At 41.0% G+C, this 62647-nt stretch overlaps 3 protein-coding genes across 11 annotated transcripts; 1 reads left to right on the top strand and 2 right to left on the bottom strand.

Moving 5' to 3' along the window:
- Window positions 1-16286: 16286 nt before the first annotated feature.
- Window positions 16287-37331, bottom strand: cylda (cylindromatosis (turban tumor syndrome), a). Of its 3 annotated transcripts, XM_034041023.3 has the most exons (17): window positions 37018-37331; window positions 33327-33990; window positions 32316-32663; window positions 31264-31369; window positions 30925-31023; window positions 28593-28709; window positions 25976-26340; window positions 25313-25478; window positions 24697-24838; window positions 23972-24094; window positions 22832-22923; window positions 22068-22134; window positions 21831-21963; window positions 21514-21622; window positions 21150-21268; window positions 20372-20588; window positions 16287-19414 (listed from the first exon to the last, which is right to left on the bottom strand). In XM_034041023.3, the coding sequence occupies exons 2-17, from the start codon at window positions 33816-33818 to the stop codon at window positions 19230-19232; spliced, it is 2880 nt and encodes a 959-aa protein (XP_033896914.1). In that variant the 5' UTR covers window positions 33819-33990; window positions 37018-37331; the 3' UTR covers window positions 16287-19229. The 3 variants fall into 3 exon arrangements, with proteins under 3 accessions (XP_033896914.1, XP_033896912.1, XP_033896913.1); XM_034041021.3 differs by lacking the exon at window positions 28593-28709; XM_034041022.3 differs by lacking the exons at window positions 28593-28709; window positions 37018-37331 and adding an exon at window positions 34984-35061.
- A 268-nt stretch (window positions 37332-37599) lies between these two features.
- Window positions 37600-49146, bottom strand: nod2 (nucleotide-binding oligomerization domain containing 2). Of its 6 annotated transcripts, none has more exons than XM_034041385.3 (11): window positions 49050-49146; window positions 46810-47401; window positions 46075-46180; window positions 44067-45858; window positions 43251-43334; window positions 43013-43096; window positions 42632-42715; window positions 42156-42239; window positions 41701-41784; window positions 40122-40205; window positions 37600-39229 (listed from the first exon to the last, which is right to left on the bottom strand). In XM_034041385.3, exons 2-11 carry the CDS (start codon window positions 47290-47292, stop codon window positions 39157-39159), a joined length of 2958 nt encoding a protein of 985 aa, XP_033897276.1. In that variant the 5' UTR covers window positions 47293-47401; window positions 49050-49146; the 3' UTR covers window positions 37600-39156. The 6 variants fall into 6 exon arrangements, with proteins under 6 accessions (XP_033897276.1, XP_058848877.1, XP_033897274.1 ...); XM_058992894.1 differs by lacking the exon at window positions 49050-49146 and adding an exon at window positions 48416-48863 and having other exon boundaries at window positions 46927-47401; XM_034041383.3 differs by lacking the exon at window positions 49050-49146 and adding an exon at window positions 48416-48863.
- Window positions 49147-49174: 28 nt separating this feature from the next.
- snx20 (sorting nexin 20) lies at window positions 49175-52636 on the top strand. Of its 2 annotated transcripts, none has more exons than XM_034041387.3 (4): window positions 49175-49695; window positions 49898-50069; window positions 50674-50825; window positions 51239-52636. In XM_034041387.3, the coding sequence occupies exons 2-4, from the start codon at window positions 49934-49936 to the stop codon at window positions 51908-51910; spliced, it is 960 nt and encodes a 319-aa protein (XP_033897278.2). In that variant the 5' UTR covers window positions 49175-49695; window positions 49898-49933; the 3' UTR covers window positions 51911-52636. The 2 variants fall into 2 exon arrangements, with proteins under 2 accessions (XP_033897278.2, XP_033897277.2); XM_034041386.3 differs by having other exon boundaries at window positions 49175-49311.
- Window positions 52637-62647: the final 10011 nt, after the last annotated feature.

Genomic DNA, 62647 nt, shown 5'->3' on the forward strand with positions numbered 1-62647 from the left:
CACACAGTACTTGTGCCACAAGCAAAACTGCTGCTGTCGGCAAATCATGCCTGCTGGGGTCACTTGTATTGTTGTTGTTGCTTTTTATACACAATGTGTTAAATACCTTCTTACTTTTTTTATAGTACAAGCATAGAATACATCCATTACTTTAAAAAACAAACTGTCAAAAATAATGAGGTAAGACTTCAAATCAAATGTCAAACATTTCAGACTGATAAAGGCACTAGCTGAAACGTTTGTCAAATTGTCTTTTCTAGAGATTCTAGTATTGCATATTGTAGTGCTTTTTTTCATCTGTAAAGTTGGATTCTCAGCCAGCTAGCATGTTTTTCACACTCCCACCGCGTAAATCCCCCTGATTCGGAGACAAACAGGAGGCTACCTAAATGCTCACCGCAGACATTGAAACCCCATGGCTTTAGTATTGACTCCCATGTGGAAACAGTCAAGTAAATAAAATGGCCTGCAATTCTAGAATGATAACAAAGGTGTTGTTTGCTCAGCAGCAAACCCCCATCCCCTCCCCCTCGGTCTGGGTCTCGAGTCAGAGGAGACTCGCTATTGATCCGACTGCGAGGCTCTGCAGCTGCCATTAAAGCAGTGACAGTCCAACTGTACTGTATTGATTGGTGGTGCTGGGACTCTCTTAATATTATTTATAGAGGCAAACTTTCAAGAGACAAGCACACACACAGACACACACACTCACACTCACACACACTCTTCCTACCCTCTCGCTCTCATTTGATGGCCAGTGAGGCATTGCTTCCCCCTGGTGACCCCTATGCACTGAAAGTCAGATGGATTACAGCTAACGCAATTATGATTGATATCATCAAATTACACGATGCACGACATAGCGTATTGGGTTGTCCAAGTGGATCCATTGATTTTTGGCTTGTGTGTCTTTTTTGGGCGGTGATAATGCAGGTTGGCTCGCTGATGTACTCTACTGTTTGGCATGTCCGTTCATAGAGTCGGGTTGTCTAGTAACATGTCCAGGAGATTAAATGTATTTAGAAGGCATTTGTAAATTGTTAATATTGTTTATAGCATGCTGTAAAATGTCTTATTAAAAAAAAACAATCAATGCAAAATCCTGTGGAACATCTGTGTAAAGGATTTATGAATTACGCCTGCGGTGGACTGGCTTTAGAAATGCATGTCATAGATTGCAAAGCACTTCACACACTCCTCTTTTAAGGCTGTTCTTAACGGGATGTGATGCATCACAAGGAAGAACGCATCACATCCCGTTATTCCGCACTACACTTGCAACCCGGTGTCCCTGCAAATCAGCTATGAAGCACTGGACAGAACTGGGACATGTGTCATTTAAATCATTTTTTGCAATGTTTCTTGACAATTAATAGAACTTTAGTGAAGTTTAGACAGTCATGCAAACCAGCAGGACTCTGAAGTCACATGGTCAGCACCTGCACTCCGTCTGACTTCAGACCGTTCCGGTTTCTTTCCTTATGCTTTATGATTATGAAGCTTGCGTTTTCCTTTTAATCAAATTACTCTGGGAAAAGGCGTAATGCAATTCTACGCTTTAGCTTATCGCATTCTCTCAGGACATCTTGTGCAGCAGCATACAGCAAATGTTAAAAACATAGATTTCAAGAAAAAGGGCGTCTTTATTCTTAGAAAGAAGTTACTGAGTTCCCAGGCTCTTGCTACTACAGGAAGTTAATTTAATTCATGAGGCATAATTGGTAGTTTTAAAATCCATTTTCCTGCCTTATTTAGCACCACTGTGTGTGTGATCATCTGAAATGTATTATAGTAAAGACTGATCATTGTCAGCTGTTTGGTTGAAACCATTTGGACAGTCTATCACTGTGTCAATGTGATAATCTGGCTAGTTGAGGGTCTGAAACAAAACTAGCATAAGCAAATTAATTAAAACCCTTAGTATTTGGGTTATAGTAAGAAAATCGACATTAAATGAAAGTACAGTTACTGGTTTAAAGTATGGATTATTAATTACTTCTCTTTATGTGCACAAAGCCAGAACCTGAATGCCAGACCCTACCGATTTTGAGAGGCTTTTTAATCCTGCCAAACTGCAGTAACCAATGGCAGGCCAAAGTTTGTCCCTTGTTCAAAAACGTAAGCTTTTACAGGACTTACTTGAGAAAGAGGAGGTGCTTCCTTGCCCCTCCTCCAGACCCTTCATTTGTCAAACTGATCTTGACCATCCTCGTCAACATTTATGGACAGCATTCCATTAATGTGTTTTCACTGAAGGACTTCTCAGATATTTTGTGTTTGCTAACGCACGGGTTGTGTTTCAAACATGCCCTTCTGTGTCTTGAATAATGCCGTAGAAGACTACAAAATATATATTATCCCTTATCAACATATACTATAGTAAAAGCATAGCAAAGTCTAATAACACACAGTGAAAACATGGTAAAATAGAAGAAAGCGAAATATGGTAAACTGCATTGTATAGCCATGGAAAAAGCATGGAAATACTGCAAAATTAGTGCAAATTTAGTGCAGTAAACTTTTTATCAGGGATATGTTGCTGCTTTGTTTTGTTTAGTTTGTTTTATCCACTCCTTTGCCTTGTAGCACAAAGAACTGGATGAGGGTGGTTATATGTTCTTGATGTTCCTTTAAAGGAGCCATTAGCCCCAACAGACCCGCCAATCTCTTGACCCCCATGACAAACCCATATCATTGCACACAACAAACTAAACTGTGTTACTGTTTGATATGAGCTCAACAGAAATGGCAGAGCCTGTTGGCTGAGACCTATTGCACGCTTGCCAAGCTAATTTTAACACCTGGGGGTTGGCTGTATGCACTGGGCTGGTCTTTGTAAATGCTGCAATGCTATGACTTGTTAAATGGTGTTCAGTGTGCGTGACTTGGAAGCAGGGTGTACGACGATGGACTGCAGCGTGCCGGTTGGATGTAATTGCCTTTGTACTGACTTAATATTGTTATAAACCATGCGAGCGATGCAGACAAAGAGCCCTTTCATATTGCAGGTTATGCAGAGGTAAAATGTAATTAACAGCACGTTATTCTCTTCTAGTTTTTATAAAGCTCATGATGTCTGCATCTGATGTCCAGTGTGTATCCAGACAATTGGGTAAATTGTCGTGACTTTTTTGGGGTCCTCATTAAAAATAATAAATATGGACCCTTTTGCACTAATCGTGTCTGTCTTTCTTGGTTTTATCATACACTGCTAGCCTCCTGTAGACCTTTCATTTGGCTAAAATTGATAAAGTCCCAATTTCATATAAATATATTGAACCTTATTGTTCCGTGGTCGTGAGGACCCCCCGTATGTGTGCTCCCAGTGGAGACCTGAATGAAACCCTAAGTGGCACACCACACTGTTACTGTGGTTCTAGGGAGATTGTTCCAGGCTCTGACGACGAGACGCTAAATGACACCCAGGACTAAGGATGGGGAGCTGGAAAAAGTTCAGCATGAAATAAGGTTTTTTTTCCTGTTAGGGTTTTCAAGGGTATATAGTTTTGCACTCAAGAGACAATAGCAATGTATACATCCAGTCATCCAGAATGAATAGGCACCACGCATCACTTTAGGTAAAAATGAGTTACCTGCTACCTAAATGAATTAAAACATAGCAATTAAACATTTAACAGGTTAGTAGTCGTAATATTCAAATCTACGGGAAGAATAACGTTTTATGACCTTTGTGATCAAAATACAAAAGACTTTGTGAAAAGAGCATTTACCCCAGAAGATTCTTTCTGTTGTACAGATACTGTAGTAGGATTCCTTTTTGTTCCGTAAATTGAGCTTTGCAGTGTCTTTGATGCTGGCAATGGTGTGAATAATTGTACAATATTAGTTCACAGAAGTTAATAAGGTCTAGTTCTGAAGTACGAGAAGATTACAATGACAAACGGACTGCATTTACACTTTGCTGTAACACTTATTATCAGTAACTTGTAATATAAATATGCAAATCTCCTGCTTGAACTTTACAATCTTCTGTTGGGGCTATTCATCTCTTTAAAGTATTAATTTGCATCGGGAGAGGATCCATGCATCATCGCATGTCATTTTGAAACCAAATATTAATCAATTTTGCTCTCTGAATTGCCCCCAGGCTGGATGTAATATGTTTGATTCTGCAGTTAGTCGAGCGTAACTGATATACATATTCAGCTTGCTAAGGAAATCACATGATAATTCAGGTACAGCATAAAAATTCAACAGGCATTGCTGTGTAGCTTATCACTTGTGAGCCTACTGCGAAAGTGCATTCACAATATATCTGTTATGTAGATAATGAATTATAAGGATTACACATACCACAATAACCTTGAGAATGTGTGACCCCAAAGCTCTCATGGAACGCGGCTCTTAAAGGGGCAGCGCTTGCTGTGTTTGCATTTAAAAGCCAGTCTGGCTAGCTCAGTAACTTTCTCATGGGTCTTTTTTTTATCATTTTGATGTTGGTATTTACTTTTCCAGGCCTTGTTTTCACAGTTACTCAAGCTTTTTTTTTTTCTTCTCACTGTACTGTACCTCACTGTAAATCCATGTGCTGTGCTGCAGTTAATAATAGGTAGCGTTCTGTGTTTTAGCTGAGAAGGCTATGCAGCCAAAACGTTGACTGTCATCCAGTTTTTCATTCCAGATTTTCAGCACGGGATGAAACCTTTTTGCAGCTGGCATGCGGACGTAGCTCCTCAGCTGCAAATATCATCTAATAATAGTAATAATATTAATCTTGGAGCAATAGCATGACATCACAGTGATATGACAGGGAAGCTAATGAGGGGGATGCATTTGATTCCAGTAATAGAATGATGATTGGCATGCATTAAGCCAACAAAGACCCCTCAGTACACTGGACTGTATTGTTCTAAAATTATTTTTCAGCAGCTGGTAGGCATAATAATCCTGGGTGACTGATAGTTCATTGTGTGGCTTTGCAATATATAGTGGTTCATTATGAGTCACCCAGAAACACTCAAATACTCATAGGCTGTGAATGTGCTGTGTTTTCTGGCTACCTTGAATCACCTTTTGTATTTTTTTTTTTTTTTTTCTGCTAGTTTCATTAATATATATATATATATATATATATATATATATATATATATATATATATATATTGTTGTAGCACTTTACCTTGTGTCTCTAATTACTGTGTATTTACATAGTAGTTACTTTCAGTGTACTTAATGTGTACATCTTTTTCCATGATATAACCCTTTTCTGTGTACTTACATATAGCATGCAACAAGATGGACACAAAGTATATACATTGTAATTATGTGTAAGTACACCTGTATTTACGAAGTAACTACTATGTATATACACTGTAATTAGAGACATTTCATGTAAAGTGTGTTCTTTTTTGTTGTTTTAAGATTGCATTTAGCACCTCTAAACTAATTACCTTTCTTGCATTAGACTTTTTTTGTACTTTGAAAGACTTTTTTTTCTTTCAAAGTTCAGCGCACCTGTAAAATAACACAAATCCCCAAAAACTGCACTCCTGAAACGTAGAGCAGACGTATTGTATTGTACCCAACTGCTCTGTGGAGAACCAAGGACTCCAGCTACTAGTGCCACTAATCATTGAATTCATCTGATAGAAAAGCCCCACGCCACAGTGACACAGAATGAATCCCCTGATCATTTCTGCATTTTACTTGTAACGCTCATGATATCTTTGTGACAACTGCCTGGGGATCCAGAAACCAGGCTCGATGTTTCTCAGACTGGAGGAAATATGACAGAGGCAACCCCTGAGAAATCAGGGCTGAATAAAAAGTGTCTGTCCTGCTGACAAACGATGATAAAGTGATCCCTTCATCGAAGTGACAAACGTAACTGGCAGGGCTACCGAGCCCTGCAATACACAGCAGTGCTTACAGTAGATTGTTGTATGAAATGTCACCGAGCAGCAATAAAAACCAGGATCTGAATGTACCAACCCGCCTGTATTGTCCTGCTGTTATCATCCTAAAATGACTTGTATAATGTGAAATAATTTATAATGTGATATCTTGTAACAATTGTAAGTCGCCCTGGATAAGGGCGTCTGCTAAATAATAATAATAATAATATTGGGGGAGAATAAAACCCTTAAATACGGCATGGCTTTTTAACTATTGAATGCCTTATTGAGTGATGTTGTTTATGACTGTAAGTTGCCCTGGATGAGGGCGTCTGCTAAGAAATAAATAATAAATAATAAATAAATAATAATAATAATAATAATAATAATAATAATAATAATAATAATAATAATACCATCTCACTTCCATGGAAGAGCTTGCTTTTTCATTGAATACAAGATAAATGAACCAAGTCTGAAAATAAAGGAAAGAACATCTGGATTCAAACCCAGTCCCTCAAGGAGCACCAGTACAGCATGCTTGTGAATTAGCCCACTGTACCACCTCACTTCCAAGTGGGTCACATGATTATGCCAGAGTAGACCCAAAGAGAAGCAATCGTTAGATAGCAAGCATTAGATATGGTTGCTAAGAATACAAATAAAAATAAATCCCTGACTGGATTTCATTGAGGAGAGTATGAAGCTTTATATATATATATATATATATATATATATATATATATATATATATATATATATATATATATATATACTGTATATATATATATATATTAGAGTAACATCACTCCTAGTTACTGCAAACAACGGTCCCTGAATAAGAGCATGTCTATTTCTTTCACCACCAGCCGACCATTTCTGTTGTTAATTGTAGTCATATTGCATCGCTATATTGAAGTGCTGTGTTCTCAAACATATTCTTATTTATATTGAGTCCCTTTTTTCAGGTAATGGAATGTCAGAGCCCTGAGTTGCCTGCCGCTGGAAGCCGCTGATCAAAGTGACCTTTGCTGAGCAGCAGTCACAAATCAATAAACCCAGCAGGCAAAATTTGACAGATAAAGGTGCAACATATAATAAATGACAATCAGGGATCAAGATGGCAAGAAAATACCTGACAACTGCTGTTCACAGCAGTCATTTTCAGACAATGCAGCGTGTTATGTTCAAAGTGGGTTTCATTTGTTTCCCCCTCTGATAACACACATGGTGATATTACACAGACGGCCGCACGTTTGAAGTGTTTCATCTCCAGTAATAATAAAACGTTTGAGATCCTGTCATGCCCAACAACAGTACACCGAGGCGGAGGTATCACGGGTTACAGAAAGCAGCTTTCCTCTTTCAATATGTCATCTCCCTGGCGCCTTTTAAAAGAGATGTCAGTCATAATACTTGCATTAAAAAAGAAACATGTTCTGTGTGTAGTCAAGCTCTTGATCTTTTAATCTGTGTGTAACACACACACACACACACACACACACACACACACACACTCTTTGATAAAGTAACTGAATATACCTAGCACTGCAGTGCTGTTATATATGTGCACCTCTGTGTAGATGAACTTGTCTTTGCACAGAGTAACTGCAGACCCAATGCTCTCCTGCCCAAGGATAAATCATTCTAAATGGTTTCAGTGTTTTATACTGAAAAATGAAATACAGTCATATGCATATTGGCATGTTTGTTAGATTACTTGTCTTCAATTTTAAGTGAAGTTCTCTTTCCTGGACCGGTCTGCAGCATAATACCATTCCAACACAATTCCTGTATCAATATTTTCCTCAGATGAAATCAAAGTATAGGGCTGCAACACTATATGAAAACGCTGCGTATGGTAAGAGCATCGCGCCTGAGCCTCCCACTCCAGGACACTGTATTCGGTTCCAAGGAGGTCCTAATAGCTGCTACACAGGAAGTGAATTTATAGTGTGGTGGCAGGATAAATGTGCTTGACATGAGTCCAAGTGAAAATAAAGCCTGTATAAAGCAGCGGTGGAGTGGTTCATTTAAAAGCTTGGTTAGACTATGTATGCACAAGTATTTGAATATGAACTGTAGAGACCCATTCTCAGCTTGCACTGCAGTCAGGGAAGGGTTAAGGCAAGGCAACAGGTTTCTGTCATTGACAGAACTAATTGCCTAGGTACTGACATTTCCCATATTATAGACATCCTGAATTATGAGCACAGCTGCTCTGCTTCTCATTCACTCACCAGCCTCTTGATAAATATGTTTATTTTGAGTCAGCATGGCCTCATCCATTAGCGATATTGTTTGTCTAACCATTACATTGATTTAATTTAACGCTAATCAATTTCAAATGGTTCTGACAATTAACAAAAGCTTCAGATATGACCTTAAAGCTACGGGATTCGTGAGCTTAGATGAGGATTAAACTTCTCTTAATGAGGCCATTGCTCTTCCGCTGGAGCGTCTGGCCAGACCGGACTGGAGTGGTCAGTAAAAATGAAATCAATTGTTGCAAATTAAACAGGTTTAAGTTGATTGCCAAGCGCTCGCTAATTTGTGTAATTAATAATAACCTTCCTAATAAAAGGAGTAATTTATTAATAACAATCTATATCCGCGGACCTGCGGCATTCTTAACGAAATGGCAGCCACAGGTCATCAGTTAGGCAGGTAATATCACAATCAGTGGTGCCAAGCGGGCATGTTAATTAAACCCATTATTAATTGTTGCAGTTATAGTTGAGCGCTACATGCTGGCAGCTCCTTTGTCCCATTATTTATTGCAATCTGGCGATTTCAAATGGCATATCTAATTAGCCATTCAACTGGCAGGCTGGAGATCCCGATGAGACAGTATTGCTGCAAACAGCTGGCAGCCAGAGCCCTACTGATACAATAGAGGGATCAAGCCCTGCGTTACTACCAGTGTGAAATACATGGACAGCAAGCCCTATAGATGCACTTGCAGGGCCACCATATTCACTGAATGGGCTCGCTGCTTCATTTTATTTCATTCTTTCATTTTATCCATTACTATAAAACACTCAAAAGTGCTAAACTTAGGCATGCTAAAGGAAAGGAAATAAATTCAATGTCTTTTTCAAAGACTTTTATGGTTTCTTTTATTTATAGTTAGTATTGCTAAATATTTTCATTGCTATTGAAAACTGAATTTCATTAAGCTGGGTGTATTCAGTTGATCTAAAACCAGGGACATGAAACCCATGTCCCGTTTCTCATCTGACTGTGTGTATTTATTCCATTTCACTTATGAATATATATCGCACATATTTTATGAAACTTTGTTGACTTGCTTTTTCTAATTTATCACATAAAAAGCAGCACACCCTTTTAATTCGTACAGCAGAGGGTAATTACTTCTCATCAGCTTAAGTCTGCAACTCATTTTATGAGTCTTCCTCTCCTTTCTCAAATGCACAAACCCGCTACATTGAAAGAACCCATTCACAAAGTAGGAGTCAGGTTTGTTGCTAGGGAGGTGACGTCACTGCGCGGTGCCATTTGCAACATTGCTGCCTGGCTGCTACAACTCGTCGGCTGAAATAGAAAGCGCTTGTATTATTATGCAGTTTGTGTGTATATGGTAACAGTATGATATTAATACTTTGTTTTTAATTGTTTTGTATATTTTTGTTTGTGATGTGTATCATGCAGTATGAAATCAGATTAACAGTATTTCTAAGTAATATGCGGTCCGCTACAAACATTAGGTTAAACTAGTTTTCTGGATATGTGGCCCATAATAAAAGTTTGGTTGCGCACTTTTGATCTAAATCATTAGATATATCACTGACAGTGCCATTTCTAAACCACTAACACAGGACCCTCAGTATTTAACATGGGGAGTCATCCAAGGATACATTAGGTTATATTAAGTACATTGTAAGTGCACAACAACAGGTCCAGTAGAGTCCCAATAGCTGCTTCATTGGCAGTGAAGCCACAGTGTGGTGGCAGGATAAACGGGCTTCATAGGAGTCCAAGTAATCACACTTTAATCCTCCTAGAGGCTTGTGTCACATTAACCCTGCCTGTGCAATCATTGGGCTGAGGACAAAATGCCTCTGAATTTGAGTTTTTTAAATGATGGAAGACTCCAGTGCAGCCACCCAGCACCACAGAAACAGCACATCTGGCAGTTTAGCAACATTTTTAATAATAATAATGATGATGATGATGATGATGATGATGTGTAAGTAATGCAGTGCTAATATAGATACCAGAAAAGAGGGGTGGCAGTCTGTGTGTGCAGGTGTGGCACACATACTGTAGCACACTGCAATCCCATAGAGGAAAGTTTACTAGAACTAACACCTGCGTTCTCAATATCTTATCACTTTAAACTGTGAAGTCCCAACGTGGTGCTCGGAGCATCCTTTGCTTTATAAATAAAAACTGAAGTCATATAAGCAATAAAAGACGCTCTTCCATAAGTGAGAGATGCGCTTTTAAATATTTTACACACATCTTGCCTGTACAATTTGCAAACACCTGCCTCGTAGAGGAGAAACATCTGGCTGCAGTTTCTTTAGATAGCAGTTCATCCTCAAGTACTACTCCAGTTTCATCTCTGACTCCTATTCAATTTCATGTTCGGTGAGATATGTCTCCCAGCTTCTCTGTATTGAAAAAAGCTCCACAATATGCAGTTAACAGGGTGTGTTAAGCCGCTTTCAACCACCCAAATCAAATAAATAATAAAAGTACACACACTGACTGAAATGCTTTGCTACGGGGTGTCATTTAATAAAGTACACACACTGACTGAAATGCTGTGCTATGGGGTGTCAGTTGCCCAGGGGATGCTGACTTTACTTAAAGATGCTGGAATTGGAATTGTATTTTTTTTTATGAAACAAGACATTATTAATTGTGTGTATTTTTTGCCTCCCTGTCTGAACGCAGTGTGTAATTCATTATGCCGCTGTCGGGTGTTTTTTGTACCCTTGAATGTGTGCTTAGATGCAAACAGTCCATCTAGTAAAGATACAGCACATTGATAAAGCACTCGGGTGGCAACATCTGCCACCAAATGCACTTATTGACGTTTAAAACTGTTTTTGTGTTATTGTTCTCAATATCTAAAAGGCAATAAAATGTACGCTTATAATCAAAAAAAATATATATATATATATTTTTTTTTAAATGCTAGTCTATTTTTTCAGCAGGAATGATTGTGCTTCACTAAGCACTTTGAAGAAAAAAGAGCAGTTTAAACACATTAACAACAGCGATCGTTAATTGGGGGTTCTTCCGAGTCTTAAAAACAGTGTTGTCAGTGTATATGCCGGTTCCCGGTGTCTATATGGCTGAAAGTGTTTAGAAAAACAAAACATTTTCCAGCAGAAAGACACTGTAATTGCAAACTTAACCTATTAACCTTAGATTGGCAGCTAACATTTTACATGACTGTGGTGTGAAAACTAGGAATCCAGGCAATATCATTTCACCTCAGCAGCAGCAGTGTGAACACATGCACTCGCATGGATCCGGAATGAATTAAACCAGCTGCTCTTTAGCAATATCATTTCACCTCAGCAGCAGCAGCAGCAGTGTGAACACATGCACTTGCATGGATCCGGAATGAATTAAACCATCTGCTCTTTAGCAATATCATTTCACCTCAGCAGCAGCAGCAGTGTGAACACATGCACTCGCATGGATCCGGAATGAATTAAACCATCTGCTCTTTAGCAATATCATTTCACCTCAGCAGCAGCAGCAGTGTGAACACATGCACTCGCATGGATCCGGAATGAATTAAACCAGCTGCTCTTTTGCAATATCATTTCACCTCAGCAGCAGCAGCAGTGTGAACACATGCACTCGCATGGATCCGGAATGAATTAAACCATCTGCTCTTTAGCAATATCATTTCACCTCAGCAGCAGCAGCAGTGTGAACACATGCACTCGCATGGATCCGGAATGAATTAAACCATCTGCTCTTTAGCAATATCATTTCACCTCAGCAGCAGCAGCAGCAGTGTGAACACATGCACTCGCATGGATCCGGAATGAATTAAACCATCTGCTCTTTAGCAATATCATTTCACCTCAGCAGCAGCAGCAGTGTGAACACATGCACTCGCATGGATCCGGAATGAATTAAACCAGCTGCTCTTTAGCAATATCATTTCACCTCAGCAGCAGCAGCAGTGTGAACACATGCACTCGCATGGATCCGGAATGAATTAAACCAGCTGCTCTTTAGCAATATCATTTCACCTCAGCAGCAGCAGCAGTGTGAACACATGCACTCGCATGGATCCGGAATGAATTAAACCATCTGCTCTTTAGCAATATCATTTCACCTCAGCAGCAGCAGTGTGAACACATGCACTCGCATGGATCCGGAATGAATTAAACCATCTGCTCTTTAGCAATATCATTTCATCTCAGCAGCAGCAGCAGTGTGAACACATGCACTCGCATGGATCCGGAATGAATTAAACCATCTGCTCTTTAGCAATATCATTTCACCTCAGCAGCAGCAGCAGTGTGAACACATGCACTCGCATGGATCCGGAATGAATTAAACCATCTGCTCTTTAGCAATATCATTTCACCTCAGCAGCAGCAGCAGTGTGAACACATGCACTCGCATGGATCCGGAATGAATTAAACCATCTGCTCTTTAGCAATATCATTTCACCTCAGCAGCAGCAGTGTGAACACATGCACTCGCATGGATCCGGAATTAATTAAACCATCTGCTGTTTAGCAATATGTCAACCGTTTTGTTGACTGGTGAATTCATTTTGCTTTCAATCTAATTACTGTATTGGTATTTTTGTGTCAAATATGTTATATTCATTATGCAAATATTATGATGTCTGTTTAAAAAAAAAATGAATGCAATAAATGACAGACCTTTTTCACAGTGTAGCTCTGAAAAGAACAGGCTGCTGTGGTAGCTCTAATCATATTTATAGTCAGTTTGGTCTCCTCACACCACCCTTCCTGAGCTTAATGAACCTTGGTCTGTTTTTAGTTCTGATGTCCAACCTTAAACCCCTAACCCTTTGTTGTATTGTATTGTACACACTAGTGGAAAGAGTCTTCTTTTTTTGCCACAGTACTCTCCAAACGGAGACTGACCAGTTTACAATTATTTTAACAATTTTGTGGTTGAATCGATCGCCGTTCCAGTTCTCTTTTATAGTTATACATCCCCAACAGATAGCATGTAATGCCATACGAGAGCACACCTTACCACTTACACTTATAGTGTGCACAGTGCCTTTAAAGAGTGTATGCCATCTCGCACAGAGCAGCATCCAAGACGATGCACTGAGCCAAACACTGCAGGGCCTTGGAGTGCATATTGCAACATATGCTACTCCCACTGCAGTCTTTAAGCATGTGTACAGATCGATATCTATCCATCTCAAAGATGCACAGTGCTACAATTTGGTACAACATTGATTTCAGTATTAATGCGTTTTCTATGTTTGTTCTTGTCCTCCATTAGAAGATATGTGTTTAAGGGACCTTTCTAACTACTTTTGCAATCTGTTTAACATAGGAAACATAAATAAACAGATTTTCAGACAAACACTACATGGATTTAGTCATTCAGAGCAACAAGCTTGGGGCCAACTGTTTATAAAGTTCTGTGTGGCAAAGTGTATATATATATTTTTTCTCCATTCAATTACTTTTTCGTCAAACTTTAAAGCAGCTTAGCTTGCTGACTTAATGACTGCCAGATAAGTATTTGTCAACAGAACAGCTGGCACACAATGCTATCTTGTAGCTTTATGCCACAACATATGCCAGCCACTCTGAGCATGTGATAATTTAACTGGGGCTGATACTACAATAGCAGATGGGCTGACGTATTGTTATTCTCACTCAAGCTCAAAGCTCTTGAGGGAATTGCTAAATAAAATCAAAGCAGATGGAACTTTCCAGGCTCCTTTATCTCTGTGCTGAACGGTTTTGAACCTCTGGAAGGTACTGTATAGTGGCCCGCTCAGCGCTCCGTCTCCTTCAGCCCCGGCTGTGGGATTCTTTAGCAGGAGGGGACATTTTCATTTTGCCGGTCAAAAAAATTAAAATGCAATACTTAGAGTGCAGGAGCCTTGGAGAAACCCTTCTCGATGTTTATAAAATACATTATGTTGCTGTAGATATGTCTGCAAAGTATTATTAAATTAATCATAATGATAACAAATGAAACTACAGTATTACAGCCCCACAGCTACAGTACAGCCATAGAAATACACTGGCACTCCACTCATGTTTCCAGCATGACAGTACAGTAGAGGGAAGCTGGGGTGAATTGCAGCAAGACAGCCAGAGGCTGATTCCATAAGGGCGCACAGTGTGTTGCTCTGCAGATTTCCAGAATGCCCCATGCAGAATTTGTGATTACAATATGAAATACTGCATGGAGAGTCCCACCTTGGCCAGGGTACTGTCTGCAAGCTTTGGATAATACTGGTTCTGAGAATGCCCACTAAGGAATCAATATGGAAGTTACAAGACTTTTACATTTTAGGCCAAAATAGTCACTTTTCTCAAGCAGATAATTTGAGATGATAGCTGGAGACCATGATTTCTCCTTCATCACGGTCAGGAATTTTAAATTCAATTCAATTAATTTTATTTCTATAGCGCTTTTCATACCACGGTATCTCAAAAAGCTTTTACATTTAAAACAGAAAGAATATCCAGTAGTAGTAAAAATGACTGAATGTGAAAACTCTTGTGCCGTCAGTTCCTTTACCACTGTTCAAATCTCAATAGCTTCAGGTACCCCATATTTACACAGTGCTTTTAACAGGATCTTTGAAAGGAAGGGTGTTGCAGCAGACCGTGTCGGGAGGATTAACTTAAAGAAGCACACAATATTTACTAGTGATTTCAGTTTCTACAAATAGTTAATTTGAGTTCAATAGTTATTGAGGAGTGCAGACACATAGAATATTCCAAGTTCATTAAAGTTTGCATTATTAAATGCAGTGTTGCATGATGTGACAGTCTCAAGTTTTTTTTTAGAGGCATGTGTACCAGCTGTTGGTTAGAAGACAGCCAGGATTGTCACCTGTCTTCCTCAAGGGAAGCAATCTGCTCTCGACTGGGCAAATTCGCTCTGCATTTATCATTGTTTATTTGGGATAACATCACACCCCAGTACTAGGAATAATTTCTTATCTCGACTAGCTGTTTGGCACTGTTCTACAAATTCATCACACCGTGTCAAGGGTTAAAACACATGAACATATGTCGCATAGTCTTCAAAAACCTATTAAAATAAATTATAGCATTGCAGTGTTAGGCTTTTTTGTGCATTTATAATAATAATAATAATAATAATAATAATAATAATAATAATAATAATAAACGTTATTTTATATAGTGCCCTTAAAAGCAAATCGTCTCAGAGCGCTTCACAGAACAAAGATAAATTCAACAAAAACAATAACACATAGAAACAAAAACAGAAACAAGGAAAAGGAAAATAAATCAGAAAAATGCCTTTAAGTTAGCTTTAAAAACACTCAAAGTTGCTGAATCCGATCTCTAACGGAATAGAGTTCCATAGTTTTGGGGCATAGCAACAGAAGGCCCCGTCGCCCATAGAGCGCAGGAGAGCAAAAGGGACACACAGCAGTCTAAGATCGGTGGAGCAGAGGTTGTGAGTCAGTGTGTAAAAGGTTAAAAGATCTGACAAATAAAGCAGAGCCAGCCCATGGAGAGCCTTGGAGGTCAGGAGAAGGATTTTAAAATCCACTCGAAACTTAACGGGCAGCCAATGCAAGGCCTCCAACACAGGTGTAATATGTGACCGTGACAAAATTCTAGCCGCAGAATTTTGAACATATTGCAATTTGTTGAGAATGCTATTAGAGACAACAGCGAGCAGGGCGTTACAATAAATCAATCCTAGAGAAAACAAACACATGAACTTGCAATTTTTCAACTGCAGAGGAGTATAGGTCGAAGCCTAGCTATATTTCTGAGGTATAAAAAAATGAAACCTCGACAGTATTCAACACATGCGGTTCAAAGGTTAACCCAGGATCAAAAATCACACCCAAATTTTTCATTTTAGTTCTGAACTCAAGCATGGTACCATCAACCGACAGGTTTACAGCATTGGTTTTACCTAGCTAATGGGGAAGTATATAATATCATATCCTCAGTCTTGTTACAATTTAGGTGTAAAACATTTTGCAACATCCAATTTTTTATATCAGAGATATTGGAATATTAATCTAAATGCTTCACGACTGAACTAAAGTGACTGCAATAAGCAATTATTCACCTATATTACATGCAGCATTGTTTGTTTTTTTACAGGTTTTTCACTTGTAGGTTTGATGCTCAGGACCCCAGACCGCCAAGTATACTGCAGCTCATAAAATCAAAACAGCACAACTTCTACAACATATGAAACTGACATCTTGTGTTTAATAAATACATTTATTAAGAATAGCCTATTTTGAGATATATAATCTCCAGTCAAAAACATTTTCAGCACAACTTTATAATTTCATTTTGCACATATCCCGTTGTTTTTTGTTAGCTCTGCGGTACGCAGCTACTGTACTAAACAGGGCCCTTTCACAAAGCTGACTAGTTCCCACTGCAGCACTCAGTCACAACCACAGTCTAGTTTTTAAACAGTGTGATGTGTTCAAGGCAAACCTCTTTGTAGTAGTCCAGTTTGAATAGACAGTACGGTCACAAGGCAAAGCATCAGGGGAGCATTAGAACTTGAATACCAGCAGACCTGCAAGAATGAGAGCTGCTCATTGTGAACAAGTGGGCTTACTCATCCAGCACAGGAGTCAATAACAATCATACAAAAAGCTAATTAAAAAACAAAAAACAGCACTTTGTGACCCAGCTCTCTGTTTTTCAGTATAAAAGCCAAGAAAATACCTCCCACACTATGAACGTGATGGATGTACACAGCTTCTTGGTGTATGAAAGTTCACAGGCTGAACTCCTTTTGCAGGTTGGCTGGATCTGTGATTAAGGGATAGGTTTTATTATTAATCAAATAATGTAGTGTGGTATTCTCAAAGTACACACTGAAATAGCATGTCAAATCCAACCTCACATCCACAAAACATGAAAAACGAATGCACAGTTGCGTAGCCCATTCAACTTCTGCGTTTGGTTCCTCTTAAAGATTCTCTGTGTCGTTTAAGAGGTACGACTGCTGCCTTGGGACAGTTTGCTATCTGTTCCAGGAGACTTGTACAAACTGTTGTAAGCAAGTCTGCATTTTTCACCAAGGTCTGACCTTGACCCTATAAGTTGTGGACAAAAAGTCAAGTCTGTCTGGTTTACTGAATAAAGGACATTCATCCTGTCAAGTATTCTAGGACAGTCCTCTCTCTCCGATCTTCCTCCAAAAACAGTATTTAATTCATTATTAAGTGAACATCAAAGAAAACACCTCTGAGTAACACAAGAGTTACATACAGTAAACAATATACATTCTTTACAGATACACAGGAAACACTCTTCTGTTTCCCTTTCAAATGCATTAAGGCTGCTTCTGGATAACCCAAGACATTTCATATTTACAGATGGAGAAAATGCCACACAATCATTTGCACAATTGGTTAACACAATGACAGCACATTACAGGCAGCAGGAACACCAATTCAGAGCAGCTCTGAATGGAGTGTTCTTGACCAAGAGCTGGTAATATTTATGAGTTAAGCACATCTCTGGTTTAAAAAGCATTTACTTACTGCTTAAGTTATATAGTCTGTTATGCAGAGTACTTTTAACAAGGCTTCTTTTCTATTTTTAAACCACAGGTCACGGCCTTTCAGCGGGTCTTGTATCTGAAGATGCATTACTAAAGGTAAGCTAAAATGTGTTGCCGTTTATTTTAAAGTTTCTATTTTGAAATGGGCAAGTCTTGGTTTTACCTATTTTCTCATTCTGTTCATCAAGGTCGTTTGCTTTTTATGTACATTAATGAAGCTGCCTACTTTCTGCTCTCACTGCATCAATATTCCATTCTTGTTAAAGTAGCATCTTAACTGGGTCCTTGATCCATACTGAATGCTGCAATAGCCAAATCATTGTCTACAGGCATTTTCATTCTTGGCACTACAGTGCAGATCTATCTATCTATCTATCACTGGGCTAGGTTATTTATCGAATTCAATTTCAAGCCAAGTGCCTTTGCTTTTCAGTGTTCAGAACAGACTAAAAGCGGGCAAAGCAGGTGCACAACTGATCGTTTTTGACAAGTCGCACACACAAACCTGTTGCTAAAAACCAATGTTGCTCAAGCAGACTGTGTTAGTTTAGAAAAACAGAAAGCAACCCAATCGTCTTACACTGCATCCAAATCAATGCCCCCTGGGCAACGCAAAAAAAAAAAAAAACCCAAAAAACTGAAATATCACATATTAAGTTTAGCTAGGGTCACTCACTGAAAGGATATGAAGAGACCTTAATAAGAAATGACAAAAAACCAGGTGCATCTGTCAGTGTTACTGTTCTGTCATCCCATACACCTGAAGATATATCATCACTTACAAGACAGAAATATAAAAATGTGAAAGAAAGCACTCCATTTGCGCAGGGGCGAAATGTCATTTATACTAAAAGTCATGCCAAAACCTGTCTTAATAATCTTAGACAAACGGTGATCAATACAGAAACATTTTACACCAGCTAAACCACACTGTGGTGCATGACTTCTGACCCATCCAATATAAAGGTGCCCAATAAATGCTTTTAGAATTGGACAATCATGTAATCTATCGTACAAAATGCTGGCTCCAGTTCCTCTGCCATCTGACCTCAGACCTGGTGTATGTTAAAGCTATTCATTCAGTTTAACATTATTTACTTTCACATACTTCTATCATTTCTTGATTTGAGAGTATGTTCTCGTTTTGTAGAGTATCTTCTTTTAGTACTTAAGTGGCACTGAGCATACAGCATCTGAACACAACTCAAGAGAAGTAAATAAAAAAATGCAGCGGCAAACATCGTTAAATAAAGGGTGCAGGGTTACCTTGTAGTTTAACCCACCTACATCGATTACTGATCTTGCGAGAGACAGGACATGGTAAAAGAACCCTTTTTTTAAATCTTCCTTCAAGTAGTTTAGTGGAAGTCTTTATTACCTTTGTCATTGCCACACACTATATTATATATGTGCCTGAGCAACATAATTAAGCAATAAAAGCTGCTCATTGATGCTTTCATGCATGTACTACTATACTCTTCAGAAATGTGTAAGCAAGTTCCCTTTGTCCATCCATTATGTGGAATGGAGTAGGACAGACTCGCAGTGGAAAAAACGTGTCAACAGAACAACTCAAGACTGCTTGGTTTAGCACTCCTCATGATCAGGTCCAATCATTTCACTTGTATAAACTCATGGTCGGACTCTGGTACATGTACATGTACGCGTCACACAGCAGTCTCCGTGCAAAGCCTTGAATACTCTTGGGGTCCAGCGCGTGGAGCTCTTCAGGGGTCATCTTGAGGTATGCGCCGACCTCTGGACAGGGCGTGACCTGCGGGATATTGAAGCCATTCTGTCCTCCTGTGAGAAGGAAGGGAGGGAGAAAAAAAAGCTATTTCTCATTTCTCATTTGCTTAGTTTGTATTGTACAGAACAGACAGCCTCTTACACAGGTACATAATGAAGATTTTATCGAAAGCCGATCCAAACATGTTGAGAGCAATAGGTTTTTGCAAACTTTCTTCCCTACATTGTCACCCCACTACAGAGCCCATCATCAACCCCATGAGATCGTCCTGACAGGCCCCTCCAGCACACTGCAGGAATTGAAGGAATTCTCCTGGACTGGAGAGTGGTATATACTCCTATAGGTCACACACACACACACACACCTTCAGAAGCTCAAGGTCTTATTGTAGTAAGCAATAATGCACTGTACACAGAATGGTTTAGTCATTGGCCTTGGGGCGTCTGAACTTTGTATGAATAACTTTACTCAGCTTTGATGTATAAAACAAATACACTTCTCTCCAAAATAAATGATTTACTGCAGTTCATCAGCTACAGGAAGCCCATCCACTCATGGCTATAACATGTTCTGAACACTAGAGGGCGACTGTCTGAGATAACTGAGGCAACACAGTGCACTTGTCTAGTATATCCAGTAGGCAGCAACTCACTTGCATTGTGGATTACAGAGACTTCAGTCTGTATGCAAAAAACCTAGAATGGCTTTTGAGTTTTATGCAACTGCTTAATGCGGGTTTCAGCTATGTGCTATAGCTGGAAACTAAGGATACAGTTCCATAGCCTGATGATGGATTTAAAAAAAAAAATTCTACCAAGTATATGTTACACAGAATTAAACAACTTAATTATAAGCAAGTCATTTCAGAGTGTGTGTTAAACAGCACTACCAGATCACATGATTATCCTAGTTGTTTTTTTTTGCTCCTTTAAGTTTCAGTGACAATGCTTAACCCTGTGCAGAAACTCTGGGACTTCCTAAGGAAACGAATAGAAACAACGAAGCCCCACCGTCCCGGTCTGCCATGCTGTCAAAGAAGAGCCAGGCCGCTTCCCCCGGGCCGTACTTGACGAACGCCACGTAGTGACTGGTCTCTATACAGAGCACCGCGAAGAGCTCCATCCTCTGCCTGGGGAATCTGCCCTGCCTCCAGGCACAGTCCGCCAGCTCCTTCGGGAGGGACAGCTTGCCCAACTGGTGCCCTTTTCTCCTGTGGTGGAGATGCACCTACAAGAAGAGTAGAGCACTCTTATCTCAAGACCGTCCTTGCTAAGGCAAGCTTTAACAATGTTCTCTTTTTCCAATTACGGTATTTGTTATTATCGTTCAAGTCAACTTTTTATTTTTCAGTCTGTATCTGTTTGTGCCCATAGACAACATACATGTGGTTTAAAAAATAAAAAATCCTTTAATACAGCAATAATTACATTTTTTAAATACTTCTGACAGGCTGACACTGTATCTTTGTAATATTGTTTTATTCTTCACTTGTCTAACAGATAAGTGTGTGACCGAAGCTTCCATTGTTTATCCTATGTCCCCATCTTGTGGTTATTCCTGGTATTACATTTTTTTAGTTTTAGACATGAAATATATGTTTTTACAGTAGGTATGCTGTAATTGAGTATATGAACTAATATACGAGATTAGCAGCTGCATTAAGTTTCGTCTTGTAAAGTGCTTTCCTAGTAACACCTGCTGTTCTTTAACAAGCTTCTCCAAGCTTTGTCCTATAGGCACTGCACCGAGTAGTCTTCCTGTACACACAGTGTACCCACTCTTACTTACTTGTGTGTTGCATTTTTCACAGAACTGCTTGATTTTCCCAGCTGCGATATCTGCATCCTCGTAGCACTCCCTGCATTCGTACAGGGCCAGTCCACCGCAGATACGGCACTCCCTGGGAGCTGAAAACAACACAGGACATCTTCAGGAAGAGCGTCAAGAAAAAAAAACCTTTAATTTGCAAGACAGTGCTGTGTTGTATTTGTTGTTGTTGGTATCCTAATGCATTGAGACAGGCCTCTCTTGTAAACAGTATGTGTTCTAGTCCTGTTTTTAACTGCTATACTTCATGGCACTACTGTTCTTATAGATGCCTTATTCTACCGAACAGAATTGAAATAAAGAAATAAATAAGCAAATAACTTACTGTCTTCGAGTAAATCAGTGATGTCCACTTCCAGAGAAGGAAAGATTTTGTTGAACATCTTGAAATCTTTTCCAAACCGAGGCATTTGGATAATAAGGCAGGATGGAGCCTGGGAAGGAAAGAGTTAATAGCTGTATTGAGAATCTGAATTGACTGACTGATCTTCTTACTGCCAGGTATCTTGAGAACATTTAAAAATGAAACTTAAATATGCAGTGGCAATGTACATACATATTTTAAACAGGTAGTTAGGCAGCAGCAATAGCAAACTGGCGAGTTCTCCAACTCCTCAGACAGAAAGAAAACCTGTTTCTCACCTCTGCAAACTTCAAGTCACTGTTAATAAAGGACCACTCCAGCAACTGCTGGCTAGTTGGGACGCCAACCTTTTCATTTTTATCCATGAAGATTTGGTAACAGTAACAATCTTGGACTTTCTGTCCCATTGACCTGCACACAGAAAAGTTTCCATTGTAAATGATTACCCTCAAATACAGACTGCATCAGTCTTGCAAGAAAGACACATATGGAACTGCATTGTTTCATTAGCTTACCGAACTTTCAGCAATGGATCCACTCGTAAAATATGATGGAAGAGTATGTTCAGAAATTCTTCTGGATCTGCAAAAAAAAAAAAAAAAAAAAAAAAAAACACACAGGAGCATTGGTTTATACTTATTTATTATGGCAATGCACATATTTTGACAACAAGCCTTCAAATAAATGTCACCCTAGTTCTTTAGCGCTCCTCCCCCTTTTTAACAGCATGTTTTCAACCTATCAAAATGCTCTGCTTCCTACCACACCTCTCTGGGTAAAAGTGATCATATTTCCGGAAAAGTACATTAAAATCAGCACCTAACCCACTGATCCCGCCAAACCACACACCCAAGGATACAGCAATCTTATAACTCAACACACGAATCCAGGAAACATCTGGTATCGGACTATTCCTTTAAAAGATCAAAGCACATGTCCAGGTGCAGCCCTGCAGTTGTTGGAGGGCTGGTTCAGATCTAGGAGTTTCACTGGCACTTGGTTATTGGTACCTTAACATGAGGACTATTGGTTGCCAGAGCCTCAAATCAAGTATATATGGTTATGGGGAAACAACCAATGCATTTGCTGGATAGCGCCCAAAAACAAAATTGATTAGATCTTTTCAGATTCTGGAGATAACACTTAGAAATGAATGTTTTAGAATCAATTCTCAAAGCCTTTCTAATTGCAGCAATCACGTTAATAAAAAAAAAAAAAACACTCTTTCTCCCCAGCTCCTTATTGGGAGTGTCCCTGCAACTTCTTTGTTCTTACACACCTTTCTCCTCGGAGGTGAATCCAGAAGCAGCTTCAACTTTCTCAAGTATTCTCCGAAGTTTCATTATTTTCGTAGCGCACACGTATCCAAATCTGTGGAAAGCAAAGCAAATGTGATGTTCAGGAATGGGAAAGGAAGGGTCACAAAGTGGTGCAGTAACGCAGCTCCTCTGTACTGGCTTGTGAACCCCAGCAAGGTTACTGAGAAACACATGTGTTACACAACATGTGTGAACACAGGTGAACAAGGGGTGAAACCTCATTAGAGTTTGGGAAAGGTGAATGGCAGAGAGCTTGGTCAGGTGTCTTTTGTATTACTGGGTACGTAATCCCGTCAAACGACTCACCTGTCAACTCACCATCATCATCATGGATATAATAAATGAAGGTTCATATTAAATGGCATTTACAGTACTGCCACTGAAACTGGGTAAAACTACAGACTGTACCCCTAATGGAAATGAGACGGCATCCCCTGCTAGGCTACTGATCCGTGGAAGACTAATTAAAAGAAAGCAGCAGACGCTGTATTAAAATTCAACAAACTTCAAAACACAAGACAAAGCGACGGCGTTCCCTGTGCTGACTGGACTGCCACCCCGCTGTGGTTTACAAGGGCTTCTGGGATCACAGCTAAGCCTGTAGGGGACAGCTGCACAGGCTGCAGCCTGCTTTAATGAAACAAACTATTAGCACTCACCAGGCTAGGGAGTTAACTAATGCCAGTGAGGCCGCCAGAGTTTCATGTTTATACGCTGGACTTTATCAGCTCTCTACAAAATGTTGGCATGTGTGGGGTGGGGGAGGCAAAACAAAAAACAAATGCTGGCCCTGGTGCTGTTTGCATTATTAAATTTCTCAAATGAACAACAGTGCATTTACAATGTGAAGCCATCATGCCCACTTACAGCTACACAGTATGTTTGTTTGATGGAACGACGGCTTGGTGACTAGGGAACTAAGGAACTAGCACTCACACACGCAGAGGGTTCACAATGTCACGTACAGCAGCACTCACATGCGCACAGGGTTCACAATGTCACATACAGCAGCACTCACACGCGCAGAGGGTTCACAATGTCACATACAGCAGCACTCACATGCACAGAGGGTTCACAATGTCACTTATAGCAACACTCACATGCGCAGAGGGTTCACAATCTCGGTCCGCAGCAGATCCTGAGTCTCTCTATAGTACTCCACGTCACTTCTACCTCTCGGTCTCAGCAGCACTGTGTCGAGGACGGAGCTGAAGGAAAACAGGCTGCAGAAACACAAAGACATACATAAGCTTGGGAAGGAGAAGAGTCAGCTTGGCCCATCAAGGATCGTCCCTTCTTAGCACACCACTTGCCCCGAAGGGGATCAATCTGCTTCAGTAGCACAGAAGCAATTTGTTCACGTCCCTAGTGCTTTGGATGCTACACACACGGTTTAGAATGGGTTGAGGGAACAAAACAAAAAAAATAATAATACACTTGATATACCGTTATGGGAATAAATTTACCCATCAATAACTACACTTAGAAAAATATCAAAACAAAACCTAATAAATTCAATGTCAAACATTTTGACTGCAAGCCTTTCAATTTCATTAAAAGTTGCTTTATTTTTAAATTGAAATAGCAAAAAACACACACACAATATTCCAGCACGCCTCACTGAGCAGTTAGTTAGCAGTGTCCCACGACACACCCTGATTGTAGTTAATACTTGTCTATTTAGATGCTTTATTGTCTCTAAGAATAGACTATGTATTAATAACCTAACCCTTCTTCACCCACACATCTAATCGGCAGCTTTGCCCTGCAGCCGGTCTGCCACTCCCCCACAGTTCCCTTTCCTCTAAGCAGGTATGCTGCTCACCAGAATAAAGTGGAGTCCAGGTAACAAGAGTTGTAATGCCCCTGGATTCCTTTCTTCTTCCCCACCATGACCTCCAGCCCCTCCATGTCCATTTTGGGAGCGGTGTTCTGCTCCACCACCTCACTCAGGTAGCCCCCGAATGCTGAAAAAAGCAAAACGACACTCAACCCAAGACACTTCAAACTAGAGGGTAGGCAAATCTACCTGCCACGTTGAAGAAGTGAATTGCGTCACGTTTCTGTATGGTGTGTATCAAGAAGCTGATACCTATTAGACATCTTAACTCCATTAATAGCAGGGGTGTTAGATTAGGATTGAAACTTTAGTATTAAAACAGGCTTAAACTTTTAAAAGTTGAACACATTGGGAATTTCTGTAACAAAAAAGCCATCATGAGTGCTGTTACATTTTCACTACAAAAGTAATGTGGACGGCACATGTGTGCAGCATAGGAGTATATGGAAAAAAGACCTTGCACTGTTACCTGACCTGCATGTCTTAGACACAGGTTATACATTTAGGAACAATTCTAAACAATGCACACTTTTAATAAACAGGCTGTCTCTGTGTGTGGATTTGGGTTCATTCTTTCTCATAATAAAAGCAGGTCTATTACCTATTGAATTGCAGCGCTCAATCTGGTTGGAGGAGTGGTGTGGAGATGGGAATCTGGAGTCTGGCCTGCAGCTCTTCAGTTTGACGAACAGAGCTTTCTTTGGCGCACAGGTGAAGTAGCGCATGCCCTTGAAGGTGCCGTCTGTACAGCCAGCACATTCGTCCTCCTGCAAGACAGGAACACGGGTTAAAGCACCCCCAGAGCAGGGCTGCCAGCTCTCATCAGTCCTCGGGTAACCCCAACAGTTCATGTTTGTGTTTCAAAACCAAAAAAAAAAAATCTAATAAAAATACCCCTTGTTTTCTAGCAGTGCATATAAAACAGTGCATATAAAACACTCACATAATCAGCACCTGGAACAGTGATAAGTCTGTTGCTACAGCGATTGCTTTTCATTAGTGCCGGGTCAAATTGCTTATTAAAGCAAGGAAAGAAACACTGTTCTGAACAGTAGAATGTGTGTTCATTGATTTCAGAAGTCATTTCTGCAATGGTTTCCTTTGCGAGGTATGTTTGATACATAACTTATCAATAAGATTTATATACGAGCATGGTCATTTTTTGACACCCAATACAAGCAGTATATGGTACGTTCGAATATCCAAATTGGTGTCCCTGTACTAATTGCTATCAGACTACAATGCAAACACATGGGAGACTCACCAGTTCCAGTCCAGCTAATGGCTCGGTGAGCCCAGGGGGCTGCCCCACCCAGCGGATCACTCCGTAGAGAGGTGGGTTCTCCTTCACCTCCACCAGGGACCCCACCTCCAGGCCGTAATGGTTCCGGAGAGGCACTGCGAGGGCTGGGGGCTCGTGGACATCCCCGATGACAGACTGCACGGAAAGGGAGAGCGGCGTGGGGCTGACGCTGCCGTTGGGGCCACTCTTGTTGGTCAGGTTGAAGGGCAGCGAGTGGAACTTGCTCTCGCCGGACAGTGATGGAGTGGGGGGAGCCCGGGAGGGAGGAGAGGTCTGGCTGAACCCAGAGGAGGTGTCCAGGAGGGACTTTGCAGGATCTTCTCCAACTGAAAAAATAAATAAAATGACATGCAGTGATAATGCTAAGAGAAGAAGCACATTCAAATTTAACTGACGCAGTAATACTTGAATGAATTAGTGCAACAAATGCATCCATAAATATGTTCCTCAAGCAGAGGTTTTACTTAACCTCTATTTGGATCACAATTAATGCAGAAAAGAATACACCTGATGGATTTTTACAAAGACTGGTTAGAGCAACAAATTATTTTTAGGTCAAACATTATATTGCTCAGAGGACAAGGCAGCTTCATGTAAGTGATGCTAAAACAGCAGCTGTTGATATACAAGACCTATATTCACAAAGCTTTAGAACTCAATGTTACGTAGGAGTTGAAACTTTGTGATCAGGGCCCTCTACAGAATAAAGCAAAAAGGAAAAGCGCTGACATCTTATAAGAACACATGAAAGTTTACAAACGAGAAGGGGCCAGTCGGACCATCTTGCTCGTTAGGTTGTTAGTAGCTTATTGATCCCAGAATCTCATCGAACAGCTTCTTGAAGGATCCCAGGGTGTCGGCTTCAACAACATTACTGAGGAGTTGGTTCCAGACTCTCACAATTCTCTGTGTAAAAAGTGCCTCCTATTTTCTGTTTTGAATGCCCCTTTATCTAATCTCCATTTGTGACCCCTGGTCCTTGTTTCTTTTTTCAGGTCAAAAAAAGTCCCTTGGGTCGACATTGTCAATACCTTTTAGAATTCTGAATGCTTAAATCAGATCATCGCGTAGTCTTCTTTGTTCAAGACTGAACAAATTCAATTATTTTAGCCTGTCTGCATATGACATGCCTTTTAAACCAAGAATAATTCTGGTCGCTCTTCTTTGCACTCATTCTAGAGCAGCAATATCCTTTTTGTAGCGAGGTGCCCAGAACTGAACACACTATTCTAGATGAATTCTTACTAATGCATTGTGAAGTTTTAACATTACTTCCCTTGATTTAAATTCAACACTTTTCACTATATATCCGAGCATCTTGTTGGCCTTTTTTTATAGCTTCCCCACATTGTCTAGATGAAGACATTTCTTAGTCAACATAAACTCCTATGTCTTTTTCTTAGATTCCTTCTTCAATTTCAGTTTCTCCCATATGATATTTATAATGCACATTTGTATTGCCTGCATGCAGTACCTTACACTTTTCTCTATTAAATGTCATTTGCTGTGTGTCTTTTTACTGATCACATTTTGCTGGTCACCCAAAAATCCTCATTTTGGCATTTTCAAAGACACTTTTATCTGAACCTCAAACCAACGCCCCCAAAAAGGTTCCCACATTCTAGATCCAGAGCTCTTGTATCACTGGGTTTTAGAGATTTGCAAGGCTTTTATTAATGTTATATATTCTCATCCAACACTGGGTACCAACAGAAACCCCTAGGTCTTCCTATAGGGTACCGAAAGCATTCCAAAACCATGTCTTCTTGAGAACGGGTCAGCTCAACAACTGCAAATACTTACCAGTTAAAGATGTGTAGCAGTTCTTGGTTGGACTCTGCAGCAAGTTAATTAACATTATGTAATTAATTGGAAATAATGAAAATTCACAAAATGTGTAAATGCAAACACTAAACAAGAAACAACTGTAGGTCATTTGTAACAGCACTAGTAAAAGCTGCATCTTATCAGACGCGGGTATTTACATGCGTGATCATGCATCATGGGGCACTACTAAACTACATGAGGTAGCAAATGGTACTCTGAACAAACGATCTTGATAGCAGTGTTGTTCTACTCTCAAAACACAGTCAAGGTTGGTTCATACTTTGCCACTGGGAGGGCACTGCGACCAGCTAGAGAGGAGAAAAATGAAACTCTGGCAAACAGACTAGAGAGACAGTTGCAGGATTGAAGAATGAATCAGGCTTTGAGAGACATGTGCTCGAATCAAGGCTGTTAGGACGGTGCTGCTTGACCTTTGGGGGGGAATACATTTACCTGAATGTGGCCTCATGTTGCATTGCTGTAACTCACAAGCAGGGTCACAGACCAATGTTATTGCAATGATCGGCTGATCTGGTAAATGCCAACAAGACGCCTCTGAAAACGAGACACCAGGCATTGCAATTTCACAATGATTCAAGGCAACACTATCACTGTAACTAAACCACAGGAATAAGGGACGGACACTCCCGAGTTCCCAGCAATGCTTTTACACTGGAACTGGTTCAGTTAATGGGAACGTTGCTATCAGGCTGTTTTGTTGTAGCGTACCCGGTTTAGCCTTTTGTATTACCTTCATCAATGTACCATGTGCTTTTTGATTTGGATTGGGGCTGGTGATCAATAGTGCTGCCATTTAAAGTGTAATAAAATGCAGATCTGCTTCTACTTCCAGACTGGGAAGTAATTCCTGTAGATGACAAAGTAGATCAAAAATAAAAAAGTACTGTAGGATGAATAGATCTGCCTAAAGAACTCGACTGAGAAATAAAAAATATATATATATATATATATATATATATATATATATATATATATATATATATATATATATATATATATATATATATATATATAAGGTTTTGAGAAATGCGTTACAAAAAAGTGTCTTGTCACCCAGGGTAGGACAAATTTGAACATGCCTCAAAAATAACCTCCGATTACTAACCCTTTGAGTAGCGAGCTCTAAAATGCCCTGCCGAGTTTTTTTTTTTTTTTTGTCTTCTGCATGACAAAATAAAAAAGTATAGGGAAAGGTTTTGACTAAAAAAATAACAGGTAGGCAATAAACAACGGTGTGGAACAGCCACAACAACACGTCCTACCAAAAAAGAGAGAGAGACATGAATAAATCATATCCAGGTAAACAGGTGCTGGGGGCACAGAGAGTGAGAGTGTCTAATGCTTCAGCGTATGATACTCCTTGAAGCATGGAGCAACGCACAGAGCTTGGCGCTGCCTCTTCGCTGGACGCCCGTCACTTCTTGTTGATGGTAAATATTCTTCACTTATGTCTTCACGGACACACTCGCCGAAATCCGATTCAGTGGAAGAATTGTATGTATTTCAATGTAAATCGGAATCTGAATTCAATATTATTTCTAATACTTCTTTCACACCAAGCAATTTTCGCTGGTTTACAGACATTGTTGACAATTTTGTGAATGTGCTTATTGTATGTAATTCAGTCATTATTTGGCAGAGGGTGCAAGAGACCAATAAAAGGTGTTACAGAAACCTAGTGTTACAATATCATGTTATCGAGAGTTCTGTAGGCTCAGTAATTCAAGTTTAAAGTTGCAGAACGTACCAGAACGTTCGTTCTCCATGGGGACCAGAGAGCAGTGTACGTACCGGTAAATAGTCTTATTTAAATAAATAATTCAGCCAGTGACTAACAATGACTTAATTTAAGTGTAGGTCCTCAAACTGCCCGATTCATTTCACTTTTCATTAAAAGGTGAGCTTCAGTTTTGCACTTTGGTTGCTGCCAGAAAGCATCAAAACACATTGACGAGGGGGAAAAGACAAAAAGTTTAAGTTACTCTGCCTCTACATCTACTGTTTTCCCAGTCTGTATAATAAGGCTTTATAAACAAAAGGACAGAGGAAAGGATCCAAGCATGAAACTGCCTTTGTAAAGTTATATATTCAGAAGAAATGCTTTCACACCATTCGCTTCCCCTTTGTATTAATCACTCTTTTAAGCCCTTCGCTTTGACAATTTGTCACGCAATTCTCCAGCTTGCACCTCTCGACTGGAGTTGTTTTTTGTTTTGAATCTGCAGGCCGACAGATATGCCATTCTCTTGCATTACCAAAGGGTTTGATTCCATTTGAAACAGGAACACAGTCATTTCATACAGAGGAGGAAACTTTAAAATCAGCAATTTGTATTGAAGCAAAGCCAGCAAAAACACATGCCGAGGCAGGTTTGTAATCATAATGAGGGAAAGATGCAGAGCTGCGGAGTACAAACAAAGCATAGAGTCAGAGGTTTGAAACGTTTCGCCAGCGCGAGGTTTAGAAAATTCAAGCAAGGACCCTGACAGCACAGCCTCCGTTTCAGCAGCGCTTTCCACCCACACAGCAGATCTCTTAATTGTACATCCCATTGGCCTTCACACTTTTACATAAAACTAACCACAATAATGTGCAATTATCAGAAACACGTGTGTATTTTTATTTTAAAAAAGGGTGCTACACAACTTAAAATGTAATCCTTTAGTACACTCGGACTTCATGCTTGCTAGTGAAACTATCACGAGCTTAGCTTTACAAATATTGCTGCACTACCCCAGAATACCACTAGATGACACCCTGCTTCTAGAGAATGAGTGTCAGGACCAAATCCCACAGTAACCGTACCAACTTCAAAGTGTGTAAATTGGAGTGTTTTTGCTTGACTACAAAATACAGAAGTATTTTTTGGTATACTTTTAAATCAAATAAAACTAACATCATGTGTGTGCATTTAGAACAGCTGCTACGCGTTTGCAAGAACCAGCCGTTTAACCTGATGCAAACAGGCAGGAAGACCAGGGTGCTTTCTAGCAACACCCTGGACTGAAATGGTCCATTGGTGCCAGGGTGCCGAACTGCGTATTATTTGCTATGTACCTTACCTTTAGATTTGGGCTTGCTCTGATTGGACAAGCTCTTCTCTCCTACCCCTCTTGATGCAAAGATGTGCTTCTGGAGTCTCTGGTCCTGCATGGGGAACTCTAGAATACACAAAACATTTGCATAATCAACATTTTTTTTTAGTTTATTTCCAACAACAACAACAACAAAGAAAAAAAAAGGTACAACCTAACTTTAGAAAGCCCGGGGATCAGTTTGAAAAGACATCCCAATACAGCTGAGAGCATTAGAAATGTCACTTCCATCGCGATGCTGACTACTGGAAACAAAGTTACAAATAAATACAGAAAGATAACTGAAGAGTCAAGAGAAATACTGACCTGGTATCACATCAGCAATATGCACAAGACGAGTGTGTTCTACGCTTGCGAAACTACACAGCAGTTTATTATTTATCACTCCATCCCAGTCACCGATAGGCTTGTCCTGTAAACAGAAGCACCTTGCATCATTACCCGCTGCAGTATATCATTATCTCGTAACCATCTATTTATATTCCTGCCTCGGGCGTTCCACCCTCTGAAGGTTTGCCAAGTGGGCTGTGAGACGGCTTCTCCATGAAGAACAGGTCACTTAGGGATTCAATCTACACCTGACCAAATGAGTTTGCAAAACTGGTCTGAAGGTTTCCGGGTTAGCAACACCGATCCACGGCTACAAGCTCGTGCAATTTGCTAGTTGAAATGATTCTGTCGTTCTCATAGCAAAACACAATGCTCAGTGCAACCAGGCAACAGGGATCAAGGCGGGACAGCCAGCCCTGTGCGCTACTGTAGAAGGTACTCCCTCCTGGCAACTGTAATCCCCCAGGCGGTCGCTGCTCTGTGAACAGACACAGCCCTTCCAGCCTCCGTGCTGTACAGCAAATCCAAACAGTCTGCTAGACAGGGCTTTGTACCTGGCTATTGGGGGGGGGGGGGGGGGGGGGATCACATCTAGAAGCCAGATGTTAAACAGAACGTATTGATAGATTTTTATTTTGCTCTGAAAACACATCTGGAAATAAGGTGATCATTCTGTGGTTAAGAAGTACTGTATGCGGTAATGTGTGTGTCTGTGGGAAGGGGAGGAATCCAAGTGGACACAGAATCAGGTGATCTGTCTCCTACATGATCAGCAGTAACAGGTTACTGTTTTCAGAGTTTGTAAACAAAGGAAAGGCCATGCTGTAATTATACAGGACGTGGAAAACCAAGTCCTGATTTTATCCCAACAGATACAGAGAGCTGCCGTTGTAAGTTTGTATAGTGTGGTGCATAGGGAGTTTGGGTGTGATCACAACATTGAGTACCAATAAGCACACAAACAGATACAGTCAGGTGAAAATAGCCAACCAGTTTTAAAATCATAACCATGATAGTTGTTTTCTTACCATGTCCACTCCAACATAGAAGCCTAAAGCTTCATTCCCAGGCAGAAGGTCACAGAATATGACAGTCCCGTGCTCCACTCCCTCTCCGTGCTTCACGATCACTCTGGAGTTGATCTCCAGTGGCACTGCTCTCCAGTCACTGTCTCGGGGGTCCACCAGTGCAGAATGGTCCGTCTCCAGGTCGTCTTCTTCTTCATCTTCCTCCTCCTCTTCCTCCTCCTCCTCCTCCTCCTCCTCCCACAGCTCCAGCTTGTCCAGGGCCACGAAGACCCCACACTCATCCTCGCAGCGGAAGAGCTGCTTGCCTTGGTAGGAGCCATCGGTAAAGCCGTGGCCCCTCCCTTCCTCCTAGTGGATTAAAAGGAGAAATGCACCAGTGATGCCATTAGCCAAAAGCTTTTCCTTTTATATAACAAAGAGTAAAAAGAACAAGCAAATAAAAGAACTAAAACAAAGATGAACTACAATGCTGAACACACTTAACCCCCCACCCCCCCCCCACCCCCACCCCCACCCCCACCCCCCGAACAGACAGTAACCCAGACTGCCTTTAATATCTGGCCTGCACTGAGCAATCATGACTTACAACTGTTGCATAACCTTGCTCAGATACCAAGCAGCTGCACGGTACGCAAACTGGATCACTCAGTACAGTACATGCACTGAAGAACTACTATCCTGGCAACCAGATCTGTGAAGCAGCTGCTGTTCAAATCTCTAGGGTAATGGGATTCCTGTTTAGTCATACCAGATGATTTCCTTTGCACAGAGCACATTATATACTTTGTTTTTTACACCAAGCAAGATTTAATAACATTTAGAAGATTCAATAATCTGTAGCGTCTATCAATTATTGTTGCAAATACGGTACTGTAATAAGGTGTGCTCGGTACTGTACTACCCTAGTGGATGATCATTTTACGGCCAGTTGAGAACCTTGTAAAAGTATAATGGGATGAGCAAAGTGTTATATCACATCTTAATGATATTAATTAGTATACTGACACTTACCAATAACTCTACCCCAAACCAGATTCCTGATAGTGTCCGTTCAGGCATCAGAGGCCCTTTGAACCTCACCACCCCTGGCAGTTTGTCATCCCCAGACCGGAGCTGAACTCGGACTTTTGAACCACAGTCTATTTCCCGTAGCTGTTCAAGCCTGGGCTTGTTCTTGAAGAGGCAGTAGCGCTCTTCACAGTTCGTAATCGCCAACAGCAACTCAGAAAGCTTCTCATCAATGTCAGCAATGTCCTTCTCATCGAAGCTGAGGACCACGCTGGGCTGCTCCAGGATCCTCAAACTCTTCTTGCCTTTGTTGGCTGGAATGGGGCGGCCCAGGGATGAACGCTCTTGGCACGACTGTCCTATGCTCCCCCTGGGGATCTTCAAGTACTTCTGAGGCGGCTTCTCCACCATGCATTCCTGCACCAGTATGTAGTAGCGAGGATCCTCCCGGAAGGCTGTGTTCATCTTGTCTTGACTCCATAAGACCGAACTCATTATGACACCAGATTAAAACATGAGCTTCTGCATATTAGAAAGGGCCCATGCATTATAGGAACATACAAATACAAGAATCATGGGGATATTCCTTTGAGATGTTCAATTTTCTGCATGTTCTTGTCTTTTAATGCTTCTGCATTGACTGGTCATCTCTGTAGTCCATCAAGTCCTGTAAGACAGAAGTCCAGGGCGTTTAGTTAAACTTGTATTACAGTACAGTTAAACATAATTTGCTGTGAAATTCACATTTTCTACCATCTGGCTTAAGATTTTTTACTACAGGGTCAAGCCAATGTTCTTTAATCTTTCGTATAGGAGAGAGTAACAGTGTATTTTAATTTGTGAAGCCAAAACTTATCCTGGTGAAATAACAATGAATTTGTCCAGCCCTGGCTCATTTCTTACCTGTTCACTATCTCCTTTATTAATATTTAGTCAAAATGAAACTCAATTTTACAAATGCTGGAGCTCAGGCATGACAAACATTGTGAAAGAAGGATGCTGATACTGCTGTATTCACAATGCACAAACTCTACAGAATGTTAAAAGAATACCACCAAAGAAAATGTTTATTTTAGTACAGAACAAATTGATGTAAGCATGTGCTTGACACACTCATTTAAAATAACCACTTGTTTAAAGATAAATAAATCATATATCTATCTAATATACAGTAGCTATCTAATATATCTATATATCTATATATATATATATATATATATATATATATATATATATATATATTCAGACTATGAACATACTTACTATTTTTGCTTTAAAAAGCACACTTGAATATTTGTCAGTTCTTCAGAATTAACAGCAAGACTACACTACTCTCTGAACTGTATATTTTCTACAAGATCACACACACACACAAATCACTTGTCAAACCACAGTTTCAAAGCACACTTCAGTATACGATCCGTTCAAATGTGCATGAGATTTTATAATCACTTTGCATGTTGCTTTTAATGACTTCTACAGAGAAGCTAAGCTGATGATTCAACCCTCAAGATGTTCAAGACTGACAACATGTTTTGCCAAACATGCAATTGCCAAGTCCTTAAAGAATAAATAACCAAACAAGTTTATTACTTTCAGAGAACCCACTGTCAAATAAAGCCTTGCTGCAGCATTGTTGGAAAGTGAACGTTGTTTTTACCTCATTTTAACTGCCAGACTCAGCTCTTTCAATTCAGACCCTTTCCTTTCTTTCTTTGCTACATCTGAAGCAAGCTGCGTATTAGAAATTGAACAGGCTCAACCCAGACTCCGCTGAGCAGGGGGTTTTCCCAGCCCTGAGAAACCCCACATGCTGAGCACTAGAAGTACAAGTATAATACGGAAATGAACACAACTTGCACCACAGGGCTGGGAACCACAAGGGGAATTCTCAACCCTGCTACTGCCAGAATTACCCTGAATAATTCATACCATCAACGCCCACATGCTCTTAGTTCAGCTGACAATACAATTGTACCACAAACATGCATTGACCTATAGGCTAGATTACCAAATCATTATTAAATGAGCAGTTGGAAGCCCTTCCAAGCTGTGTAAAGTTACAATCATGAACTGCATTTAGCTTCTTCAGTTCACTCCCAATGTTCAATCCTTCAGTACATAAAGACAGTAGTTTAAAACATACACTTCTGTAGACAAAAACAAACAAATACAATAATACATGAATTGATCTGAATGACACTGGCACCCACTGAAGACGTGTGCTTGGAGCCTGGCACCGGACGAGAAAGCCCTTTCTGTTCAATTGCAAGAGTGCTCAAAAACAGAAACCTTCATTGTGCACTAGTTTAACTGCGGTGTCACAGTGCCTCCTGTGGATGCAATGATGCACTACAGCAGAGCAGCCCACAGGAAGAGTAGGGTACAGATAACTGCCACAGTCAATAAGACAAGCTGTTATTAAAGTACTGTGCTGTTTCCTGAAGATGGGATTTATAACCACCCACTCCTGCAAATGGCAACAAGAAAGAGTGGCAGCAGCATGGCAGTTTGAGAGGGGGGCGGTGTGTCTCCAAGGTCTGTCTTCAAGGAAACAAATCCCCAGAACAACATGAATTATCCACTCAATCCCAAAGCTAAAGGAGGTTTAAATCAATGTTAATGCAGTATGCACTGACGCATTTTAAGACATTAACCGACCTGTAACTGCATCCTTAAATAAAAACTGGGCCATTAAAAAAAAAAAAAGCCATCGCTCATTAGGAATAAATTATATATGCATACATAAATAATTCAATAAATAAAGGGTACATTAACAGATAAAAAAAAGCCACAATAACGATGCAAGTATATTTGTTACTGTAGCAGTATGATGGGAGAGTAAGCTGTTGCCTTCACCCTTCTTAATTAAAACTTTGACAGCATGGGTTAAAAATGTGATAGGTATGTTATTTAAAATGTCTGGGGGTGCAAATGTAGTTGAATGAATCGGTGAGTGGAGCTACAAGTCACCTAGAGTTATAAAAGCCTTGCCAGTGAGCATGTGGACTGAATGGTTGGCATCAAAACTGAAACGCCATCACGTGGTGTGGTGACATGAACTCATTAGGATTACACAGCCCACCAGAAACTCTGTACTTGCATGATTTACAATGGGTATACACTAAGTTATTGTTGCATGTATTTTGTATCCATCTAGGGTTAGAGCCACACTAAATTACCGGTACATAGAATTATATACAGTTATAACTGCAGGGTACACAAATGTTATCTTTATTTACATATTTACATATATACACACATATATATATATATATATATATATATATATATATATATATATATATATATATATATATATATATATATATATATATATCTTTTAAATACCTCTCAACACAAAAACATCTGTCAAAAATTCTGTGTATTACATATACGCTATGTGACCAGCTACAGTAACTTTCAGTAGCTCTGTTTACAAATTAATTCTGAAACCTGGACGTATGTTATCTTGCAATGCGACGCAAAAAAACAAAAAACAAAAAATACTTTCGATATTGTTTTTAGCTGTAACGGGAAATAAAATAATCCTATTGACCCAGGCCTTGGTTTAATTTTTTTTAAAACCCGGTATCTACTATGACATCATTTTTAGACCACTGTTACAATATTCGTGAAGGGTATAAAGGAACGGTAATACACACCGCGAGAGGTCGGTTTACATACAGCTTACCTTAATAACCTGTGTCTTCACATCACAGTCAGTCAACACACTACCTTCGGACTCCCATTTACAGCACAAACGTTTACGCGAATATAATAATATACCGCTGTTTTGGTTCTTCGTGTTGTCAACGATAGGCTCCTAGAGAAAACCAATCGCGACATCTTTTTTTAAAAAACACCAGACCGTGGAGATAAAAAAAAAAAAAGCTAATTCTAAAAATACACCCAGCAGCCTGTTGTATCGTTAAAAGCTCCTTGTAAGATTATTTACAAGAGGAACAAAGTTAATCTGCCTTTAGCACCGCCTATCCTGGCACATGATTGGTGGGAAAGCTTTGATGGAAAACTACAACTGTCTCGATGTCACGTCACTCATTTGTAGACACGCCCACGAGGTCCGAAGTTTGGTTGAGCGGCGGGTGGGCGGGAGTTCGTGTTGAATGACAGTCCAGTGCATTCTGAAGTGGGCGGTGCGGGGACAGGCATTTAATGATCATGATGATATGTCGTTCTCATAAATGACTGCGTTGTGTTTTGTGCTGTTGAATGGAAAACTTACAAAGAGGAAAAAAAAAAGTCGTATGATGAATAATTATTTTTTACTGGGTAAAAAGTGTGTGGGATGTACACAATGAGTACAGTATTAACATATTAGTCTAATGAAGCAACACATTCCAAAAATATAATAATAATAATAATAATAATAATAATAATAATAATAATAATAATAATAATATGTGCGTCTATAGTACAATTCACTATCATTTTCTACAGCTAGTTATATATTCCTAATAAAGTGGCCACATTACCAGTCATTGGTGAAAGAGGTAGAGACAAAGGGATTGGGAGACTGCAACAGTAATCACTGAATTCCAGCAATTGGAATCTCTGCTGTAGAACCCTGGACTCCAGATCTTCCTTACACAGTCCCTTCCCATATGGAGCAAAGCTGAGGGAACATGAAGCGACTTTGTGGCTTGGAACTTGGTTTCAGGAGACATGGGTCTCCTGAAACCAAGAAAAAGTGGCTTTGTGTTCCTTCGGCTTAACAGCAGATATGCTTCCAGTGTTACTGCACATTTGAACTGTAATTTATTCCAGTACAGGTCTCTACCTGGCCTCTGCATTGTGAAATGTCTGTGTGTGTGTGTCTTCAGCTCCAGCCTGTCTCATCATCACTGCTACTGCCAAACACATCAGTGAACACCTACTGTGAAGCTGCAGCCTGCCTGGGTCCCACATGCATCTACACGTACCTTTAATTTACACCAGCGTGTTCTACAGATGGCAGGGGTATTTTTCTATTTTTCTGTCCAGCACCAGCAGATTTTGTGAGCTAGCAGCTAAACAGCAGTTCAACGAAGCAGATATTTCCCAAACGCACTCTGGCATTGCAGAAGACATGGTCTGCCTGTGCTTGACCCTCTCTCCACACTGTCATTTCAACACTCTCTCTGACCAGAGATGCTGAGGACTGGAAGTGCGACTGGCCGTGCCCTGTGTCAGCTTTACAAAGGTCCCAGGAGGGTCCTGAAGAGCTGCCAGTCACTGTTAATCGCTAAACATAAACAAGCTCAAGGGCCTGCCTGCATACCCGGTGGTCTGACGTAAGACAAGAAGCAGTAGCTTCACACATTACATGGATGGCTGCTCTCCTGTATAATACACAGTGCTCTGTTTTGTTTTGCAACACTGTCTTTTGTAATTAAGAGTTCTTCATACAAAGGACACTAGATGTCATAAAGCAAGCACAAGCACTAACCAGAAATAAGTGCTTATCCACACATTGTGCCTAAATAGATGCAGTTAAAGCAAATAAAACAGTACCTATCTTCTTTTTTTTCTAATAGATTCACTTAAATTAACAGTTCATGTTGCTTCTTTCTAGTATTCAAACATTTACAGATATGAATTCCTAAAATAAAAAAAACAGCTTGCAAACTTTGCATTACAGAAAAGGCTTAGTACATCCTTCCCAAAGTTCTGTTTTCTTTCTTTTTATTAGTTCTCAAAGCCCAGTGAGGCCTGCTGTCGTGTCTGCAGCATTGTGATGTCACCACTGCAGCATTGTGATGTCAACACTGCGGCATTGTGATGTCAGTCTTTGGCACCCACGAGTTTGGTGGAATTAGAATCTTAAGGGAACTCAGAAAGTAAGTCTTCTGTCAATCTGGGTGAGTTCCTCAACCTCCTCAGTGCTCAGTTTGTTGCCTCTCAACCTAAGCAAGAAAAAAAAATACCTCATTAGAGATCATTGCTATGTGCACATAATTCATGTTAAAAACACAGCATTGCCCAGTACTGGTCAATTAGTTCAAGTCCATTTATCCTAAGTCAAAATCAAACACATTAATAACAAAGCCCTTGTGTACAGCATTTTCACGGTTACTTATTTTTGTACAAAAATAGTGAAATAAAATTCCTAATTTCCTTTCAAAAAGCACTAACAAAAGTTTACCATAGTAAAAGCATAGCAAAGTGTAATGAAGCACAGTGAAAGCATGGTAAAGTGTAGGTAAGCATTGTAAGGAATAACAAGGTATGATAACAAGGTATGGTAAAGCATAAAAAGCATCGGAAAACTGCAAAAATACAGTGGTAAGCTTTTATAAGTGGCACACTGGTTATGTTTATTACTACAAACTCCCTTACTGTCAACAGTTTTGTTAAATTGTTAATATATGTGTGGGTGTCCCATTCTCAGATCTTTATCTGTCTGTCTAATTCTCAGTATATTAGTTTCAACAGTGATGGGTAGCATTGGTTGATTAGTCATTATCACATCTGTAGAAACACTCACACTCAGACATGCAGCTTCCTGGCAGTAATGTGGACTACCAGCTGAGACGATTCATACCGAGTACAGTGTCAAAGCCACAGCAGCTTTCCATTCTGTGCCCTACTTCTTCATGATGATGGTGAGTGATACAGTAAAAGCATGTGTTTCCCATCGACAAAGCAAAGCAAAGTGTAATAAAAGCATGGTACAGCACAGGGAAGCACTGCAGAGCAAGAACCATTGTATAACCATGGAAAAAGCACAGGGACTCTGCAAATTACAATACACATTTACAGAGGTAAGCTTTTATAATGTTATGTTCTGTAACTTACCACACTGATTTAACAGTAGTATTTTTCTCAAGTGCTTCTAGAAGATACTGCACCCCCTGTCTTGTAATGTGGTTGTTTGTAAGCCTAAAAACGCAAAGGAAATGTGTTGCTTTGTAAGAACAAACATAAAAGCAAAATTCCATTCAAAATATATAAAAAATAATAATAATGATGATACCCATTTGATTTTTCATTTTGCCACCTTTTTAAATGAAGCTCTGTAGCAGCAGCAAGGAGACTGGTTTTACATGCAGTGAAATTAGTTTGTTAAAGCTTCCAATATCCCATGCAGCAAAATGAGTATCTGTGCGGTTCACTCCCATTTAAAAATGTACTCTAGTAAATTTGCTAAGTCTTTTTGCAGTTTTCCCATGTTTTACCTATGGTTATTTTTATTATTTGTTTATTTAGCAGACGCCTTTATCCAAGGCGACTTACAGAGACTAGGGTGTGTGAACTATGCATCAGCTGCAGAGTCACTTACAACTACGTCTCACCCGAAAGACGGAGCACAAGGAGGTTAAGTGACTTGCTCAGGGTCACACAATGAGTCAGTGGCTGAGGTGGGATTTGAACCGGGGACCTCCTGGTTACAAGTCCTTTTCTTTAACCACTGGACCACACAGCCTACTTCTTTACCATAGTTTACCCTGGTTTACCATGTTTTATTACACTTTGCTATGCTTTTACTATGGGACCTTATTTAAAAATGAAACTCCAGCGATAAACAGACCGTACCAGGAAGAATCAATAGATAATTGCTAAATTAAAAAAAAACATCATGCGCCACAGTGCATCATTTTAGCACCAAACAGAGCTCTGTTTCTTGCTGGTTGTTACTGTTGCAATTCCACTTGTATTTCCTTTCATATGCCCCTGCATGTAGAGCGTTCCCATTGTCTGCAGAGGCTGATTCATTAGGCTATTGTCTGCATGTTGATTTCCTGGATGAGAGTCGATTCTCGTCTGAACAGGTGGTTCCATCATCCCCAAGTAGCGCTGTCTACAATAGACCTGTCACTAATAAATCATTTTTTTAACCTGTTTTCCAAATGACAGATTGGGTGTATTAATGACTGTAAACAACACGTGAAGTGGGTCCTACACAAAGCGAATGGAGATGAGAGTTCCATTCTCTTTGGCAGCTGGACGTGATTAGAACTCTTAGAGCAGAACTTCAAAGGAAAGCCAGTAGACCCCTCTCTGAAGTGCCACCTTTACATTTCCACAGGAAGATGTGTGGACTTAACATAACCCCAGGCTAATTAGAAACACTGCTTCAGTCTGATCTGCTTTTAAACCGTCTCCAGGATTCGATTTCGGCAGCATGCATTACGCGTTTTCAACTATTTGTTGCAACAAATGTGCTTTTGATCTTCAGCTTTTTCAGTGTCAGAACAAAAAAAAGGACGACAATAAGTAATGATGAAGGATAACGAGCACAACACAGAACATTCAACAGGTACGAATGAAGGCACTATGCACACCGTGCACAGGCAGATGGTATAAATGAACCCTTTAAGCTCCAGGCTCTGCCCTGTGTGTGGTAATGAAGCACAAGGCTGCCCCTGACACCCACCAGAGCTCCTCCAGAGAGACACTCCCCTGGATCAGCTCAGCCAGAGCGTGCGCCCCGACACTGCCGATGTTGTTGTCTACCAGGCTGCAGAGACAACAGAAAAATGTTTCATCATAGAGGCATATTATCAGATTTTAGCTCACTGTCTTCTATAGAAATATCTATCTATATATTTAAACAATTGCTGAAATAAATTAAACCTTTTGTGTACAAGGCAGGTTATACCTCCTTTCAAACCTATATATAATCAGGTTATATATCTATTAGGTTATTTTTTAACCTGATTTAAGCGCACAGCTTCAGAAGAGTTTGGCTTTTTTTGTGTCTCACAAGCTTCTTTAAAATCTGTCTCCTTGCAATAATTCCATGTTTGACTAAAGTACGATTTCTAGTTGCTATCTTGCGACAATAAATGTCTGGCTTGCGTCACCAGTGGAATGAGTTTGATGCCCCACCTTAACCAAACCAAAGTCCTGCTGCTCTGAAGGGCCCGTGCCAGTGCTTCTGCACCCTTGTCTCCGATCTTGTTCCCCCACAGCCTAGAAAAGAAAGCAAGTCAGCAGGGAGATTACTTGCAATTATTATAGAAATGTACTGTTTTCTTATCCTGCATCGGACACCTGATTTACACCACGTTTATTGTCTGTTGAAATATATTGCCGATATTTCATCATAAAATATACATAAATAATTCCTAAATCGTTTAGTTAAATCAGTGTGAACTTTGTCATTTAAATAACACAAAATAGTAAATGAGTGGATATTATTTTCATGAGGGGTGTGCTGTTAGTCATACTCATACTCGAAATTGCCTTTCAGACTTCTTAACAGCAATTTCGAGCATGAGTAACAGCACACCCCTCATGAAAATGAACGATTTTCCTTTACAATATTGCAGAGATTATTTGAAGTATCCTGATCCACCTCTCACCCCAGGTACTGAAGGGAGCTGCTTTCTCTCAGCCCCTCGGCCAGCTGCTCCGCACCTTCCTCTGTGATGTGGTTATTACCCAACCTTCAAAACAGAAGCACAGTCGGCTGAGTGAGGAGACAGGACCAGGGACCTCCAGCGCTTCAATGACCCCTATCAGGAGCTTTTATCAACAGCACTCTGTCTTAAAATGAGCCATTCAAAATCCACCTGAAACCTCTATTTGAAGGTTGAGCAACAAAGAGGAGTTTCCATAGCAAGCACATGAAAGCCTTGAGATACTACAAGCATGTAAACCAACCACCTGTAGATAGATAGATAGATAGATAGATAGATAGATAGATAGATAGATAGATAGACAATATTCATAAACAAACATACCTTAAGGAAAGAAAATTTTGCTTCTGCTTGAGAAGTTTTGCAAAATGCTTCGTACATTCATTTGTTAAGTTGTTGTTAAACAGCCTACAGGGAAGAAGACAACAATAACGTTTTAAACAGAGTTCATACAATTGGGCTGGCAATTTTTGAGATCTTAATACAATGCTAGAGATTGGTTGATTTTAAATCCTTAGTCATGCCTTCTTTACCTAGCTTGCTACTGCACTCCTGTACTTACGCAATCTTCTGAAAACTCGGGCAATGAATCCCTTTCTCAAGCAGTCTGCAGATGCCCTCGTCTGAAATGTTATTGTTGCGAAGGCTGCATGCAGAGCAAAAAAAAAAAAAAGGAAACAGTTCTGATAAACAACACTTTGATATCCAGCAGTGCAAGAAGTAGAATGGAAAGATATCTCAGAGCATTTATGAACGAGAGGAGGCCATTCAGTCCAGAAAAATGCTTTCACTTTGCACTAGTGAAAAATTTGCAGAAAAACTGGTAAAAGGTAAAGTTATACAATTGCTATACATGGTGCAGACAGGAGGAGTTAAATTAGCATTTTTACACTGACATTCCTTGCTGAAAAAAAAACACAATTTTGCACTGGTACAAATAGAACAAAACAAAAACTTCCATCAATTACAATTAAAATATCTGTTTATTTATTGTTAAATAACTTTAAAGGGTTTCTCCCCTCTCTCAGATTAAAAGGTGCAAATTAAACACTGAGGTAAAAATGTAAAAAAAAAAAAAAAAGGAATTGCACTGGCAATACTGGAGCAGTGTTCACAGCAGAGTAAAGGCTGGTTCACACTTCAGTTGTGTGCTCGTCACAGGACGGTTTCTAGTTTCTAGAGAGTCTGGTCACCACAGTTGAATTTTTTCTCAACTCTTGCTTAGCTAGTCACATGACCGTCTCCCAGCAGTCACAACACTGACGTATGAACCCGCCTTTAGAATGTCTGAATTCTTGTCTGTCTAATTCAGGCTGTGGACTGACTGACACAGTATATTCGTGTAAACATAGTGCTGCTCTCTACATGTTGCCCTTACTAAATAGCATGACACTTCTCCAGGCAGGGAAGGAGCTGCTCGATTCCTGCGTCTCCCACTGAATTGCAGTCTAACTGCAAACCGATAGGCTTCTTCAGATGCCTCAGCACAAAGGCCAGGGCAGTGCATTCAGCCGGGCCGATATTACAGTAGGTCAGCTTCAAGTGCTCCACTTCAAGTTTCGCCATGGCATCTTTGGCTAAGTCGCTGTTCTGCATTTCATAAATGCACTTGATCAGCCACACAAATTCAGGCATGGCATGCATGCTTTTCTTCTCCCCCTTCAGCGGGGGAGGTATTGATTTGAAGTGCTTCAGCATGCCTTTAGACAAGTACTTTTTCACGTAATCATGCTTCCTGGCCAGTTTCGCAGGCTGGCACGATTCGAGCAGTGCACTCCTGTGGCGCTGAGACAGCAGGCCAGCCACAAAGCTGGCAGTTATTTGAAGGTTTGGTCTTTCTGCTTTCTGCAGCAGCGTTTGCACTCTGCTTTCTTGGCGGGAGGTGGAGAGGAAGCAAGGCTCCGGACAAGTCCTGACAGAAGCCAGTGCAGACTTCTTGGTACCAGAACAGAAAAGCGCAGCGATAATGAAATGGTCGATGTTGTCGTTGATAACGATGAAGAGGGATGCAAAGAAGCACTGCACTGTGATGTGGAGGAACTCGTAGTGCTTGCCGCTTTGGGAGGAGATGTTCTTGCTGGTGCTGAGAAACCCTGTTGAGATGTCCTCCTCAGCCACTTGAGCCTGCTTGAGATCCTGGGTTGAAAACACATAGCAGGACGACACTAAGCCATCCAGGGCCAGCTTTCCCAAGCGAAGGATGGTGCCGACCCTTCCCTGTATCCAGCTGCCAGCCGCAGACTGGGCTGAGTGCAGGAGGAAGTGCTGAAGTATCATCAGGTAAAGGTCTGTCATGGTCTGTGGACTGCTGCTCCCCTGCCCAAGCAGCTCTGCATGGCACCTGGAAACAATCCAGGAGAAAACTGGAATGTGGCACAGGCTGAAAAGAGCTGAGTTACTCTGTAAGGATCCAATCAAGCGTGCTGTGACCGTCGGGTCGCTGTGGTTTTTCCTAATAAATGACTCTATGCCTTGTTGGGAAAAGCCTTTCAGGGATGCCTCCTTCCGGATGTACTTCTTCAGAGGGGCGCTGACTGCCTCCAGCCTGCTGGTGATCACCTTGCACACGCTCTTCAGCAGGTTTCCCTGCAGGAGATTGAAAAGGACGCTTTGGATGCCTGTGGGGCTGGTGGGGGAGCAGTGCCTCTTCTCGTCGGCGAAGCAGAATTTAAACTCGTCGAAGCCGTCGAAGGTGAGCAGGGTTTTCTCGGGGTGGCTGAGGATGAACTGGAAGACCTGATCCTGGTCTGCATCCGGCCAGCAGCAGTGTTCGAAGATGAGCGAACGCAGAGACACCTCCCTCTCCATGAAGTTCAGTCTCCTGCAGCTGAAGGGGAAGACGAATAGGTATTCCTGGAAGGCCCTGCCCGAAGCCCAGAGCAGGTGGAGCCACTGCAGCAGGGTGCTCTTTCCACTGCCCGCCTCCCCCGATATCAGCACTGTGTCTGCGTCCTCGTTCACCGTCCCGGCCGAGCTCAGGATGTCCTCCAGCCCAATGGGACACTGCTTCTGGTCACTCGTCCCACATGCGTTCTGCGATACTTCCAGGACGCCGTCTGTATAGATGTCCTCCAGGCAGATGTTGTCGGTCCTGTCGTAGGTGCTGAGGAATCGCGACTGGGCTGAAACTGTGGTCCTCAGCTTCTTCTGGTACTTCAAGTATATGGCACCTGTGAGCAAGAGGAGAGCCTTCCTTTAAAGAAAATGAAAATACTACGGCTTGGAGATATTCAGTACCAGATGGTTATGTCGCCCCATGTATAGGGTTGTTTATTTGGTTTGCTTCATTAGAACTGGAAACATTTAAGACAGCATGAAGGTCATTGTAATGTTTTTGTGTACTTTACATTTCAAATGTTTCAATGGGTTAACATGATGGTACTAACCACTGGGGGTATCAGCGGGTCCCTTTCCTAACTGCTGGATGGTCGTCAGTAGCAGCTGGGCAGTGTCTTCTCCCTTCATTCTGGTGAGGTCCAGCAGTCTCCGTGCCTGCGTTATTGACAATGAACAAACAAATATAAAGATAAAGAAGTACTCTTCTCTAGGTTATTCTAGGTTAAATTATTCGTTTTTGAGTTTATTATTATTTCCTCACATGTAAACGCACATCAAGTATCCGGATGCAGACCTGAAACTGAACAATTTTACGTAACTAAAATCTTAAAATATTACAGGAAAGCGAGCAAATTTCCTGGTTCAGAATCCGATCTAGGGCAGGATATACAGTGCTGTGGAAAGCCGCAAAGTCAGACACAAACAAAGAACTCTCCAAATTAATCGCGGGGTGTGCCCTTCTGTTAGCATAGCAGCCAACCTTCCCAGGGAAAGGCGTTGTCTTTCATTCCATACTTGTGTAGTAATCAGAATGCAGGACAAGGAAAACCGATTAGAATAAAACCCTGCATTACTCCAAGTGCCGTTTTCCATACTCCCCTCATCGTTGTGCAGTCTGACACTTATCAAAGGGCTCTACAAGTACAACACTATTTTAGAGCAGCCCTCTTAGCTTATAAGCAACCAGCCAATGAGAATCTACAGAACGTTCATGGGAGCACAATAATGTCAGAAGATGCCAAGCATCCCTATCATGCTGCTTTAGCTAATCTCAGCTGGCTTACCTGCTGTGAGGGTGTGTACACAGGCAGCTGAACTTCATCACAGTCGTACTGTGTGAAACAGCCTCTGTCCACGAGAAGCTTCAGCGTGGCTGCGACGTGCCCGTGGAGCTTTCTTACCAGGGAAGGCCTGTACCGCAGGAGGGACTGCACCGCGGAGGAGGGTGGGTCCGTTTCCAGCGGCGGTGGGCTGCTGAAATCCTCCAGGGACAGGTGGGATTTCTGCGAAGCGGCCAGGACTTGGTTTAAAGCAGCAAACAGGAGCCTGCAGGCTGCCTCCCCTTTGCCTTCAACGAGGTCCAGGAGACTGCGGGTGGCCCCAGACAAGGTGCGGCCAGACACCCTCACGTTCTCATAGTCTTCCTGCAGCAGTGCCTCCCATGCCAGCAGGTAGTCCAGCAGGCTGTGGAAAGTGTCCTGAGACCCTCCTGCCAGGACTCCAACGAGCTGGTCCCTCTGTGAGCGGAGGAGACATTGAGCTGACATTCCGCATTCTACAAGACAGTGCTGCCTCCCCTCTCAAACTGCTGCCGTTGCAATCAAAACAGCACAGCGAGCACACCTTGCCAAGGATTAGTCAGACACAATGGGGAATCTGCAAAAACAACAAAGTTTCCATTGGCATTTGGTTCAAATCAGACTTAAAAGGGATATTTCTGACCTACGGATGTTGGACAGGAAAAAAAATGGTAAACATAAAAAAAAAGAAATCACTAGCTTTCAAGACTTCAAAAGCCTCTTCTTCAGGTGGAAATAATATCAAGAAACAGAGCCTGAAGAAGAGACTTGTGAGGTCTTGAAAGCTTGTAATTATTGTTCAGTTAGTTCAATAAACTGTATTTCCTTCTCTTTGTCTAATGGTCATGTGTGGAACCCTGGCTCAGGCTGAGGAGCGTGCCCTCAACTCCTCTTATGGAAGTGGAAGTGTGCCCTCATCTCCTTTTATGGAAGTGGAAGTGTGCCCTCAACTCCTCTTATGGAAGTGGAAGTCAGTTTGAAGCAGTTATTAAATAGCAGGGGGAATTCCAATAGCAACCTGCGCTTCTGCAATAAAGACAAAGCTGCAGTTTAACTGTACTGATGTATTAAAGTATACAGAGAGAGACCCCGTGGTACAGTACAGCAGAGTGTAGTAATGCACAGTGAAAGCATGGTAACTGAGCAGCGTGGGGGAAAGTGGCCACATGCTTAAAGAAATACCTCAGCAGTCTTCGTGTCCTTTACTTAGTGCTCAAATTTTTCCTCAAATGTGGTTGACTGTTGACACAAGCTTCATTCATCCTTGGAATCTGCTTGCCTCATAACAGCAGCCACAGCTTGCAGCAGTAGCAGGTTATTAATGACGCCTTCACACTCAGTTTGTTATACTAGCTCACAAATCAAAATATTTTAAAAAGTAATCCGTACTGTAACGCCAGATGATATTTCTTTCTTTCTTGCGTATGTTTTTTTAACCACGAACTATAAACACAGTATTAATGTATGTTTTAAATCCTTCTTATAATACAATATAATGCACACATTTACAAGCAACAAAACATGTACACCTAATCCCTAACCACATAGTCAATACAACACGTGTACGCCGCATTAACCGTCATTAACATACCTTTACGCTCCTAGCGCTCCTCGCTATGAGCAGTACTAGCAGTCCAGCGTTCCAAACAGAACGTCGTTGCACTTAATTGGAAACTACATGAGTTTGTATTTCTCCGGCAACTGCAACTACAACTCGCCCCATCACTTCCTCGTTTAAACAACCCGTTGAACTGGTTCCTGTGCAGCGCGTTTTTTTTGTTTGTGCTGAGGGTTCCTGTACGAGCTGCTTGAGTTGGAATGTGACAGTCTACAGCGCGCAACACAGGGGCAGAATTGAAAAACCCTGAGACTGTTTGAAGTGCCTTGCTGCACAGTGACAGCAAAGACCGAATTCGCCATTTGTTCGTTCAGTTACATGTTAATAGGCAATAGACATGTTAGATAGGTTGTCATATTAAATATGGTAGTCTCCCGCTCTGACTAAAATGAAAGACTTGAAATAACAGCTATAAAGCGTTGAGTAATACTGAGGTCTTGCAATTTTCATACGAGTTACATTTCCTCTTTCCATATTAAATATGCAGAATAAAGAGATACTGCTGGTATAGTCCAGTGCCATTGGTCACACTGATAAACTGTGGGTAGTGCAACACTTCCTTATGAATACGTGCAGCCCATCATGCACAGCAATGCTGCATGCTCACCTGCTATGATTGTACTTTCAGTTTCATTCTTTCTTGAGCCCTCCCAGACTAGCTTCGCAAACAAATTGCAGCAACAGCACTTCCTTCCCTAAACTCAAACTCACAAGGTCCTTTTCCGTAAAGATTTTTGACACACCATGGTTTTTAGACTCTAGATCTACAGTAGATCGTTCTGCTCAATCCTTTCCAGGGTTTTAAAAGACAGCGTGGTGTACAGGAAGTGACCCCCCCCAGGCAGGACCTCTTGTCACAATTACAGCAGGTAAGTGCAATTCATCCAATGAAAGGGTTTACTTAATGAGCATCTAATAGTGCAGGTACAGGGCAGAGCACAGGAGGAGGGCTGTGGAGATCCTGGTCAGACCCCCAGTCTTGCTGCTGAATTAAACAAGTGCTGGATATGGACTGAACTGAGTCACTTCCCCCTTTACACTTTATATTCCCGGCAAGCTGTGTTGAAAGAGGTAAAAACACACTGCAGAGGAAGTGTGGCAATTCAGATTGGTTATTCGGAATAACAATAACAAGCAAACATGTAGAGAACACAAATAAACACAAGCTGGGCAAGGACTCCGCAGAAAATCATTTGAAGACCCAAAACGTCTTTGTCAGCTTAAATGTCACCTGGATACACTCTTTAAAACCGGTATGTTTTTAATAGGCAGACATACAGATTGGGTTACTGTGGTGTGGCATTGTAGCAAGCAGAGGAAAGTGTTGCAAAATGTAGTAAACGCACAATGCAATCATAGTTAAACACAGATAATACAATAGCTGGGAATAATCAGTAAAACTTAAAAAAGCAGCATCAGAACGTTGGTTGTGTTTTGTGTTCTTTTTGATTGGAGTGGTGGCTTCGTGAAGGTGATCCAGACGGTGTCACGATGGGGGACTCCCTGAATAATGACCAAGCAGGCCTGTCCGCGACTGTGTCCAGCTGTGTGAGCAGACTGTCACTGGAGGAGAAACAAGCTGAAGCAGCATCCGCTTCACCACAGCGCCAGCACTGGACTGCTCTAGGTTGGTTTTTAGATGAGCGACTCTCTCTGTATCTGATCTGAAGAGATACCAAAGAAACAGAGTGATCCAGAGCCCTGACCAGGGTTTTTAATATCTTCATCCGTAACTGCACAACGCTCAGTCACAATTATAAAGATAAAACTACTATATAAAACTTGAAACAACTGACTTCTACACAAGTTGGTTTTTCATAGTTTTACCTTAATGTTGGGTCGATAATTCACGTGATTGGTGATTGATTGCTCGATGCCAACTTTGTACTCCATATCAAGAAACACATCTTTTGGAATGGTTAGTAAGCCTGGTACAATAAATAATGGCCACAGAGGAAATAACAATAGAGAATCATACAGAGCACACACAGTAGGACACTGAACAGGTAAGAAATTCAATATTAGGAACAAGTTCTGTAGATTTAAAGTATCCTTTTAAGGAATGTCATTGGAATATTAGCTTGCACTTGGGCAGAATGGAAGTGTTCTCCTATCAATAGAGAACTCAAGCAGACTCTGCAACTTTTCAGTAATTCCATAACTTTTTAAACCTTCCAAACCTGACATTGCCTGTATTTGTGTGTGTGTTTGTGTGTGCGTGTGTTTTTTAGATGGTGATGTAAGCCCAAGCTCCAGCTCTTCGATGACGACTAAAGAACTGCAGGAGTACTGGAGGGCTGTGAAGAGCCAGCGCAAGCCGGTCAAACTGCTGTTTGAAATCCCCTCAACCAGGACCGTGGAGCATTACCCATCCAGATACGTGGTGAGAATACCTTCCTTTTATCAGTGTCAGACAATTACAAAATACAATGGCAGGGTCAATACAGCTGTCACTCCCGTCCAAATCGTTGTGTAGCTGAAGTTATAGTGGTGAAAAGGGAGGCGATGGCTTTGAATAGTCTAGAAGTGTACCCTCAAAGTATTTTAATGATAAAAAAAACAATGTAAAGACTAAGCAATCTGCTCCACGTGGCAGCAGTAGGTGAGCCACTATGAGACAGCAGCAGTCTAGGAGTCCGGATGAGAGTTATCGCAGGGGAGTCAAGGAAAGCTCTTCACTGACCTGCTCTAACAGTTGACTATCCCTCTGGCAAAATCCCTTGGAGATACACATTGCATGTATCGTATCCTCATTCAGAATTAACAGTAGAGTGACAAGTATTTGTTTTATCACAGGTGTACAAGATTGTGATCATAAAGTCTGGCAGCTACGACGACAAGAAGGTCTCCATCGAGCGGCGCTACACAGACTTCGAACGGCTCCACCAGAACCTCCTGAAGGACTTCAGCGAGGAGTTGGAGGATCTCCTCTTCCCCAGGAAGAGAATGACGTGCAACTTCACCCAGGAGAACATTAACGAGCGGCGCATGGCCTTCCAGGAGTACCTGGGAACCCTGTACGGCATGAAGTGCATCCGCAGGTCGGAGGCCTTCATGGCTTTCTTCACCCACCCGGAGCTGAAACAGGCCCACGGCTGCCTAAGAGGAGGACAGTATGCCAAAGCCCTGGGGTTGCTTGAGCAGATCAACGTCCTGCAAGAGAAGCTCACTCAGCACAGCCCAGCCCTGCGGGTCCCGACTCTCTGCGCCCTTCTCGTCTGCCACAAGGACCTGGAGGACATCACAAGCGCCTGCCAGGTCGGAGAAGAGGCTCTCTCGCTGCTCGCCCGCAACAAGAGGCACCGCTACAAGTGCGCCCTGCTGGACACGCTGGTGGATCTGGGTTATGAGCTGGGCCATGACGTCACCCACCTGCAGGATGAGTTGAGCGAGATCAAGGAGGCTCAGAAAATGCAAACAGCTCAGCTATCGCTAAAGGAACTGGTGGTGCAGGAGTTCGTTGACTAGACGTGTTTCCATCTGCAGCCCTTCAGATCCTGTGAACAGGAAACAGCAAGAGGATCACTCAGCTTCCCTGATATGGAGTCTGTGGAGAAAATATCATGAACTCAAAAGCTGGCCTTAATAAGCGTGCAGTTGCCACTAGATGGTGGTGTTTAATAGACTTTATGACAGTATGGCAAGTGAAAATAGAATAGACTAAAGTCAGCAAGCAGCTTTATTGAGAGCACGTCATTCATATGACTTGTACTGGGAAGGCCAAAGCGTGAAGCATCTTGAAAAGGAAATAAATGTGAGCATCTTTCATAAAGAGAAATCTACAATCAATATATCAACAATAAATACTATATCCTTTGTTGTTTGGTCTGAGTGGTAGCTGCTTTGTAAAAAAAAACAAAAAAAAAACATGTAATCCCTTTTAGGACCTTGCTTTCTTTGTCTTTATGTGCCTGCATCGTTCTTAGACATGTTATATTTTTAATGAAGACATTTCTCCAATTAAATATGTTTTGTCCACATGAGATTTTATTCATGCATTTTTTTTTTCTTTTTTATAATGGAAAGCTGCTAAAAACTAGAACTCATTGCAAGATATTGTTTTACGTTTGTTCTGCTTCTTGTTTGTGTTGCAGTTTTTATGATTGTTTTTGTCCTGTTTGAATGATTTATTGATTTTCTTGCTGCCTTCTCTTGCCAGGACCCCCTTGATATGAGATGAATATCTGAAGGGTTCTGTCCTGGTTAAATACATACATTTGAATGCAGTGGAATGAATTGGCATCAGTGTGCAGTATACTAGCTTCAGGTTCTCTTTACCGAGTCTGAGGATCCTCTAGTGGAACCTGACATTTGGACCCCAGATGTGCTCTGTTACTCTTTGAAAGAAGCATTAGAACAGCAGTCCGAGCCTGACAAACAGCACACTGGCTGCTGCTCCGTCTGTCGCGCAGGGTGGTCTGCAATTCCACATCGCTGTAATAATATTACCAAACCTTAATTCAGTGCAGTGTACCTCCCCATTCCTTTCCTCTTACCAATCAAGAGCAAAAAAAAAAACCTGTCTCCAAGTTTCATTCCATACAGTAAACATACTGAACCACTGTAATGGGGACTTTAATCAATTTAGAATGTCAGGTTTGGAGAATAAAAAGAGCTATCCCTAGTAGTCAGGTCGTTCTGTGTTTTACAAGCCATAGAAAGCTCCCGCTTTCCAGTGCATTACATTTCATGCAATCGATAAAGAAGCTGCAGACTAGCGATAGTATCTTTACAATTAATGAAGAAGCTGCAGACCAGCGATAGTATGTTTGCACTTGACATTCTGCTGAGTAACTTGGGCCCAGGACTGTTTGATGTCTGACATCTAAAAAAAAAATTCACTCTGTTCAGTTAAATGTGTTTTGTAAAGAGATGCAAAATCGCTTGGACTTTGAAACTTTGAAATGCTCCTTCTTTATTTGAGTTAGTAGAACTCATCTCACCTATTTATTATTAGTCATCCCAAGAGTTACTTCTTCAAAGCTCTCTGACCCAGCATGCGTTTCCCTATGACAGACCCCCACCCCCACCCGAAAAGTGCTCCCCCTTTTAATGTAGTCAGAAGCCAGAGGTAAGAGGTTTTGCAATTTGTCTTCCGCCTCATAACCAAAATAAGTGTTAGTGTAATGGCATTATGTGGCAAATGGGAGCCAGGACCATCGCGCTTTATAACCTGTTCCACGCTATAAAGGATCGCCTGATATATGGGGAGTATATTACGGTGGACAGCATCCCGGGCTGCTGTTGATTCCTATTTGAAGACCTCTTGGTAGATGGGGGTGTCACCGTGACTAGTTCATTCTCCTCTGCTGGACAAGGTCACTGCTGCAGGGGAAGAAGTTTTCTTTTAGTTTTCATTTTTTTAATCCAGTGCTATTTCTGTAGACCCAGCGTATCAGATCACATGGCTCCTAACAAAAACATACCATTCAGAGCACAGATTCTCAGTGGAAGCAGTTTGAGTTTAATGTGGTCTGGCTGACTTTTTAGTCATGTAAGCCATGCGATAACCATCTCGCTTGTAAAGCTGAGATAAGGGCGTTCTGTCATACAGCCAATCTCAGCGCAGCAGACCCTCGTTGAGGTGCGTAAGCCTGGATTCCTTTTGTAAGAGCGTCACATTATTACAATACCCACTGCCATCTATAATCAGGCCATGTCGCATGTTCTGATAATTGCTGCATGACGCATTACCATGGCCTTTTGGTTTTGGTTTTGGATGTTAATCAATGTAATTTAATTAAAAAAATATATATTTTTTAAAACTGTTGAAAATCGGGTCAGATATTTTTCCCAAGTACAGGGGGAGTGATAGAAAAGCAGTTTGCTTGCTTCTATTTGTTTTGAATGCAAAATATTGATGAAGCTGTTACCCTTTATCATTAATAGAGTGTGTAAATACATTAACTAAATCTAATTTATTAACTGCATGTATGGTCATGGGAATGCAATGTCGTGGGTTATTATAGATCAGTATTTTCACTTGTCAAATTGTGGGTAAAATACTATCAAATTCCGCTGTCGAAAAACTGCCTTCCTGTTCTCAGTGTTCAATGAGTTCTCAGCCTGACACAAAGGCAGAGCAGACTGGACCACGTCACTGCCTCTCCCTTGTGATATAACCAGTTAAATGCTGCCTCTCCCTTGTAATATAACCAGTTAAATGCTGCCGCTCCCCACGTGAACAAAGCTGTTGATTACCAGTTCTAAAATATCAAGAGTTTCCTTTATGGGAAAAAAAAAACTTTTGCACCATTGGAGGGAAAAAAGCATTCTGGCCAAAATGTCTTGCAGTCATAAGGTGCTTTATTGGTGCTAGGGCTTTGTGCAGCTGAATCAAACAACATTAAAAATGATTTAAAAATAAAAGAAACAGCAATGAAGTCGATGGGTGTCTTGAGGCCACCCTAAAGCCGCCCTGAGTTTTCACTGTGGACTACGCTTCAATCAGACCTAGCTTCAACATGCCACAATGAAAAGGGCCTGATGCATTTCCTCAACGGCTGTCTATCTGGCAGATACCACCATTGCCTCTCTTGTAATTGTGCCACGCAGTGTCTTCGGCACAGGCTGCACATGACAGATCTCCAGAGGGCTTCTCTGTACCTTCTGTACTTTTGCCTTGATCAAAGGAAGCGCTCGCTTCTCACTTGTTCCTCTGATAAGCGATGAAAGATGTCAGTGAGTGTAATGAGAAGGGCCTGCAGCTTGCTCTGAAACCCTACTGTAACGGCAGGCTGGGGCGTGTCGTCGGGCCAGCTCCTCTTCCATGCAAGACGTTAAAGGAATCTGCGTAAGAAAGCCTTTCTAATGACAAAGTCTATTTAGAGAATTTCTTTTTTTGTTTTTTTATTCCCCCAGCTTTAACTGAATTAAAACAAAGAGCATTCTGACAACTAATTTAATAAGATGTTTGTACAGCAGAGATTCTTGATGTTTTCTGACTTGTAATTGCTGTTCTTGATGCATTCCTGTGACTTGTATCTTCCACTGTATTCAATACCCGCCCTCTATAAGGGTGTCGCTCACAGGCAGGAGCTCCCTTCTCAAAATCATTGCATTGGAACGACACTGTTTTTTGGCACAGGGACAAAAATTCTCATCCAAAAAAGATGCCCCTCCCACAGGACCCTGCCCAGTTCTGGTTGCCATGATGCCAAAAGAAATGCCATGACAACCAGAACAGCACAAAGGCAAAGCACTGGTGTCTTCTTCTTGTCTTCTGTGTTGAAAATATTATCCAGTCTCAATTTGCCCTTACATATTGTACAAATTAACGCAAGTACTAGTTGGCATTTTACAGGGGTGTTAAGCAGTGCCTGGCTCAGTTGGTAGCGCATTGGACTCAGATTGGCTCAAAACCCATTAATCTGTTATTTTCCACAATATTGTTTAATTTACCTTCTAGACCTGTAAGGTTTGGCTTCAAAGTCTCAAATGAAACCAAGCTAATAATCACAACTTATCCCCAGGTCCTTATCACAAAATAAATGTAATAATGTTTTCATGATACAGGTATGCCAGCTTGCTGGCTAGCTCTGTTGGTAGAGCAGGGGACTGATTCCCAGGTTTGTGGGTTCAAACCCAGTGTTAAAGGAATGTCTTTTCTGTTCATTTTCAAAAAAGTTGCCCTTTTTGATAGACAGTTTTGCAAAATGGGACAAGGTGTCAGTGGTCTAAAGCATAACTATAATATAAAGAGGTTGATGTATGATCCCAATGTTCATCAAAATGCAGTTTACTCAACATGAAAGCAAGTGCTCCTCCATATGGGCTGAATTCAGCTCCCAGAGGTAAAATCAAAGCTGTAGCAAGGCAATAAATAATCTGCTGTGCAACATTATCCACCATTATATATGTTTCTACTGCATTAAAAACATATCTAAAAACACACAGTGCAGATTTGGGTATAATGTACCTGTAGATCAAAAATAATAGGCTTGCAATGTGTAATATGGTAAAACCTGGAACGTGCAAACTTTTATCAGGCAGACTACAGTGGTAGTTTCCAGTAGGAGCACTCATCTGTGCCAGCTCAATCAATGGACTGCAGATGTGGTGTGCCGCATCACTGCTCAACTATGTGCTTTGTTTTTTTGGTTGTTTTGTTTTAGTTGCCCAGCACTTAAGTTGCAGATATCCTTGTGTGGACACTATGAAGATCTTGCAGCAAACAAGTCTGACAAAAATGATTTGGTGCGTCGGTCTGCAATAAGACTTTAGACACATATCCAGACTTCCAGAATATAATTCCTCTGTTTGAGCACAGAGCTATGAGAGATGAACAGACCCAGTCAGAACTCTAAGGTAAAACTAGAAGACAGTGAGTCAAGGAGACTTTTCATTGAATGGCTTCTGCAGTGCACTGTAGAGTATCCATGGTACTTCTATTGCAGTCAGATTCACTATTGCACCATCTCATTTGGTCTATTGCAGTTCTTTACTATTGCAGTATTGCATCATGATTTTTCTGTTAGTTAAGTAATACCTACATACATACATACTGCTGTATATGTGGTCAGGGTGGTCCTCTTTGCAGGGTAGAATGACAGCAAGCCTCTGAAGAGGCTCAGTCTCCAGTGCATTGCAGAGCTGTGCTTGAAGGCTTTAATGTAATCTCTGGGATTTGGCCCACGTGGTAAGCGTCTCATTCCTCTCTATGTATTTATTTTTCTTTAAGTATGGAATTCATTCCAGTGACAATTGCTCATGTAGAAATGCAAAGAACTGCAGCGCTTATTGACTTCCTGGAATGCTAATCCGCAATGCTATTCCCACACGGTTCACAGTCACAAGAAGACGTAACACACAGTGCAGTGTCACTTCTGTTCATCTTGACAGTACAACACAGTGCAATGCAATGCAAAACGCATTTGAACTTTTTCAACCGCTGCTCCCTTTTTTTAAAATAACTTTTGTAAATGCATAGCCATGGAAACAGCAGGACAACTTCACATAAAACTGTAAGCTGTTGTGTTGTGCCACACCTTAGCTCACCTGAGATCATCATGCATATATATATATATATATATATATATATATATATATATATATATATATATATATATACACACACACACACAGTATATTTTATATATATATATAACTACTTGCCACGGTAATTGTAGCTTTTCAGATCCTCTCAAAGAGGAAGAAGAAGAAGAAGAATCGTAGCAACTCTATTTAGTAAGCCTTTTCAGTGGATCCTTTTCTGAATCTTTTTGTTTCTGTCGTCAGCAATGCCATTATCTGTCCCAGAAACAAGGCGAGCTCATGCAGACTGCGAACCATGCTGCAGTGCAGAACTAAAAGAAAAAAAACCCTGCTGTGCCGCTGTACCATTTGTAAGCACTATCTAAAGAAACTACAAAAGTGAAATCAGCAGGATACTCCAGTATGCATGCATCCCAAAGCCTAGCCTGCTCAGCAGTGGGCCCTCTCTAAAGTCAGAGATCTCTGAGAAGCTCACGATATCAGGAGGGCAACTGTCGTCTTCATTAGTAACATGACACCAGAGATGCTGATTATTACCAGGAGGGGGTTTTAATCAGCCGAGATCATATGAGATAGAAGTGCAAGAAGAAGTGAAGCAGAACAGTAAGTGGTATCTTATTATGCCGGTCGTGGATTTGCAGGAAACAGCGTCGATTCACGGCATTAACTGACAAAATGTTTAGAGCTCACATCTGAGGCTTTTGCTAAAAAGTTAGAAAGAGATGTGTTTTTGTTTTTCCCAGCAGTGTGCGGAGTTTGGGAGAGGCAGTCTGTTAGTGGAAAGTTCTCCAGCAGAGTTGCTCCTGTTAGATGCTTGTTGGACATTCTACACCAAACTCTGTGTTCTCCTTTCATCTCCAGCTCTCTGCAGTACTCGGCCTAAACTACATAGGCACCTTGCAGCTTGACATTTCTCCATTCATACTGTACCTTAACAGCACGCTGTGACATCAAAGAGGAACAGACGCCTTTGATGTTACAAAAGAAAGAACCCAGTGATTTACTTAAACCAATGGAACATTTTGCTTCATATTTTTTTCGCCCCTTTGAAAAAGGGAAATCTTTCTTTCTCAGTGGACTATAGACAGTTTTACTTTACTTTATCTATAAACAACTAAAAGCATTTTGTCTCCTAATTGACTGGATGGAATCCCTTTAGTTCTAGTCCCTTAAAAGGCACCAAAGAGCCTTCATTTTTCCTTCTAAAAAGAAAAGATGAGGAATGTAGCTTTACAGAACATATTTATTTTAATTATTATTTTTCTTTTTTGTTTCTTTATGAAGATGTTTTTTTGTAGTATTTCTTTATGTGGCATTCCTGAGTGATTAACAGTCATGGTGGATGATATATTAATAAAGCATTTTACAATAACAATTTCAGTTGTTTGAAACACGTTTTACATTGCCACTTATTTTTTTTTTATTAGTGCTTATATGCCATGACCTCAGCTCACCAGCAGGGGTCAGGTTCTTAATTGTTAAGCGAGAGGACAATGGAGCGAGATTCTCTGCAGAGCTAAGTGAGACCAGCGAGTGCTGCCCTGTGGTTTGTGATCCAGTGTCCATTTGTAACGGATTAATAAACTCATATGCTGTTGCACTACAATACCCGCCCTGCTGCTGACAAACATTGATCAAACAGAATCGCAGAAATGATCTTGGCTGTTTTTGTATGACATCATTCTGCAACACCTCCCCTGTGAATTCCACCTGGATGACATCACAGGAAGTTGTAGCCCTGTTTATGACAGGATGCGTTTGCCTGTTAGCAGACCGAGCAACCCTTTCAAAAAGAATAGAAAAGTTACAGCTGGAATGTCTTTTTTCCGCTCAGTAAAACTCTAAAAGAAGACAAAGATCAACATCTGTGATCACATGTCAATCCCAGCTTGAAAGCAAGTAGCTATTATTTTTTTCTTAAATTGCTATGATTTTCAATACATCCGTAGCCAGTTTTTAGGCAATGTGGTTTTGTTATCCCACAATGCAATGAAAAAAAAAGATGATGGAAATTAGGCAATTGCCTCACAAAACTATAAGCATCCAAACCAGAGACGAACCTGTCAGGATAGCGCAGTCGTGTTAGACTGAGCCACTGCCTGAGACGAACCTGTCAGGATAGCGCAGTCGTGTTAGACTGAGCCACTGCCGGAGACGAACCTGTCAGGATAGCCCAGTCATGTTAGACTGAGCCACTGCCTGAGACGAACCTGTCAGGATAGCGCAGTCATGTTAGACTGAGCCACTGCCTGAGACTAACCTGTCAGGATAGCGCAGTCATGTTAGACTGAGCCACTGCCTGAGACGAACCTGTCAGGATAGCGCAGTCATGTTAGACTGAGCCACTGCCTGAGACGAACCTGTCAGGATAGCGCAGTCATGTTAGACTGAGCCACTGCCTGAGACGAACCTGTCAGGATAGTGCAGTCATGTTAGACTGAGCCACTGCCTGAGACGAACCTGTCAGGACAGCGCAGTCATGTTAGACTGAGCCACTGCCGGAGACGAACCTGTCAGGATAGCGCAGTCATGTTAGACTGAGCCACTGCCTGAGACGAACCTGTCAGGATAGCGCAGTCATGTTAGACTGAGCCACTGCCTGAGACGAACCTGTCAGGATAGCGCAGTCATGTTAGACTGAGCCACTGCCGCTTCAGAACACTGCGTGCAATCACAAGGTAGCTGCTGTTAAACTGCAATAGAACTAAAATATTAACAAAAACCTCACATTTCAACAAGTTGTCTATGTAAGTGTTTTTGTCACACGTGGAAATACACAGCTAGCCTGGCTCGGCTCTGCCACTTGTTCTGAAGTGTTTCCTTGTCATGTTGTTTGCTTCCTCACCACTTCAAGCAGAGGAAAGGGTATTCTGATACAAGGCTGGGCGCTGAAAGCTAATCCAGATGCTCTATAACTTTGTTTCGCCTAATAATGTCCAGATGGAGCACGGGCAGAAAAACAGAGCAATATTTGATATACCGATACTGGAAGAGGGATATCACAGTTGATGAGATCCACATTGGTGGGACAGGTTCATTGCCCTGCATGGCAATTTTGCACTTTTGCCAAGGTTATGCATTCTATCATACATTATGCACTTTCCACTGTATTTAATGTATTATGCTTTTTTCTGTTTTACTGTATATCCTGTATTATGCATTTATCTGTATTTAAAGTATTATGGATTTTCTTGTTGTTACTGTATCTTGTAAAGCGCTTTGTGATGGTGCTCCACTATGAAAGGCGCTATATAAAATAAAGATTGATTGATTGATTCTGTAGTCAACAGTTTACAATGGTTTTCCATGTTTTTTTTTTATTTTTTTAAAATACGCTTTCTCATATCTCTCTGTGCTTTGCAATGCTTACCTAACTATTTTAAGATTTTTAAAAGTTAAAATAAAAAATCGTGACCGAAGAGGATATGCTTTGCAACGCTCAGCTATGCTTTACCATGCTTTCACAATATTGTACTTTTATTTAGTTTTTCAGTTTTGTTTTTTTTACTTAGAAGTGCAAGGGAAAAAAATAAAACCTAAATTATTTGTAACTGTTGTGTTTTCTATAGCAAGTTAATGAAGCCAATTGCACTGTGGAGTAACAACCTTTGAATATAGGTGTCATGGCTCTGCATCAAAGCAGAGTGAGATGTACCCTCCTATACAGAACTGTTGATAGAGTGCATTAACAAAGCAGGTTTTAAAGAAATCAAGGGTCGAACAAGCTTTCCTTATGAAACTTTAAAAGTGCATCCAGTGCAGTTTTCAATATTTCCCAGAGTAATTGTGAAAAGTGGAACACCACATCCAAAAGTACGGCAGGTCTGATATTTAACACTGTCAATTAGTTCCCTATTTAATGAACTTCACAATCATTGGAAGTTTTTTTTTTTTTTTAAACATAAAAGAGCACCGCACCAATTAGCCTTAATTCTTTTTTTCATCTTTTCCTTTCTTTACTTCAAGACAGAAACTCACATATTCCAATAATTTGCATTATCCTCGGAATCGGCTTTGAAGTTCTAAGATACAGTAAGAAAAAGGATCCACTTATCTGCACATAAAAAATGTTCAAAGCCTATAAATGCCCTGGAACAGATGTACATTACCATTGGATTTGCTTTTTCTCTTTGCTCTGGTATTGGTAATGGAGTTCAGCGTGTCCCTCTCATCCTTAGCATTTAGCATCTCCTCTCTGCACAAGCCTGCCCCCCACTGAGCCAATCCACACTTCAAAGCACTCTTCCTATCTGCTAGAAACAAAGCACAGTGACAACATATGGCCCCTTTTCATTTCCCCACATTTAAGTCAATATCATAGCTTTTAGCAACATAATAAAGTTTACCCCAATTCCTTCAAAGCACCGTGTTTACCCCCACACCCTACCCATTCTGTGCCTGGAGTTTACCCCAATTCCTTCAAAGCAACATGTCCACCCCACAGCCTTCCCCTTCTGTCCCTGGCATTGCCTTTCTTTTTATTTTATTTTATGAAGAGAAAATACATTCAAAATTGCCTTTCTTCCTGCAGATCAAAAAGATGGATTTAAATGAAGCAGCACCCGAGACGGCATCTCTCTTTTGAGAGAAGGTAATTTAAAGCACAGCAAGCTGTCCAGCCAGGAATGCTGCCCTCTGACGTGTACAAGGGCCAGTCTCTGTTCCGTCACCCTTTTCAATGGTTCAAGTTTTAATAGCCACTCCTTTGGGAAGTTTAATGCCAGGGAACGATTGTAACTGTAAGCAATACTCATTGACTTACAATAATACTACCTGTCTGGCTGCTGCTTTAGTGACATGTTTTAATTAGTAGGTGAGCTCCAGCACGTCAGATAATTATTCACAGAACAGGTTCGGCTTCAGTTTGAATGTGCACAAAGCCGAATCATGAATTCCAAACCATACTCAATTTCAAAGTACATTTTTGGGAGTTCCATGTGCTCTGTGGAATATCTTCCATGTGCTCTGATATGCAGTCCAGTGAAAGCGGTCTCGCTGAATATCTTCCATGTGCTCTGATATGCAGTCCAGTGAAAGCGGTCTCGCTGAATATCTTCCATGTGCTCTGATATGCAGTCCAGTGAAAGCAGTCTTGTGGAATATCTTCCATGTGCTCTGATATGCAGTCCAGTGAAACGGTCTCGCTGAATATCTTCCATGTGCTCTGATATGCAGTCCAGTGAAAGCGGTCTCGCGGAATATCTTCCATGT

The sequence above is a fragment of the Acipenser ruthenus genome, chromosome 19 (genome assembly GCF_902713425.1).
Source record: "Acipenser ruthenus chromosome 19, fAciRut3.2 maternal haplotype, whole genome shotgun sequence".
NCBI lineage: Eukaryota > Metazoa > Chordata > Actinopteri > Acipenseriformes > Acipenseridae > Acipenser > Acipenser ruthenus.

Excerpts from the sequence above, each read along its gene's own strand:
- cylda (XM_034041023.3), bottom strand. The coding sequence starts at position 33,818 with ATGAGTTCGGTCTTATGGAGTCAAGACAAGATGAACACAGCCTTCCGG. Across the intron at positions 32,664-33,326 it reads GGTTTGGGGTAGAGTTATTG|GAGGAAGGGAGGGGCCACGG; the intron begins GTAAGTGTCAGT and ends TTAATCCACTAG. Across the intron at positions 25,479-25,975 it reads CATTAGCTGGACTGGAACTG|GAGGACGAATGTGCTGGCTG; the intron begins GTGAGTCTCCCA and ends CCTGTCTTGCAG.
- nod2 (XM_034041385.3), bottom strand. The coding sequence starts at position 47,292 with ATGTCAGCTCAATGTCTCCTCCGCTCACAGAGGGACCAGCTCGTTGGA. Across the intron at positions 45,859-46,074 it reads ACCCGCTGATACCCCCAGTG|GTGCCATATACTTGAAGTAC; the intron begins GTTAGTACCATC and ends TCTTGCTCACAG. Across the intron at positions 40,206-41,700 it reads GTCTCTCTGGAGGAGCTCTG|GCTTACAAACAACCACATTA; the intron begins GTGGGTGTCAGG and ends TTGCGTTTTTAG.
- snx20 (XM_034041387.3), top strand. The coding sequence starts at position 49,934 with ATGGGGGACTCCCTGAATAATGACCAAGCAGGCCTGTCCGCGACTGTG. Across the intron at positions 50,070-50,673 it reads CCAGCACTGGACTGCTCTAG|ATGGTGATGTAAGCCCAAGC; the intron begins GTTGGTTTTTAG and ends TGTGTTTTTTAG. Across the intron at positions 50,826-51,238 it reads ATTACCCATCCAGATACGTG|GTGTACAAGATTGTGATCAT; the intron begins GTGAGAATACCT and ends GTTTTATCACAG.